Source organism: Zootoca vivipara, chromosome 10 (assembly GCF_963506605.1).
Source record: "Zootoca vivipara chromosome 10, rZooViv1.1, whole genome shotgun sequence".
NCBI lineage: Eukaryota > Metazoa > Chordata > Lepidosauria > Squamata > Lacertidae > Zootoca > Zootoca vivipara.
The window spans coordinates 19,018,964-19,091,052 of NC_083285.1; the positions used below are offsets into that span (position 1 = coordinate 19,018,964).

The window sequence follows — 72,089 nt, forward strand, 5'->3', positions numbered from 1 at the left end:
AAAACCAGGTGAGATTTGTTGTTCATGAATCTGAATGCTTTATACTTCTCCAGTGCTAGGAAGTTGTGGATCCAGATTCTCAAATTGCTCATTTGTGCCAGAGGAAGAAAAGTTATCTCAACAAGGAGATGCTTCAGAAGCCTACAAGATGTGAGGGTGTACCAGGGAGCTGTTTCAGAGATTCCCATTTCATAGAAGCTGTCAATGTTGCAAATTATGTGAGCTTTCAGCAATATCAGACTGAGCTTATCTGTGAATCATTTGTCTGGAATCTGGCTTATTTGGGTGGTGTTGTCAGAGATGGGGGCTGAATACTTTATTGACTGGGTTAAGTTGCACCAACCTGGAAGGGAAAAACCCTCCTCCCTTTCGATAATTAACTCTAAGAAACAAGATTTCTATAAACAAGTAACGTATCCATGTTAACGGTATCCCTGTTTAGGGAGGCTAAATGTAGACAGGTAAACATCTGTTTGCAAATATAGAGATCCCAACTGTGCGCTGGATGTCAGTAAACCCCTATATATCATACAACTCTGTGGGATTTTGTTGGCTTCAATATGCCATTCCACTCATGCCAGTCCCACCAAAAATTGGACTTCATTTTCCCCTCATGAAAAAGGATTACTTGATTCTGCTTTTGCGTGTGTGCTTTATTGAGCACTTTCACATATATACAAATCCAAATTGTTTCTATATAATATTACATGCTATAGGTAAAATGGCACGTTCCATTCCATTTCCCCAACAGGATATTTTGTTGGCAGAAGTCACACCATGGTTAAAACTATCAGAACTTCCTGGGCAATTTTGGAGAACCAGCAGTTCAAACTCCAGCAGGGTTCGACCAGGTTCAAACCTCCAGCGGTTGTAAGGAAAAAGAGCTGAAGCAGCCATGTTGGTTCACGAGGAGAAGAAAGAAATCCCAAATCCACATTTATTAGCACATGATGTGAAATACTTCTGCCGGGGACCTTGAATAGCAGATGCCAGTCCAAGTGAGACAATACTGGGCTGGTTTGACAAATAGTAGGGTGCTACGTCTCTCCCAGTCAGCCTTCAGCCAACCTTCCCAAGATGGATCTCAGACTTTTTTCTCTCCTTTCTTCTTCTTCTCAGCAAAAAAAGAAAGAAAGAAAGGTATAGGACCCCTGGACGGTTAAGTCCAGTCAAAAGCGACTATGGAGTTGTGACACTCATCTCACTTTCAGACTGAGGGAGCCGGTGTTTGTCCACAGACAGCTTTCCGGGTCACATGGCCAGCATGACTAAACCATTTCTGGCACAACGCAACACCGTGATGGAAACCAGAGCGCACAGAAACATCGTTTACCTTCCCGTTGCAGTGGTACCTGTTAATCTACTTGCACTGGTGTGCTGTTGAACTGCTAGGTTGGCAGGAGATGGGACAGAGCAACGGGAGCTCACCCCGTCACAGGGATTCGAACCGCCAACCTTCTCACCAGCAAGCCCAAGAGGCTTGGTGGTTTAGACCACAGCACCACTCGCATCTTCTCAGCACACCTTGCTAAAAACACTCATTTCTTGTCACCTCAAACCCATTTACCCTGGCAACTTCTGTCTGCCCTGGCTCAAGATTCCTCTTACACAGGCCATCAACACCTTTTGTCATGGTAAGGCCTCTGGAACTCACAACAATATTTATTACGAATTTTGTGTTCTCATTTTGTATTTTTCTGCTGTGAACCGTCCTGTGATCTCTGGTGTACAAATTTAATAAATAAATAAGAAATAAAATGCTTTTCAAAAAGCTCATTAGTGCAAAGAGCTCGGTTTTCCATCAGAAAAAGTCACGTAACTGACCACACATAAACACCCACATGATACTTGGTGAACAGTCCCTGGTACCATTCTCCCTTCTCCTCTGGCCAGATTCTTACCAGGACAGGTTCCTGACGAGTCGACTACTAGCCAATCAGCCCTAATACTATATAAGCTTCAGCAAGAGACCACAGCTTGCTAGATGCCACATGATGCTACGTTCCTTTGCCCATACAACTTTGGAACTGGCCTCCTAACCCCATTATTGCACAGGAGATGCAATCGCCACCTATATGAAACTGGGGGGGGGGGAGAGAATTCATCATTTTTTTAAAAAAGATGTACTTTGTTGAAATGCTTGCTCATATTTCTATGCGTATTGAGAAGTAGTTCAGAGACTCTGGGTTTCAGATGAGTCATTCCCCTTATCAGGTGCCTAAACAAACACTGAAGGGAAGGGCGTGATTGGAAAAGGTATCTATCAGGGGGAAGCAGGTCAGTTTGTTAAGACATTTTAACACAGGGGTATGAGCACAGGAAAGATAAGATATTGGCAAAGAAAAATAGCAAAAATGCAGGCCAATGTTTTGAGTGGACACGACTCTTTGTCCATGCTTCTCTATGGAAAATAATGGCCTGAAAACAAACTTGAGGCAAAAATCTCTCACTTGTTGGGTCACATTAGCCTAGACATCCACCAGTTTTCAGTGGAGGCTGTCCATTAGTGTGAATGCAGCACTTCTTTGCCAACCTCAAGCTGCCCCTATCCATTCTCCACCAGCCTGCCTTCTTAGCAACAGCCAGGCCAGGGGTGGCGATGGCTATCAGCTTCCTCCTTAGCTTCAGTGTTGCCTTTTGTAGAAATAATTGAGGAAGAGGCTGAGTTGGGGACAAAACAAGAATTAATCGGCTCTGCCTGTCATTGGCTCTGAATTCACCCGCCCTTGGCCTCCCTGTTTTCTGCTTCCCCAGTCCCAATGAGCACCAGTCTTCACTCATAGCTGCCAAGTTTTCGGTTTTCTCACGAGGAAGCCTATTCAGCATAAGGGAAAATCCCTGTAAAAAAGGGATAACTTGGCAGCTATGGTCTTCACTGCCAGTTTTGCAGACACATAAAATGATACATTAAAGCATGACAGAATCCAAATTTTCTTCCTCTCTTCACTTGCAGTTCATGCTGTGAGTGCAATCAACACAACGGAATCTTCTGCTAAGTAAAAAAAGGTGCACCAACCCCATCTCTAACTTCCCAAAGGGAGAAATTACCAACAGTGATCAATTCAAGTAAAGAAAGTTGATTATTACTTTTTTTCCACTGTGATACATGCAGTAGGTTTTAGAAGAGCCAGGCGCACAGTCCAGGCCTATGAAGGAATTCATGAAAGTTCAAGCAATCAGTTCTTAACATGATGACCTCTGCTAGGCTCTATTGTCATATTGTGATGGTGTCGTGCTGTTTTAATGTTTCATTGTTGTAAACCTTTTAGTTGACTACTAACCTGAATTATATATAAAAAAGTAAGTTCCTACCACTGAATGTATATATGAAAATATGCTAAGGGTTAATAATCATTTTGACCCATAGTTAGGTCAATACATAGCACATTCCTCTAGAAGGCTGTTTTGTCTCACAAGGAATACCGTTTATTATCACTGAGGACCACACAGCATTCGAAAGATATCAACTATAAAATTCAACAGGACTCACTTCTGAGTAGATGTGGACTACGCTGTAAGTTATCCAAAATATTTTTCTCCTCTTATCCTCTGCTTTACTGCAATCCATAGCAATAAACATATTTGGTCGCAAATATATTTTAGATTTCTACTATGTAATGAACTTTGATTTCCTGAAATGTTTTTAAAGCTACATTCTCAGATTGACCACCAAGATGCTGGCAGCTTCTGAAACCACTTATGTTCATGTTGAGCACAAAACTGGGGGTTTCTATTTTTACAAAAGTAGTTTGCCACCCCTAGTCACTGCTGAGTGATAGCAGGATCCTAGAGGGTTCCAGGCACTCACCTAGGGTCTGTGTTCTTTTGGAGAACTGAGATACGGCAGAAATAGGGTTTATTCACCTATGTACACCTTCAGTCTGCATGGAGGGAGACCAGATCTTACAGCATGGTCATTTCAAGAGGGGCTTGTACTCCACAGCAGCGCAGCCAGACTTCAGCCAGCCTTCTCAAGATGGATTCCAGTCTTCCTTCTTCTTCCCAGAACACCCTGCCAAAAACTTTCTTTCCCTGTCACTTCACACCTAGTTACCCTGACAATCTTCCAAACCCCTAGTCTCTGTTCACACCTCAGGGCAAGGGGGGGGGGGAACAGTTCTTTTGCATTGCCAATGACTTTCATTGGCCCTGTGTTGCTTCTTAATGGGCCTAGCTTAGCCAGGCCATTTTGCATAGGCTAGGCCAGTGTTTCCCAACCAGTGTGCCTCCAGATGTTTTGGGACTACAACTCCCATCATCCCTAGCTAGCAAGACCAGTGGTCAGGAATGATGGGAGTTGTAGTCCCAAAACATCTGGAGGCACACTGGTTGGGAAACACTGGGCTAGGCTAGCCTAGGAATCCCTCTGCAGCTTATATTTCTCCTTTCATATCCCAAATAATCAAAACCCTAGCCATTTATTAATTTCTAGGGTAACACTATTTAGTAATTAACGCCATAGGTTGCTCTAGACCAGGCACCCCCAAACTTCAGCCCTCCAGATGTTTTGGACTACAATTCCCATCTTCCCCGACCACTGGTCCTGTTAGCTAGGGATCATGGGAGTTGTAGGTCAAAACATCTGGAGGGCCGCAGTTTGGGGATGCCTGCTCTATACTATCCACAACCTGCTATTTATTTTTTTATATAGTTTTATTGAAATTTTAACACTATAAGAAAAGGGGGGGATTACAGAAAGAAAATAAGAAAGGACAAAGAGAAGATAACAGAAGAAAAGTATTTTGCACCTTCAATGCACATATGGACAGTGGCTGACAATGGGGCTCTCACATTTCAGTCCGATGCTAAAATTCAGCGCCCCCTGCCTCTTACACTCCATTCAACACCATTGTAATGACTGAATCAGTCACACTACCCTAAAACCACCTCTGATGTGGAATATGAGTACAACAGAATATTGTCGAGGTTTAACAAATACTTCTACATATTTGGAAAAGAAAACACTATGATAATTACCAACCAACCTTCTAGTAATAGGATTAGACAAGAAATGCTTTGGTTTCCATTTCGATAGCATTCATACACTTTAAGGCTCCATATAAAAATAAATTTAGCTTAAGGTAAGGACACTTATATTATAATCCAATGCATGCCTGCTTAGAAGTAAATCCTGTTGGATTCATTGGGTGCAGCACATACTCGGAACTAAAGCTGCAATCATATACACACACCACAATCTTTACCATGTCTACTCAGAATTATTGAATTCAATGGGCCTTACTCCCAAATAGGTTGGGACTCAACTACATTAGTAAAAACAAAAAATGTTTTGAATGCATTATAAACATGCAACATGAGATGGCGCTGGAGAGCAAAAAAAAATTCTATGCAATTTTTACATAGCCATTTTTTTGTTCTAACGATTTAATTTCTGATTTATTTATAGCATTCTCCCCCATGTGTAGATCCACCTGGGGTTAGAATTCCAGCCCTACTTGGGAGTAAGGATGGGGGAGAAATCCTAATCAGGGCAGTCTCGAGCAGGTCGGGCACCCTGGCGCTGAGGGGCGGAGATCGCTCCGGCACCCCCGCCCTCGCAGGGCACAGCATGGTTTCCGCGTGGCTTCGCTGCGCAGTGCCCTGCCTACCGGCCCGGCACCCTGGCACACCGCGCCACCGGGGCTCTACCTAGAGCCGGCCCTGATCCTAATCTGGAGGAGAGGGGAGAGAAGGGGGTGGTACCCACCCAAATGTGCCCATGAGCCTTGCGGAGCCTCATGAAGTACTAATCCGAGGATGTATTGCAGTGGGAGATCAAGTAGGAGCGTGTTGAAACATGTGAGGTCCATACTACACTCACATACCATTGTTTTACTACATTAGTCTATGGATAGTGTTCAAAAGCAATTTCAAACTACATTAATTCAGATTGGGGCTTTTATGCAAATGATTCGGCAAGCAGAAAAACCGTCTCAGTGTTCACAGTTTTCTTCATGGCTATTTAATACAACTCTTCCTCCCCTTCCCTCAAAGGAGTATTTACATTGTGGTGCCTTCTAAGCAGCAAGAGTTTTACAACTATACAATAGCCCAACCCTCGATATAAGAGACACAGTGTATTCTTGAAATATGTACTAGTGTACATTTTGTTACCATACAAGGCCGCTCTGCATTCTTGCTGGTAACCTTTTATTGCCTCCTAAGTTTTCCAGAGCCCTGCCAAACATCTTGAACTTCACGGAATGATTACAAAGCTTCGTAAATATAAGCTTCACATTGTGCTTTGCCATTTTGTGCCTGAAAGTGCAGGCTGGGGAAAGTGCAGGAGATGCTTAAAAGAGAGGCTGGGATTCTCTCTAATTTGGTGGTCAGGAAATGGGTTAGTATGTTAGTGGAGTTTTTAAATATTTTTCCCATAGTGGTATTAAAAAAAAATACATTGTTGTTACCACCTCTCTGTTAAAAATACTTCAGCTACAAAATAAAGGCTCTGGATTTGAATCCCTCTTCTGTGAACACTCTGCCTTCTGACATCTGCACCTGTCTCTTACCATCTGCTCCCTGCAGTGGTTTAAAAAGTACAGTGCTACCTTGGTTTAAGAACAGCTTAGTTTATTTATGAACAACTTGGATTAAGAATGCTGCAAACCCGGAAGTAGGTGTTTTGGTTTGTGAACTTTGCCTTGAAAGCAGAACATGTTGAGTGTGTTTCATTTGTAAATTGAGTCCCCCGCTGTTATGGGAAAGCACGCCTTGGTTTAAGAACGCTTTGGTTTAAGAACGGACTTCTGGAACGGAATAAGTCCGTAAACCAAGGTACCACTGTATCTGAAAAAAGACAATTCTTCTTCTGATGCCCTGACCTCTAATCTCTGTGTTAGGAGTCAGCCAGCAGTAAATCACACTGTGTAAGTTGGAGTTAGTCCAGCTAGCTGAGTCAGTAAACTTTTCATCTCAGGATCGTGGGTTCAAGCCCCATGATGGGCAAAAGATTCCTGCATTGCAGGGGACTGGACGAGATGATCCTTGTGGTCCCTTCCATCTCTACGATTCTATGATTCTAACTCTTTATTAGCAGCAACAAGATCTGCACTGGGGTGTCAGGCTTAATGAGTACAGCCATTAATCTCCAATAGGTCTTGCTCTCATGAAGCAGTTTCTGAGACTGAAGGTCCCCACCTCTGAAATGCTGCTTAAGTTCCCTCCTCTCTAGGGTTTCCCCCCCCCCAAGCAATCAGAGACTGTCCCTGTGTGTAGTCAACCTCTCCTCTATGCTTTTCATGACTTTTCTGGTTCTGGGAGACAAGGGGGAAGGGGAGCCTGTCACACCAGGAGGGGGAAGACACCTCAACCTCTTCACAAACCTGACTCACCTATGCTTCATAGTCTCTCTCATCCTACCCTCTTGCTTCTGCCTCTGAATCTGGACTTGTTTCTTCCACAGACTCTCCCAGCTCAATAATCCCTGTTACCTACTAAACTTCTGGCACCTCCTCTTCACTGTCTTTTCCTTCTTCTTCTTCGGACTACTCATCCTTGTCCCTAAACCACTCCCTGGGCTCTGAACCTTCTTCCCTTGGTGGTCCACCCACCATTCCTCCGCATTCAGCCACTCCTTTGCTTTCATGTCCCTTCCCTCTTTTGCTTATGATCTGCACAAGTGGTTCCTGAACTTTGAAAGGCATGGACCGTTTGAAAATTGCAGAGGGTCTTTGCGGACGGCTTGATTTTTCTGCCTGTTGTAGCAATTGTAATGCACAGGGCTAGGTGCTGAAGGGTGTTTTTTAGTGCTCCTTTTATTTCTCATAAACTGTTATTTCTTTTTTATTGTATTCCATATACACACCAAAAAATAAAAAAGTAATAAAATACAATTAAAAATCAATGTGGATATTTAATGTGATGGATGCGAGCCAGTGTGGGTTCGTGGTTCGAGTATAGGGTAGTTCAGTTGTCCACTTGGCCATGAAGCTCACTGGGTGGCTTTTGGGCCAGTCACTGCCTCTCAGCCTAACCTTCCTCACAGATAAGTTGCAGGATAAACGTCCTATAATTTTCATAGAATCATAGAATCATAGAGTTGGAAGAGACCCCAAGGGCCATCCAGTCCAAACCCCTGCCAAGCAGGAAACACCATCAAAGCATTCTTGACATATGCCTGTCAAGCCTCTGCTTAAAGACCTCCAAAGAAGGAGACTCCACCACACTCCTTGGCAGCAAATTCCACTGCCGAACAGCTCTTACTGTCAGGAAGTTCTTCCTAATGTTTAGGTAGAATCTTCTTTCTTGAAGTTTGAATCCATTGCTCCGTGTCCGCTTCTCTGGAGCAGCAGAAAACAATCTTTCTCCCTCCTCCATATGACATCCTTTCATATATTTGAACATGGCTATCATATCACCCCTTAACCTTCTCTTCTCCAGGCTGAACATGCCCAGCTCCCTAAGTCGTTCCTCATAAGGCATCGTTTCCAGGCCTTTGACCATTTTGGTTCAGAAGAAGAAATAATAATAAATAATAGGGTTAACTCTCTTTTCTGTCTATGTATACACTATTCGAATACTGACCAACATTCTTTAAAATGCAATGCGCTCTACGTGGGGCTACTTTTGAAGCTGACCCGGAAACTACAATTAATCCAGAATGCAGCAGCTAGACTGGTGACTGGGAGTGGCCATTGAGACCATATAACACTGGTCCTGAAAGACCTACATTGGCTCCCAGCACGTTTCCGAGCACAATTCAAAGTGTTGGTGCTGACCTTTAAAGGGCTCAATATACCTAAATGAGCATCTCCACCCCCATTGTTCAACCCAGACACTGAGGTCCAGCTCCGAGGGCCTTCTGGTGGTTCCCTCACTGCGAGAAGTGAGGTTATAAGGAACCAGGCAGAGGGCCTTCTTGGTAATGGCGCCCATCCTGTGGAACCCTCCCTTCAGTTATCAAGAAAATAAATGACTATATGACTTTTAGAAAACATCTGAAGGCAACCCTGTTAAGGGAAGTTTTTAATGTTATACGTTTTATTGTGTTTTTAATATTCTGTTGGGAGCCAGCCAGATGGGTGGGGTATTATTATTAATAATAATATATTAATTATTAATTATTGTTATTAAAATGGTACAGAATCTTCCAGAAGCCGTTTCTGGTGTCCAGTAGTCATTCAGCATCTTTTGCCCAATGTGCTTTTCTGGATGAAAAGGTTTCGTCAAGCTTTTCATGAGAGAAATAAGCAGCTGTAGGTGAGACTGGCATATCTTGGGATAAATTACACCTGAGGCCTTGGGTTCCTTTGAACTATAAAGCTACTTTTAACTTTTGTTCCCGGAAAGCTTGCAAAAGAAGAGCCTAATCTTATTGTTAGCTTCTAAGTGCCTAGGTTTTCAGACGAATCTCCTGCAAGCACAAAGGAATGCAAAAGTAATTCTTGCATTGTTAGCTGCTCAGAAAAATAATCACACCTTATTTCCTCTTGCAGCTAACGATGTCCATTGTAAAGGTTCAGTTTTATTACTATTCCATTTTACCAGAACCAGGTGATACAAGGCTCCATAAAGTGCTATCGTTTGAGCAAGGTGAAGTCTCTGGTTTTGTTCTGGGTTCCCCCCCACAGCAAAAGTAAGAGAACCTCTGCATGCATACAGGACCCTCACCTCCTGGTAGGTGTGTGAAGCACCACCTCTGGTCCGAGAAGAACATGGGAAGCCTACTAGATATGTTTATTTCTGAATATATGTATTAAAATCACTGAATCATTGCCATGGGTCACATTTGCTAACATCACATACCCTCTAAGAGATTTTAATGCAAAGCTTCAAGAAACAAATTTACAGAGCTAAGAGTCTAATGGCCAGTTTTACCCAGACAGACCATTAAGCGCTTAAAGCTATGGAAGAGAAAACACCGCTTTTCTTCGCAACTGTATTATCAAAAGCTTCAAATTGGTCAGAGAGCGTTTTTTTTTGTCTTTGAAACGATCACCACCTTCTGGAATAGCCTTGTCATTACAGTTACCAAGAGGCAAATGAAAGATTTCAAGCTAGCAAATGGTTTGGTGAAAGTTTTATTTGAGAGCATGAATATAAGTTTACACGTTTGTTTAGTCTTAGAAGGGTTGAATGGAAAGGGTTTGCATAGTTTACAAAGCCAAGAGCCCACATTCCTTCGCTATGTACCTTCTTACATTCGTCATAAAGAAATTTCAGCATCACAATAACTAGCTTGCAAGCTGCCTTATACAAAATCAGACCCATTAGCCTATATACTGTTTACACCAGGGGTTGACAACTTGTGGCCTCCAGGTGTAGCTTCCCTGTATTAAAAATCTCATTCATGTGCAGAGGCATGGGCAAATTTAAATCTTTCCTATTGCCTATAATTCTGGACAATACATAAAATGAAGAGACAAAATATAACAATATGATAACAAGCCTGATTGGAAGAGGACAGAGAAAGAGGCACAAAACTTCAGATTAATAGAAAGCAAGTCACATTCTAAGCACCAAAAAGTCCACCGCTGCTTTTTTAAATAAAAAAACCCAAAAAGTTTAAACCTAACAAAGAAGGGAAAGTGTTTTAATGCAAATATTAAAGGTTGGAGCCAAAGCTTTGGGGCATTTGTGCAAGATGCTCAGTGGAAGTAGGAAGGCTTAAATTTTTTTTTATTTCAGCCTAATTATGTTTGAGGGCTGCTGTACAGAATCAGCAGGCCAACAGATATGATCTGTGTGTAATGCTTCAGACTGAAAGTGAGGAATTCAAATGTTTGAATGCCACTCCACACATTCAAAATCTCACCTCAGATATGAAGCAAGCATGTCCAGGAAAAGGATTCTAGCTTAGCATTCCCACCAAATATTGTGGTATTTGTTCTGGGAGATTTTTTTGTAATGGTAGAACCCAAAACATGTGGCCTTCTATTTGTTGCTAGACCCCCAACTCCCATCAGCTCCAGACAGCATAGCCAATGGTCAGGGATGAAGGGAGTTGTAGTCCAGCAACATCTGGAGTATGGTATAACATTTACAACAGTGTTTCCCAAACTTGGGTCTCCAGCTCTTTTTGGACTACAACTCCCATCATCCTTAGCTAGCAGGAACAGTGGTCAGGGATTATGGGAATTGTAGTTCAAAAACAGCAGGAGACCCCAGTCTGGGAAACACTGATTTACAACATACCAAGTTGTTGTTTTATTTTTACATAGTTTGTTTTAAAATGTGTATAAAAGAAGACTTGAGAGCATCTAGTCCAGGCATCCCCAAAACTTCGGCCCTCCAGATGTTTTAGACTACAATTCCCATCTTTCCCGACCACTGGTCCTGTTAGCTAGGGATCATGGGAGTTATAGGCCAAAACATCTGGAGGGGCGCAGTTTGGGGATGCCTCATCTAGTCTTTGAAATACATCAGGAATATCAGGCTCCCTATATGTGAGGAACATTTGCAACAAGTAGTAACAAAGTAGTAAGAATACAGAAGTGCTGGAAGTACTTAATCAAAAGCTATCAAGTTAGAAATGTTAAAAAAAAATCTTTGGAATTTGCCATTTAATACGTTCAATTTTGTTTTTAAAAACGCCCCAATACAGTAGAAATGCAGAGGGTTCTGAAGTAAAGCAAAACTTGGCTTGATCCGGGTTCTCTTCCCATTAGGACATCATCTTTTTCTTACATTCCACCGAGCAGAAAACCATTCCTTCTACTGGCATAAACTTCTGGCCAATGAGACACTTGCTGCAACAGGAGCACAGAAAGCACTCTGTGGTGGCATGCCAGTTGAAATTGTTGTAACTCACACGTTGAACTTCGGGGTCGATAGCGTTGTGGCAACCCTGGCAGACCTAGCGAGGAGACAAGAGAAACAAAAAATGGATTTATTTCCTGTTTTATACGACAACGAAACCCAGCATATTCAATACAGATGTTGTTATGACTTCAGCTCAGCATTTGAAATTTGCCAGGCACATTTTGCACCTGGCTATCGGCCACTTGCGACCAAGTGAAGATGCCTGGGCGCCAGGATGGTGCCTGATGTTTCCACCACCTGGAGGTGCATGCCTGGGGATCCTTCACCCTTGACTGTTTTCACAGACTAGCAACACATCCTGTAGAATCCTACCTGTTATATTTTATCTGCACAATCAGAATGATTTTCAGGAACCAAAAAGTCACATGGAAAAATATGACTTTCGAGCCATCTTGCCCCCAAGTGGCAACTAGGCATTCTGTTTTGGTGACTGTAATATGGCGTCTAGTTTATATACCTGAGTTTCTAACACTGCTTCAGTTGTAACATAATTTATCATGATGACAACATTACTCAACATCCTTGGTTTCTCTTTTGTGCCTTGAAATTGCCTGTGGAATGTAGAAAAGGCAAAGGCCGAGGACTAGATTTTGCCTCGTAGAAAGGGATCCTCGGCAGGCAGAAGAGGCAAAGCCTACTGTTTGCCCATTCTGTGGATTGGGCCTGTTCTTCCTTGTGGCAAGAGCCGCTATACTGAGTGCTTTCCACAGGCCTCCACTTGGTGGCAATATTGTGTAAACTGCAAACTCTACACAGTGGTTTGATGTACCAGCCTGTCTATCCTACAGGTGAGGAGCTGCGAGATGCAATTCCTATGCAGTAATGCCTAAAATAAGCACACTGAAAAGTTGCAGGGATGGGTGCCTAGTTGAAGGATTGTGAAAGCAGAGAGAAAAATATCGATAGCAAGTCTACAGACTGAGTTGAACCACCAATTCATTGAATCATAGAGTTGGAAGGGACCACGAGGGTCATCTAGTCCAACCCTCTGCAACGCAGGAAACTTTTGCCCACCTTGGGTCTCGAACCCAGGCCCCTGAGATTAAGAGTCTTATGCTCTACCAACTGAGCCATCTCATCTCTGCTTACAGGTAAGTCTGCACATATATACTGGGCGATAGCCAATGTTAGTCATACGCAGATCTGACCCACTGAAAGCAAAGGTCCAATAAATTTCAGGGGGTCTGTTTTGAGTATTACTTCATTAGCTATGCCCCACCAAGTCTCAACAACCCTGCTCTTCCTTTCCAAGCAGTTGTTAATGGCATCTTTCTGGCATGCTAGTTTTATACATGCAAGACTTTGTGCTTCTTGTGTGTTTGAATGGAGGGTTTTTCAATTATGCAAACTCCCCTCTGCAGTGGTACACTCACTGCTTCATCTACTGTGAGAACAAGGCCACCCCTTTTGCGACTTCTTAAATTCTGCACTTCTCTATTTTAATGTGAGTCACTGAGTGTAATGCATCAGCAAAGTTCTTGGGGGGAAAAAGAAATAGATGCCCTGAAGAAACACAAAGAAGTGTTTTCCAGTCAGTTCATTTCAGATAATGGTCAGAACAAGAGGGGAGACAGAGTGTCCTGATGAATAACTGCTCTATCAGTGGGAAAGCTGAATTTAAGAACTGCAGATTAAAAAGCACACACAAAAAAGCTAAGCGAAACTACAGACAGAAAACACTCATTAAGAGAAGGGAAAACCAAACAGGAACAATAATAAATAAAGCTCCAAAAAGCAGCATTGTAAGTAGAACAAAGGAAACCCAGGAACCCGAATGAGGAAGTAATTAACTTTGGACTAACTGGTGCAGATGCTAAACAATGTTTTAAAAACATTTCATTCTTTGCATTTTAAAGAATAATATTTATAAGACTGCACACTGAGATACTCCCCTGGTGGTCGTGCCGAGTGGACTTCACAAGAATACAACAGCTGTCCATGATTTTGGACAATGCAGTGAAAGTGACAAAAACTTCAGTCTAGAAGATAGCAGGAGAGTCACTGCTCCATGAAAGCATTAGACAAGGACAGTTGCCCCAGGAGTTTTATACCCAAGGTAAAAAAGGTGAAAGGTAAAGGGACCCCTGACCATTAGGTCCAGTCGTGACCGACTCTGGGGTTGCGCGCTCATCTCGCATTATTGGCCGAGGAAGCCGGCGTATAGCTTCCAGGTCATGTGGCCAGCATGACAAAGCCGCTTCTGGCGAACCAGAGCAGCACACGGAAACGCCGTTTACCTTCCCGCTGTAGCGGTTCCTATTTATCTACTTACATTTTGACGTGCTTTCGAACTGCTAGGTTGGCAGAAGCTGGGACCAAGCAACGGGAACTCACCCCGTCACAGGGATTCGAACCGCCGACCTTCTGATCAGCAAGCCCTAGGCTCAGTGGTTTAACCCACAGCGCCACCTGGGTCCCTCATACCCAAGGTACATTAGGTCTATTCAAATGAAATTAAATCCCAGGCCCCTATTGTTTTCTGTCTGCGTTTATTCAGGCACCAGAGCAAAGTTCGACATGCAAATCTCTAGTACAGTTAGAACACTGGAAATCGAGAAGGATTCCTTTGAAATCATTTCACCACTCCACATGCAGCGCAAGCAAGTGCAATGAAATATGAACATCATGCTCTCCCACTGGCCTAAACTAGCAATAGTACTTCTGCATTCTGCAGAAATTGCAAGTGATGGAGGAGCACACCTGGAAGCTCATAAAAAGTGCCATAACCCCCCCCCCACCTCTCATGGGAATGATCTGGGAAGGAGACACGGTGGCAAGGTCAACTTTGGTCAAGCAAAGGGATGGTTTACACAAACTGCCCAAAGTGGTCAAGAATGATGCACAAAATCTTTACTTGAACTTGGTTGCTCTTCAGCATGCAGGACGATGACAAGAGGATAGGGCAACTTCATACAAACTTCCCTTCCTTACTAGCGTAATCTCAGGTTTCCCCCCCTACTCTGGAACAAGACAGGAGTAGCTGTGTGTCACCAGCACATTCCTGATATTACGGTACCAGTCTTTTTGCCTAAGCTGGGCATTCCAAAGAGTTTGTGTGTAGATGCTGAACAAAACACGTGATAAGAGAAGTGGACCTTGATGGTGAATGAGTTGCTTACAGGAAACACTATCAAAGACAAAACATTGGGTGGTATTCAACCAAGTTAGAATCAAGAGCATACATCAATAAACCAACATCCTTAAACACTGACATTAATGAACATTCCTACATTGCAGGGGGTCTGGGCTAGATGACCCTCAAAGTGTCTTCTAACTCTACAATTCTATGACTATGTTAGGTCTATTAATTTCATTAAGTCAACTCCGATTAAAACTTAGCTGACAACCACCAGGTTGGGGTGGGGCATGGATAAGCCAGTAGGTTTTTTTTGTTATGGATAACATTGTTTTAAGAAACCACTGTTCAAGGCAAGATATGGGAAAGCACATCTGGGCGCATAACTGTACATAGTAGTTACACGCCGCAGGCAAATTGTGACTCTCTTACCACGGCATGATTCTTCACGTAGCACGGTTTGCAGACAGGCTTGTCGTTTACCATGACGTAGATCTCCCCAGCCAAGACACAGTCGCAGTCAAAGCAGCAGAAGTGTTTCAGATGCCAGCTTTGACCTTCTGCCTGGGTGTACTCATTGCTGAATATAAGCTGAAGGGACACAAGGAAGGGAGGTACACATTCAATACAACCACCCCAGTATTTTGTTCTGGAACACTTTACAATGCTAAGGAAATGCACACTTTTCCACCATATGAAATAGCTCCACTGTGCATTTCAGCTTGTTGCATTCATCGTTCCGTTCCCCGCCCTTTTCACCAGGACCTCTGGAGATCTCTGTCAAAAGCAGTGAATGCAAAAAGCAGAGATTTGACTCTCCCAGAGAAAAAAGGAATGGCTTGCGGGCTTTCCCATGGGTATTCCGTGAGAACAGGATGATGGGACTAGATGGGCCTCTGGCCTGGTGCAGCAGGGATATTACGCCCTTATGAATGCCTTCCAAGTATTGAGAATGAGGGTAGTGTACGAACAGTGCAAATGGGACACAAAGAAATAGGCTCCAGGGGTCAGGAGGACCTACAAGGTGAGCTACAGGTAAAAGGAGTTATAGCCAGGGCTCTTGCACAGCTCAGGACTAAGAGATGCTGGCAAAGTGCTCCTGAGCAAATCTCAGAAAAGAAATCTGGGGGTTCATTCAAGCCCACCTCAAAAGGAGAAGTCCGCTTTAGAAGCTGCCAAATTTATTTCCCCCTCGGATTAAAAACCAGAGTGGGAAAAGAATGGATGACTTTCCCAGCCTCTCTGCTTTGGATAATGGAGTCATGTCCTTGATGTATACTTTTTGGGGTCAGGTGCTGCCTTTCACCATCATGCTCTGCTTGTTAGTGAAATCCTAATGCTGGGCTAAAGGGACAGCAATGGAAGAAGCTGCGTTGTACAGAATAAGGCCATTGGTCTATCTAGTATAATCTATAGCAGTGTTTCTCAAACTTGGGTTGTTGGGACTACAACTCCCATCATCCCTCACTAGCAGCGCCAGTGGTCACAGATGATGGGAGGTGTAGTCCAACATCAGCTGGGGACCCAAGTTTGAGAAACACTGGTCTATAGTGGCCCTCCAGGATTTCAGGCAGGGATGTCTCTCAGCGCTACCTGGAGATGATGGGAATCAAACCTGGGACTTCCCGTGTGGAAAGCAAGATGCTCTGCCGCTGAGCTAAGGCCCTTTCCCCTTGGTCTGATCAAAAGGCAGCAAATCTTGACAGGCAGGTCTTTTCTCCGTGGATGCAGAGCAGAAGGGGGACCTTGCTTACCTCGTCGCAGCCAGCGCAGCGGGGCTTCTCGCTGTCACAGTAGTGTCGGCCACAGTACAGCTTCCCATTCTTCCAGAAGTAGATCATATCCACAAGGAGCTCGCTGCAGGTGCAGCAGACAAAACAAGCTGGATGCCAGAGTTTGTCGTAGCCGGCCCGCTCGGCGTAGACAGCCGGGTCCCCTTCCTTCATGCTCAGTTTGCACCGGAAGCAGTACTGCGAGGAAGCCAAGGGATTTTAAAGTTTATGTAAGGGCTTATCCAGACTTCCGCTTACCCCACTGCGCCCTAAGTGCTTTAGTCATGCTGGTCACATGACCCAGAAAGCTGTCTGCAGACAAACGCTGGCGCCCTTGGCCTGAAAGTGGAGATGAGTGCCGCAACCCCATAGTCAGTTTCAACTGGACTTAACCATCCAGGGGTCCTTTACCTTTTACCTTTACCTACCCCCTGGGAAAACCCAATCTTGACTGCTAAATTGGAGCAAATGTAATTCAGATTTCTGCAGATTGATGCAGATTGACAGTTCGTGTCTTCACATCGATTTCACATCATTGTGAAATCATATTTGCATGTTACACATCAGTACATTCAAACAAGGTAAAACAGTGCAATGAAATAATATAGGCTTAATATATGACAAGGAAATGAAAACCAACTGCCCCCCCCCAAAATAAATACGTAAATATAAGGTTAGATATACTAGTGTTGGCCTTTCAGGACTCCAAGAGACCACAGCAGCCTGGCTTAAAGTCCAGAAGGGGTGGAGTCTTCTCAGCAGTCTGGATGATTTACAGCCAGCTCCTTCTAACTTAAGTCTTGTAAGTAATAAGTGGATCAATGCTGTTTATATGGCTTAATACTTTCTGCCAACAGTAAGTGAAGCCACGAGATGTCTGCTTTTGTATTTATTAGTTTGATTTCAAGCAGAGGCCTTTCCTCATTAAATTTAGTTGGGGGTGCCATCTCTCTCTCCCTGCCCCACCCAGGCTTCCACTTAGGAGTCCTTCCCTCTTCATCTTGGGAGTTTTCCTTTTCTGTACAGTTTGTCAGTTTTCACCTTGAAAAGAAAAGAAACCCACAACACACTGCTTCCTCCAAGAACTAATGGCTCTCGTTTAAATATAGCAAGGCTCACCAGCCATCCCAAGAGACAAAAATATTGATCTTCGTGCAGGTACTAAATACAGCATTTTATATCTCGGTAGAAGCTGCAGGACCGTCATGTAAATGGTGGAGCAGACTTGCTCCCCGTTGCTCCAGACTGAAGGAGAAAACTAACAGATGGAAATTAGGCAGGCTTTGCCTAAGTATTAAGAAGAAACTTCCCAATGAGAAGAGCTGTTCAACAGAGAACTTAGCTGGTTCAGGAAACAGCGGGCCCTTCATCACAGGAGAAATTTAAGTAGATGTTGGACATTGCAGGGGGTTGGACTAGAGGAGCCTTGGGAGTCCCTTCCAACTCTACAATTCCATCCTTTCTGGGATGCTGTGACTGCAAGATTCCTGCACTGAGACGTGGGGCAGAGTAAATCAGGGTGGCTTGCTGTGGTCCAAGGGATGAACTCTTCCTTGACCAATCCTCTGAGGGTCACATGCCCATGTTGGCTGTGGCCCAAAGTAGACATGGTCACTACCCAGCCAGATGGGTGGGGTATAAATAATAAAATTATTATTATTATTGCGCACTCTTGAATACACACGTGCAATGCTCAGGTAAGCTGAGAGGTGTGTGCGCGCATGCATTACCACTCACTCCCCAGTCGCACCATGACCAACAGGGGGATGATATGAACCCCCATCAAGGCATTGGGCAGACAGGTTTAAACTGGCCTGCCTACCCTGTGTCGAGTTCCATTTTCTTTTCTTTTTGGAGCCACTGCCAAAATCATCTGGGGGTCAGGAAAAACTGCTGGTTGGAGGGGAATCATGATTCTGAGCTGCAGTTAGCCACCCCTGGCCTAGATGGTGTCTGAGGTCTGTCCCAACTAGGGGATGCTATGCTTCTAAGTTGGTAGAGAATGAGACTCTTAACCTCAGGGTCGTGTGTTCGAGCCCCATGTTGGGCAAAAGATTCCTGCAATGCAGGGGGTTGGACTAGATGACCCTTGTAGTCCCTTCCAACTCTACAAATTTTACAATTTCCATGTTTCCTTTTCCCAGGAGTTACCTCCAAGGCCCAGAACAGTCACATTTTAGAACATACTGTGTTTTCCTTAGCGGAGGACCCAGAGGCATTTTCCTTCTGCCCCTGTTGCTCTTAGCTTGCAAAACAAGCAGGCTGAAACAGTCAATAGTTTAAAAAACTAAAATACTTAATAAATAAACCCTGTGCAAAGGATGCTGCAGCATGAAATACCAGGCTAAAATAATACAAAACCCCATTGTTTTGCTACCCTTTATCGACAGTACCGCTCCTGTTTGCAGCACACAAGACACAAACAGACAGGAAGACAAATATACATATGTGCCCACTTACATATTGGGGTGCCTTTTGACCAGCCACTTTGTCTTCCATGGCTCCTACGGTGGCCGAGGTGCCTCTCTCCCCATTAGTCGGGACATCCTTGCCGGCAGCTTTGCCTTCCACTTCGCTGGGCAGCTTGACATCTCCCACCCCGAGCGCCTCGTTCTTGTATTTCTTCACAAACTGCTCCATCTGCTTCACCTCATTAGGACTCAGCTCGTGGCATCTGGACGGATCCTGATCGTGTGCGGGCAGCTGCTTGGCCAACTGCTTCTTTCTGTACTGAGCACCTTCCGAGCCAGCCACGGGCTGCTTTTCCTTGGGAAGCATCTGCATATAGTGTCTTGCCTAAAGAGTCCGGAGGGATTGCAAGAATTAGTTTATCAGATGCCCTTGGGATTCCTGCTTTTATAAACGGGGAGGGTGGCAGCAGGGAGGAAGGCAACCAAGGGGAGATTAACAGGGCTTAGAAGAAGTTGTTACTCTTTGGCGCGAACAGATACCAAGAAGTGGGCAGCGGAACTGAAGGGAGGTAACTGGGACTGAGAGTCAGAAGCTCACTGCAGGCACATGCTTTACAACAAAAAACCCCAGCCATTTACTCCGCTGCAGTAACAGCTTGAACAATGTTTAGCCAACACTGAATCTTTTCAGATACTGACATTGCAAGAGCTTTCAGGCTGCTAATTGCAATCTTTCTCACAGAGGAAAACCAGCATGTGAGGGTTGGAACTGAGATCGAAGGCTTTTTAGCTTGTTTAAATAACCTAAAATGAAATAAAGTACTGCAAGATATACATGAAAAACTGAAGAAAAGCTATTTCTGCACGCCGAAGCCCCCCCCCCCCCCCGGAAAATCCCTAAAACCCTCTTATGATTACAAAGCTGCACACACATCTCCAGCCTTCTGCTTTAGATCAGCCAGCAAGACACTACATAAACTTGACTCAAGATTGAAACATGCAAAGGGGTTGGGCTGGGTGGGGAATCCCAACAAGGCTATCCAACTATCGCATCTCGATGAGCCATTAATAAACCAAGGGGAGCTTTTCGCTTGGATTCCCAGCTCTGAATTCGTTCTGACCATATACAGTAACAGAAATGTGCAGGCTTGAGTGCTTTTCTTCAGCTTTTAAACAATGACATAAATTGTGCAGGTTTTCTAACGCTATGTCCTGTTTCTGGAAGTATTCTTGAAAGGGCTCATCTGGGAAGTCGTAAATCATCCTAAGTGGTGGTGAACATCTCTAATGCAATGCTTTATCCTAGCCATTAACACGACCTCTTTCCTCCACCTCACCCCTCTTGCTTCCACAATCATCCTATTTCCATTGTGTGACTATTTTATAGCAATCAGAGACTTGCAAGGGGAGTTGACCACCAGACCCAACTTCATTATGTTTACATGGCTTATAGCAGGGAAGAAGAACCGGGGCACTGGACTAGATTTCCCCTCATCTTGGACCACTGGCGATGCTATCTGAGACTGATGGGAACTGAAGGGGTACCAGGGTTACTGAAATAATTCCATTCATATTTTCCTGTTGTTTTACATCAAAATATGGCCCCAGTCCTGGGTGTTCTCTATACACTCCAATCCACCCCTCCTTCAGTTTAAAGCAGGGTTTCCCAAACCTGGGTCTCCAAATGTTTTTTGGACTACAATTCCCATCATCCCTGATCACTGGTCCTGCTAACTAGGGATGATGGGAACAGTATTAAAATAGAATAGAATTTGGAGACCCAAATTTGGGAAACCGTGGTTAAAAGGATACCTTCTTCTAGTTTTCATAAAAGCTTCCAAGACTGTATCATGATAGCTCACCAGGGTTTGATTCTGAACGGGAGGTGCCCATTCGTAAGTCACAGTATTGATGGACACGTTCTTCTTGGCAGCCACTGGATTAGTCAGTATCATAACGTTCCGCTTGTACATAGGGATCCCATCCGATTTCAGCTTTGCAATGAGGGTTGTATATTTTGTATCCTCAAAGAGCTTCCCCACTTTGCGGTCGTCCTCGTTACTAGTGGGAACATCGTGCTCCTCCTGCCCACACTTGCAGTTTCGACATATTTTCCTAGCGATTCAAGAGAAAAGCACTGATTAGGCCATGTTCATATAAGTAAACAGAAACTGAGTGATATCCTGCTTTAGATATCATTCAGGAGGGCATAACCATAATTCTGTGAAAGTGTAGGAGGCTCCAGGAGAGGAAACCACAGTTGCTTTGCTTCTCTAGGCAAATGCTGAGCTGTAAACAAAGAACCGACCTTGGTTGCAGTTCACAGTTGTCTGGAGCGAGACAAACCACAAGCCCAGGTTCTGATGATGTGCTAAGTCAAACCATGGCTTAGCTCACAGAAGCAGCAAGCCCAGCGAGGAGAGGCAAAAGGGCTGCAATCTCTTCTCTTGGCTGAGTGCTACGTGCAAACTAGGTCACTGTCTGTGCTTAGAAGTAATTGCCTCAACTGTCCCTTCCCTGCTGAAAATGGAGCTTAGTGAAGTCACATGATGAATACGACAGATTCCTTTGCTTTTTCATTTCTTAGGAAATAGCCCTTTTCTCTGTGGGAGAGAAGAGCATTCTGGGAAGGTGGGCAGCAGCGTCAATATTACTCTGGTAACATTGATGTGAACAAGCAGCTAAACAGTGTGCTGTCCTTTGTTTTCATGAATACATTTTCCTCTTTCCTTCCTTAGTATAAATTAGGTAAAGGTAAAGGGACCCCTGACCATTAGGTCCAGTCGTGACCGACTCTGGGGTTGCGCGCTCATCTCGCATTATTGGCTGAGGGAGCCGGTGTACAGCTTCCAGGTCATGTGGCCAGCATGACAAAGCCGCTTCTGGCAGACCTGAGCAGCACATGGAAATGCCGTTTACCTTCCCGCTATAGCGGTTCCTATTTATCTACTTGCATTTTGACGTGCTTTCGAACTGCTAGGTTGGCAGGAGCTGGGACCAAGCAATGGGAGCTCACCCCGTCACAGGGATTCGAACCGCTGACCTTCTGATCAGCAAGCCCTAGGCTCAGTGGTTTAACCCACAGCGCCACCTGGGTATAAATTATCTGGGAGCAAAAGGGGCAGATTAATATCCTACATTCAATACCAGTTCTATAGTTTTAAGACTATGGACTGAATCAGGCACCCCCAAACTGCGGCCCTCCAGATGTTTTGGCCTACAACTCCCATGATCCCTAGCTAACAGGACCAGTGGTTGGGGAAGATGGGAATTGTAGTCCAAAACATCTGGAGGACCGAAGTTTGGGGATGCCTGGACTGAATGCTCCTATGCTGCTGCCACTTTATAGAATAATATGCACTACTTCACTTACTTACATATTTGGGAAGCCAACCCTGCTGTGTTTGGGGCCCTGGACTTCTGCCCTGAAGATCTATCCTGATGGCCTCAACACCTTTCTTTCCTCTGACTTCCTCAAGGTGGTGTATTTGGGTCTCTCTTCACCCTATTTAGCCCCTCAACCACTCAGAGGAACAGAGAGACTGACTGGGCCATGGCCACCCAGTTTACTTTGTGGCCAAGTGGCAATTCTGCCCTGGGTTCCCCTGGTTCTAGTCCAGCACTCTAACCACGACATCTCTCTGGCTCTTACATTACTAGTGTGGCATGTCGTAACTCCTAGGCAATACTGAGCTGGATAGACCAGTGGTCTGCTGCTTCAATACAAGATGGACAAATCATGTGGGAAGTTTATCCCTCAGGTCTGTGCCTCTCTGAGGCACAACCAAGGATCTAGAAACCAAGCTTTATGAGGAATGGCCGAGGGAGTTGGGTATGTTTAGAGGAGACTAAGATGAGATATGATAGCCGTGTTCAAATATCTAAAGGGTTGTCACATGGAAGATGGAACAAACTTGCTTTCTCCTGCTCCAGAGGGTAGGATCTGAACCAATTGCTTCATGTTACTGCAGAATATGATCCGGAACCTTCCATTAGATGTGTCAAGGTCACATGCAATCAGAGACTACCAGATCCATAGTTTTTACATAGTGGCAATATGAATTTTCTGGCAGGTATGTCAAGAATGCTCCAGTGTAACAGATTTCCTCTCACAGATGTTACACTCCCATCTAGTGGAAAAGAACATAATTGTACCGCAGACCCTAAAGGCATATTTTGTTTTTGCAGAAAGCTTTTCAGAGACATTCATGCATATATATTCACTGAGTCATGTATCTATGGGGGGAGGGAATTGCGGGGGGGGGGGAGTCTAGGTTGGGTCATTATGAAATTCCTGACAAACTACCTTCAAAACTTAGAGAAGCTAACAGAGATCTCCTTTGAAAAATATGTCATGTATAAATACATATACATAGAACCATAGAATTGTAGAGTTGGAAGGGACACTTGAGGGTCATCTAGCTCAATCTCTGCAATGCAGGAATCCTGGCCACACCCATCCCTGGGTGGACTTGAACCACCAACCTTCTGGCCACAGTTTATCTTGAAATGGGAAAGGTGGCAGATTCAGCAGAGCTCAACCTGGGACCACCCAGCTATTGATGCACACCAATTCCCTCATCACAATTCCGAGCCAATGGTTTTATTAATCTGAATGGGGAGCCTGGTGTTTATTTAGTCTGCTGGAATAACACTGATGTTGATTCATGTATTTTAAAAATATGTACCTTCAGGGGTGATTTGTGATCCGTGGGGCCCTTTGTGCAGCCCTTTTGGGGCCCCACCCATTAGTTTACCTTAATAAATGCGACTGTCTCAAAATTAGAGGAAATTGTCATTATGTTTCTGCCTTTGCACTGTGCTCCCTGCTCCTCAGACAACTTGGGAACACTTCTTGCTGTTGCCCAGACAGGGGGGAAAAGGTGAGGACAGTAATAGTGAATCTGAAATGGGTGGCCCCTCCCATAAAAAAAAGCTTGGGAACAATCAGGAAAAAGGTGACGATGATTATGGAGATGACCTGAAAGATCATCTCATTGCCTGTATTCCCAGTTGATCTCTGCACTCTGCAGGTGAAGGTCTCTTGCAGATGGCATTTTATCAAGAGGACCATCCACACAATATACACATTGGGCCTTTAGCGCTCTGACACCTACCCTTACGATCTCCCTCCCTGTCAATATTCGACAGGTCCCGTCTCTGTTCACTTTTTGGCACCTACTGAAGACTTTCTTCTTCCAACATGCCTTCCTCTAGTTCAGGCTTTTTCCGCAGCCTGCACCTGTATTGGAATTGTTTTAGCTTTTTATTGCTTTGTAGGTTGTTGTTTGTCACCCTGGGCTTCTTTTGGGAGGAAGGGCAAAATATAAATTTAATATACTAATAATACCGCTACCACGGGGTCCCCCTGCTCAACAACTTTGGAAAAAGGTGGCAGTTACAACAGTGGCGGTAATCAGTGCCGTTTTTCTGGAAAAAGCAGTGCTGAAACTCACCATGAATGCCTCCCTTGTTCTCTTATAATGACAATGGTGCCCGCCTGAGAGGTGGAACTGGTGGTAATAATGATGATGCCCTAACCCACAAAAAGGTTCATCTAGTCCAGGCATCCCCAAACTGTGGCCCTCCAGATGTTTTGGCCTACAACTCCCATGATCCCTAGCTAACAGGACCAGTGGTCGGGGAAGATGGGAATTGTAGTCCAAAACATCTGGAGGGCCGAAGTTTGGGGATGCCTGATCTAGTCTATGTTATTTAGAAAGGAATTTATTTTATTTCCTTTTTTTCATTATTCTCCCTCACCTCTTATCCTTAATGGTAATAAAGCTTAGGTAAAGGTAAAGGTAAAGGGACCCCTGACCATTAGGTCCAGTCGTGACAGACTCTGGGGTTGCGCGCTCATCTCGCATTATTGGCCGAGGGAGCCGGCGTATAGCTTCCAGGTCATGTGGCCAGCATGACAAAGCCACTTCTGGCGAACCAGAGTAGCACACGGAAACGCCGTTTACCTTCCCGCTGTAGTGGTTCCTATTTATCTACTTGCATTTTGACATGCTTTCAAACTGCTAGGTTGGCAGGACAAGCCGTAATTAAATGGAAGATGGGGTTCATAGGTAACGTCTCAGACATCACAGGGATTTGGTGCCTGTATAAAAGATGGTTCTTCCACACATACACACACACTTTGGAAAGGGAGACAGTGGTCAGGGGAGGGACACAGCATGCGGAAAGTCCCAGGCTGTTCAATCCATGGCATGCAGTACCGGGTATCAACACATTTGGCTCCGTGGCTAAATTTTATAGCAACACCAAGCCCTGGTATCATTTCTTCACTGTACAGTCAAAACTGTACTTTCATTGGGAGTGAGCCCGATGGAAATCAGCTGACTTCTAAGAAAGCAACTGTACACAGCATTAAATTGCCTCAAGGCTGGCCTAAGACATTTTGGCATCTGAGGCGGAGCTCAAAATGGCATCCTCCCTCCCCACCAGGGAGGAAGAGGGCCAGGGAAGATCCACACCAGGAACAGGGGGGGGGGGGAGGGAAAGAAAGGAAGATCGACAATGGGATTAGCTGCCTTGGTAGACCCTGCCGCCTGGGGCGGTCTCAACTCTCCTCATGGGAGAACTGGCCCTGGCTTGCCTGAACCCACATTTTATTTATATGCTCATAAGAATCTAAGTGCTCTAGTGCATGGGACCAAAGGTCCACCTAGCCAAGTATTCTGTTCTCATAGTAGCTTGTGAGAAGCCCACAGGCAAGATGTGTTCACGATAGCAGTGAATAGTATAGTGTCTTTTTCATATCCTTGAAAATGCTAGCATAACTCACGCTTGCTGTTCTAATCAGAATCAATGCCGGCAAGAGTCGTAGCTTCTGATTTGAACTTTCACATGGACTTCACAATTCCTTCATGCCTTAATTTCCCCCAGTCCGTATGTGTGATGTAGCTAAGTTTATGTCTGAACGAGTCAGTTTGTGGCTGAACGAGGCCTGTGTTGTGCAGACAAGCTTATCTGCAATAGAAATGTTTTGGTAAATCAGGAAATCTCTCCTCTTACCTCCAGAAATGTAGCTCAAATCCTTCACACTTGTCTTTGCACTTCAAGCAAGGGGCTCCAGATCCTTCTTCATGTCCTAAGCCCATCTAGAAAACAAACAAACAAACAAAAAAGAACAGAGCTTAAATAAAAAAAATATTTCCTAAGGCACATAGTATTATTTTTAGAGTGCTTCAACTGGCAAGCGTCCAAAAATCTATCTAAGATATAGAAAGGGGGAGATTTCAACTTTCAACAAGATAATTCACTTGAAGCTGCATCACAGAAGCTTCACACCTTTCTTCCTAGCCCTGTGATTTCTGAATAATAGATGGCCCTTTAATGCATTTGGCTTTATGATAGCGTTAGTGATATCAGGACACGGAAATAAGAAACATATGAATGAACCAGGGCAAGGTGATATACAGGGCCGTCTTAAGCACCTCTGGTGCCCTGGTGCGACGGATCCCTCTGGTGCCCCCCCGCCCCGTTTCCCAGCGCGACGGGCGGGTGGGCAGGCGCAGCGCGGCTGCCGAGGGCGCTGCTGTGCGACGGGCAGGCGGGCTCAGCACGCAGTGCTACTGCTGAGGGCGCTGCTGCGCGGAAGAGCAGCCGGCAGGTGGGCGGGTGCAGCTGCGATACGCCCCCCCTGGCGGGCCAGCACCGTGGCGCCCTGCCCCACCCAGCCTGGCCATAGGGCCGGCCCTGGTGATATATCAATGTATCGCCCAAAACTGGTTTGAAGTCCATATTGTGGTATTATAGTTCTTGACCTGGCAATATATTGCAAATCATGATGTGGGTGCGGGTGTGGTAGGCATAGGCAAATATGCCTCTACATAGCTCCATCCTTTTTTCAGACATATATCACAACGTCTGAAATAAGGATGGAGCTATGTAGAGGCATTGGCTGGCTTCACGGTTTATGCCACGTAGTGATCATAGCTGCCAAGTGATCCCTTTTTTAAGGGAAATTCCCTTATGCTGAATAGGCTTCCTTGTGAGAAAAGGGAAAACTTGGCAGCTATGGTAGTGATACAGTATTTGCCTACCACACCAGCATCAGTATAATGTGATGTTTAGCTGGTGATACACCACGAAGTTGAAAATCAGGTCTATCCTTATTTCAGACATTGAGATATTTCAGTATATCACACTGTTTAGCTGGCGATGTATCACAAAATTGAAAACCTGATATCACCCTACCCTACTGTTCGCCTCTACATAGTTCCATTCTTATTTCAGACATTGTGATATATTGGTGTATCACGATGTTTAGCTGGTGATATATTGTGATGTTGAAAACCAAATATCGCCCAGCCCTACTGAATCAGCTTCCCCCTCCAGCAGTTTAGCAAGTCACTATTTAGCACCTCCTGCCTCTGTTGAACAGTTCGCCTGGGCCACCTGCCACCAGTGGTGCTTGCTGGCTTGCTTGCCAGAGATTTGTCCTGTTGGAGTTGATGTGGCCACCTACTGGCTACTAGGCAACAGCCTGGTGTGACAATAGCCTTATGTTTCTATTAATATACCCTGTTTCTCATATTTTAAGACATACCCATAAAATAAGCCATAGCAGGATTTTTAAGCATTCAAGGAATATAAGCCATACCCCGAAAATAAGACATAGTGATAGGCGCAGCAGCAATGCCGGCTGCGGCAGGAGGAGGGAAAAAATAAGACATCCCTTGAAAATAAGCCATAGTGTGTTTTTTTGAGGAAAAAATAAATATAAGACATGTCTTATAATATGAGAAACACGGTAGAAAGAAAATACCACATGAAACTTATGTTCTGCAAGAGTGCTTCAGCAAGCAGATTTGTCGAGCAGGAAAGAAATGCCAGTTTTCATGAAAATGAATAATGGGCTGTAAGCCTGTGGCTGGCTATTCAAGAGGGGACACAGGCTTTTGCCCCTGCATAAGTAAAAGCAGCAAGCTTCATGGTGAAAGGGTTTCAGACATAATATTCATAATTATCATTACCACAAAGTGTGTGTTGCAATTGCTAAATAATGCTTTACACCTGTGTGGAATTCTGACTGAACACCAAGCTCACCTTTCAATACTCAAAAGTATAAGAAATCTGCCTGCATGCTTTTTGGTTTGTTTTTTTTAAAAAAGAGGATGGAATCAATTTATCCATAAATGGAATCATGGAAGAAAGTAAGACACATAGGTCATCTGAAATGTAGCCAAGAAGAGGTTTCTGGATGTCAGTTGCTAAAAATTCTAAAAAAAACATCTGGCATTTCAAATACGCCCAGTTTGATTTCAAGGCAGTCTGCGAACGAAAAGCATTACAAGTCTACCGATTGAAGTCATCTGCTTCACAATGCCTTCACGACTAAAATATTACTTCAGAGCAAAGTGTTATAAATGGTTGCAGGCCAGCCTCATGTTTGAAAAAGAAATCTTGCTTTAATCAGCTTGGAATGTTTCTGGGGACTCAAAAGCTGGCTCTCTTTTATATTAACCAAACCTCAGCTTCCTGGATGCTGCCACTCAAATGTCTGGGGAAATAGAAGTGCTGAATATCATCTCTCCCTCAGAAGAAGAAGAAGAAGAAGAAGAAGAAGAAGAAGAAGAAGAAGAAGAAGAAGAAGAAGAAGAAGAATATCTGCACCATCAAATAATGTATTCATTTGTTGCATATTCTTATTGGAGGCTAAGATTTGCAGGGGAAATTACTGGGTGGGGAGGAACAAATTCTGAGAGGAATTGTCACCTGTCACCTAATATAATGGTGGCCAAGACACAGAATGCAGCCACAAAGACAGCACCACGTGTCCTGCTGCAAAAGGACATGGTGGCATCATATGTTGGCATCCAGAAATGCAATGCAAACCAGGTGTGCTTCATCTAGACTCTTAGAGACACAACATCAGGAATATATGATCAGGTGCCCACAATTCCTCTCACCCCTGGCAAATGCCCCTGGCCTGAGGAGGACTGCCAGTAGACTCCAATCTAGTGTTATATCTTGAACACCCACGGGTAGTGGTGAGGAGAAACCAAGGCAAAGATGCACAACCACACAGCTCACACAGATGCCTTCAGATACAAGCAAGTGGATATTCTTTGTTCTTTTGGCCCGACACCAAGATCCAGCACCGAGGGCCTTCTGGCAGTTCTCTCATTGCGAGGAGAGAAGCTACAGGGAACCAGGCAGAGGGCCTTCTCGGTAGTGGCACCCACTCAGTGCATAGCTGCCAAGTCTCCCGTTTCCCCCGGGAAATCCCCGTTTTTCCAGCTGTTCCTAGCTGAAAAAACGGATTTTTTTGTTTCCCCCCGGTTTATTCTGGCGCGGCGGCCATTTTAACTGGGCGGAGCATGCTCAGAAGCGACTTTTGATGCTGCTTTGCCCAGTTCCAAAATGGCTGCAGTGCGACTTCTGGCGCGACGGCCATTTTGGAACTGGGCAAAGCAGCATCAAAAGTCACTTCTGAGCATGCTCCGCCCAGTTCCAAAATGGTGGCAGCGCTACTTCCGGTCTGCTATTTCCGCCCGGTCCCTTATTTCTCTGACAGCAACTTGGCAGGTATGACTCAGTGGAATGTCCTCTCATCAGATGTCAACGAGACAAGTAGCTATACAATCTTTAGAAGACATCTGAAGGCCTGTATAGGAAAGCTTTTTAATGTGTGATGTTTTATTATGTTTTTATATGTTCTGGAAGCCACCCAGAGCAGCTAGGGCAACCCAGTCATCTGGTACTACTATCTTACTTGGCTACGAGTGATTGCCAAGAAAGATGACGACTACAACTAGTAATAATAATGGGGAAATATACACAAAGAGGCCCCCCTTTTTAATGCCCTGCCTAATGCACAAATGTTGGAAGGGAGCGGAGCTGACATGATGTGAGGGGACACAGCAGGCACAGGCCCTCTCTATGAGCGGAGTGGAACTGGCCTTCTGAAAATAACATGTATATTCTAACACTTAAGCAGCTGTCAGAACCAGCAGCTATTATGCGCAGGGGATTTTCGTGCAGGTGAGCCTCAGTGTGATCGTGGCCTTAACCAAACCCTTCTAACATTTATCCGTAGCAAGACCATATGCTAGCTAGCCGGCACTAGACATACATGTACTGGCAACATGGATTGGCTGAGGGAGACAGGAAACAGCAAGAAGCCTCAAATTCAGGAGGAAACTGCTTTTACTTAGGCTTCACTTTTTCAGCATTCTTCCAAACAGATGATACATAAAATGAGAACGCTGTCAGGCATCTTAAGCCCAGTATCTCTGGTCCATGCTTTGCGAGTGCACACAAATCCTGCCCTAGTGGGAATTCCCATTTACTTTATTTGTGGAAATAGGTCTGCATAAGCAACAGGGATACATGCAAATATTTGTTTCAGGCAAAGAAGCTATTCCTCGTGTGGGAATCCCATGTGTACCTCAGGCATATGCCCCACGTTGGGAATGAGTGGGAGCTATGAATTGGGAAAACTCTGGTTCAAACGTGCACTCAGCACTGGGAAAGCCTTGGGCAAACCACCACTTCTCAGCTTCATCTATAAAATGGGGATAACCATATTAGCTTGTTTTACAGGGCTGTTCTAGGGGCTACCGAGGGAATGTATATACAGCCTTGATAGGTGTATTAAAATCATATATTGCAATGAAACACAGTACCAATGCAAGAGGTTAGAAATGTTTCTAACGGACAAAAGGCGATTATTAAGGCCTAGTTGGTATTAAAATGTGTTATTTAATTTTATTGCTTTACATTCTGATTGTGTCACTTTATGATTCCCGCCCCCCTGCCACCCCACAGCGGCTACCACACTGAAAGCTGCCCAGGCCATCTTTGAGAGAATTCCCACACATATAAGGGAATCCTGATCTATCTTGCTAACTAGCCATATTGACAATTATAAAATATAGAATTAATTTCACTGGTACAAAATTACCCAAATGGCTGAGAATGTTGTCCTGTTATAAAAAAAAAACCCCAGGACTTTTTCCATTTTGTCCCATTTCCAATTTGTCTGTTGAACTGGGAAGATTTATTGAAATGGTGACTGGTTGTTGATTTTCACTCTGAACTGGTTTCCAAGGCAGCCGTCGCAAAACAAGAAGGATCAAGAAATGCCCTGCAAGAAATGCCAAGTGGCACTTTGCAGTAAACAAACGGAGCAGAAACTTTTACTTCTGAATATAAAGTGAGTGCTGCTTGCAATGCAGGATTTTTAGCAAGTTGTCTCTTTGCCTGCCTTCATTTTCATTGTTCGGGCACATCCCAGGGTTTACCTACTCTTTAAAAAAAACACCCTTTTTAAAAAAGGCAGACACATACCATTCTTATTTCAAGAGTAGCCGTCTGAATGGGAATGTTCCCCCCTTATTTTCCAAAAGGACGCAAATTTCTATGCTTCAGTGCCAGCCTCTCCTTTCCTGAGGCAAACTATGTGATCACTGCATGCAAATGGGACCGCGAGGCAGTGACCTACTGACACATTTTTATGGAGTTCACCAATGTCACAGACAGGGCAGAGTGAATTCTAACTTGGAACAAAGGTTTAACTAACAGGGGCTCAATAAAGCACCAACTGTTTAGCTCTCAGCATCTCCATGGTGAAATTAATGGGAAACACAGACACTGGGAAAAATCACAACCCCCGTCAAACACATAGCATTATATTCATTGAGATTCCTGCACTGCAGGGGGTTGGACTAGATGACCCTGAGGGTCCCTCCCATCTCTGCAATTCTATTTTTCTACAGTCATACCTCGGTTTAAGTATGCCTCGGTTTGAGTACTTTTAGTTTAAGTACTCCGCGAACCTGTCTGGAACGGATTAATCCACTTTCCATTACTTTCAATGGGAAAGTTCATTTCAGGTTAAGTACGCTTCAGGTTGAGTACTCCGCAGACCTGTCTGGAACAGATTAATCCACTTTCCATTACTTTCAATGGGAAAGTTCACTTCAGGTTAAGTATGCTTCAGGTTAAGTACAGACTTTCGGAACCAATTGTGTTTGTAAACCGAGGTACCACTGTATCTATAAAAATAGGTAAAATCAGGTAGCAGTTGTATATGTGGGAGAGATTAGCCGGATGTTAAAGGCATCCCTAGCACATGAATGCACCCAGTGAATTAGGCATTAAGATTGTATTTTGCAATTACCCAAGCTCTAACCTCTGAGGCACTCGGGCTTTGGGTAAGAGAATTATGAGCAATTTATTCTGGGCAGGCAGAATACTACTTTCTCAGAGATTGTTGATTTCAAGCTCATTGTCAAGAACCGATAACCCTTCTTTATGGGACATGAAATCTCGCACAGATGCCATGGATATCATTTTACCTCCCTATCTCGTCCCATTTTTACCACATATCCAAAATAAATATCTTGCCATTTCTCTTCGCTGTGTTATTCATCTACAGATGAAATTAAGACAACCCAAAAGGACTTTAGTATCTAGGAGCTCTTTTCTAGCCTTTCTGCTTCTGGTTAACTTTTCAATGTAAGCATGGAGACATTCAAGGAAATTTGGCTGCAATCCTATACCTGCTTACCTCGAAATATGCCCCACTGAACTCACTGAGACTGGATTGCAATGTTAGAAAGTTGCTTTTCTGGGATACAGAAGGCCTACGAACCCTCAAGTCAAAGGGAGATAATGTGGTGCTACCACCAGATGTTGTTAGACTCCAGCGCTCATCAACCTGTCTGATGGTTAGCGATAATGGGAGTTATAGCCCAACAATATCCAAACTGGTTACCCCCTGTTCTTAATTTTTTTCCATTTGCATCTTGAGTTTTGTGCAGGTATTCCTTGATCCTTCCACAGGAAAGGCACCTTACAGGAATACATTGGAATAACTTTTTTTTAAAAAAAAATACAGTAAAAAAGCCAGCAAGGAAGTGACCAAACACAAAACATATTTATTCTTTGGTATATTCAAGGTAGCTCAGAAAATTCTTAAAAAATGTGATCCTAGGAAACATGAGAAGGGAAATAATCAAGGTTGATTAACTGTATATCATATAGTCTCTTTACCACTGAATCCTTCTCATTTCCAGCTTGGTGCAATGTCTTCAACAACTTTTTGAAGAGTGACAGGGAATTATGCTCCTAATTTCTCCCCCGCAGCACCACTGTCTTCCCAGCTACTTTTCTCTTGTTCTTTTTTGTGTGTGTGTGGAACCAGAGAGAAAGTCTTGATAAAAAAAATGAAGCATGCACCAGACCTATAAAGAAGAAGCCACATTTGTCTGCAATGTCATTTTTGAAAATGAACATGCTCTATAAAGCAATTAAGAGCTATAATTATAGAAGCACATTCTCATTCAGCTCATAGGATGGCTTTGAATTAAGGTAAAGTATGTTCCAGAGGAAAAAACCAAGTTATGGAATTTATGAGGAGAGCAAAGCGGTAGCGTTCAAAGATGGGAGAACCAGATGGATGTTTTTCAGATGTACTTTTCCACAGGTCTTCAGATTTCACACAAGATCAGGTAACAAGAAGAAGGTCTCAAGCCTGATATTTATGCTCACCATTGCATCAGGAAGCCTGAAATCACAGAGCATCAAAGCTCTCTGTTGGCCATAGTTAATGGAGTCAGTTTTCACCAGGACAGAACTACCAAAGAGATCAAAGGGGATGCACAGTTTTGCCTATTAGGATGCGCTCAGTTGCCAGGACTGGAACGGATTAATCCACCTCACATTAAATTTCTTAAAATTTAGGAAGTGGGTTGGTTACAACTAATGGCGGGGACAACGTTTATGAAGAAGAGTTTCCTACCAACATATTACATGTTCTCTTCTATTTTTCTGGCCTCCAGATTACAGCGATACCTATACAACTACCACGTAGCTTATGCCAACACTGGCATGTGTTTATCCTTACTACATTTTATCGTCTTCTGGTACGGGATCTCTTAAATCTTTCATAAACATTTATTTCCATTTATTCCTAAACAAAGAGGTTGCAGATGGCTGAGTAAGAGAGTAAATATATCATTCACAAATTTCTGTTCATGGCCAAGGGCTGGACACAGTTTCTTGTTCTCCACAACAACAGCTACTCTTGTACAGTGGTACCTTGGTTTACGAACTTAATCCGTTCCGGAAGTCCGTTCTTAAACCAAAGTGTTCTTAAACCAAGGTGTGCTTTCCCATAGCAGCAGGGGACTCAATTTACAAATGGAACACACTCAACAGGAAGCAAAACATGTTCTTATTCCAAGGCAAAGTTCACAAACCAAAACACCTACTTCCGGGTTTGCAGCATTCTTAATCCAAGTTGTTCATAAACTAAGCCAGGCATCCCCAGACTTCGGCCCTCCAGATGTTTTGGACTACAATTCCCATCTTCCCCGACCACTGGTCCTGTTAGCTAGGGATCATGGAAGTTGTAGGCCAAAACATCTGGAGGGCCGCAGTTTGGGGATGCCTGAACTAAGCTGTTCTTAAACCAAGGTACCACTGTATAAGACACTCCTGCAGGTAACCTGAAAACATTTTCTAGGGTCTCAACTGATTTGTTTAAATGACAGATATGTGGTCTCTTATAATTTTCTGTAATCCCAAAACCTAACTGAAAGAGTCGTACTTCCTCTAAAACTGTGTGTGTGTGTGTGTGTTAACAAAAGCTGGACAACAGATTGACTACTTCAGCCTAATGCTTGCTAATTGTAACATCAAAGAAGCAAGCATACATTTAATCTTCATCAACAGACCCAATTTTCCATGCAAAAAATTCTGAAGATATATATGATGATAGAAAGAGCTATGTTGCTAAAATATCACATTCAGCACAAGTTTTATACTATCCTTAAAAGTGGCCTTTTGGGCAACAATTACCAGTAAATATACAGTACAGTACCTTTATGAAGTGTCACAAAAAAGTTGGCATGTAGCCATAGGCACTGGAAGTTGAATGCAACACAAAAACATCAGCAAGTTTCCTGGAGTTCCTTTCACTTGTGTGACACTGACCAATTATTTGAGACCTCTTTCATATACTAAAGGAGAAGCAGTGACATCTGAAAAACTAATATGGAGCAGATTATATACATTCTTGAAGAAATACATGAGTATAAAGTTGAAGCCATTAACTATACTCCTTCCCTGATCATGTTTCCAGTGACTATACTGTACATTCCTTTTTGTGCAAAATCATCACCATCCTACGTGAAGTTCTGGCTAACCAGGATATTAAGAATTTACCCCTTTTCTTCATTTATCGAGCTAGCTCACGCAGCTTCAAACTATTTATAGTGAAAGTTCAGAAGTGAACTGGTTGGCGTTGGTACATATGAAGTTGTACAGGCGTGTGACACAAGAATTGTTGCATTTAGAGACTGGTAGCTCAATTTCAAGTCCATGCTCTGCATGGACTCATTTGATATCCCTGGAGAAACAGTCACAATCTGGCCTATTTCTAGTGCTACCAGAGCCAGGCATTGGGACCTGAAACTCATCCAACTTGATGCCCTTCAGATGTTCTGGACCACAACTCCCATCAATCTCAATCAGCATGACCAATGGTCAGGGATGATGGGAGTTATGGCCCGAAACATCTGAAGGGTGCCAGGCTGGGGAAGGCTCAAGTACTCAGGTTCCCTTCTTTCTTATATTCTCTCTCTTCCAAAAGAAATAGCAAAATAAGACTGCGCAAATAGACTATTAGCGTACATCAACAGTGCACACCAACATCCAATCTATTCATCAGCTTTCACTGGCGTGGGCTACAAAAATTAAATGGAAGAACTATTTGAGCACCAGGCCATGAACCATGCTGTTTCGCTCCCCTGGAGCAATTGTAGGTTCTGGTAGGCTCCCCAGGTCTGGAGCTTGTAAGGTTCCGTACAGTCATACCTTGGTTTGCAACCGCCTCTGTTTGCGACCGCCGTGGACCCGGAAGTGTTTACATCCAGGTTCTGTGGCGCGCGCACGCGCAGAAGCGATCTGCGCAGTATGCGCACACACAAAAGCGCTCTATCAGCACTTCGCACACGTGCAGAAGAGCCCCTCAGTTTGCGACGGACTCGGGGAGCGACTGGCTCCTAACGAATTGCGGTCACAAACCGAGGTATGACTGTACTTCAGTGGCAGACTTTGGGCTCTCAAATTTTAGCAGCGCCCTGTGTGATGCTGAAATTCAGGGGCCCCCCCACCACTTGCGCCCCATTCTACAGCATTGTTGTGGCGCCCCCTGCAGTGCCACGCCCCCTGTAGTCAAACCATTTGCACCACCCTAAAACCGCCTCTGCTTACTTCATAGGACTGTGCTATAACTCCACAGTAGGTTGACTTCAGTGTGTAGACCCTTCCTTCTTTCCTCCGATAATTTCTGTGTGGTTTATCAATAGGCTTTTAAACTTAACAGAGCAAAGAGTGCATGCTCGGGGTGGATAACAGCTAAGGTGTGCTCTTTTGCAGAGAAAGGTTTGCTGCTGATGGGGATCATATGAGCACACGTGGGAATCCACTAAGAGCAGGTCAGCAGTGCACCCAAGTGGACTGTGTAGCTGAATAAGAATTAAGTAAATAGAATAAATCAACACTAATAAGAATGTTAAAAGATTTTTAAAAGCATTAAAATGTTCATTGCTTTTAAATAACGCCACAGCACTGGAATGTACATAGTAAGGTAGAACCTATCCCAGCAAGAAGTCAGAGATGAATTCCTGTCATTAATGACTAGAGCAGAAATGTCTCTATTTCCCCATCTTCTACCTTATTTTGGCACCTATGCACGCCATAAAATTGAATAAAAGCATGCAACAAACCTGCAACAAACATTTTCCTCCAGCTTTAGAAAATGCCTACTCAATTAAGACTTGGTTTTTTTCTAACACCCTGCCCCCTCCAACAAATCTGAGTAACCAATGCAGAGTATTTTGTTCCAAACAGTTTAGGTGCTGCAAACATTCAAGTTGCCGTCCTAAACTTACAGAATAAAAATTAAAATGGTAAAAGAGGTGAAACCCCTTAGGGAGTTGCACTCTTTTTGATGTGAGTGCATCACAGAATTAGAGAACGCTTAAAAGAGATCTGCTTGTCCATACATATTGACCTGTACACACTAACGCAGAATCCATCACAGCACAGATTAACTCATGTTTGGTAATATTTAGGCATATCCAGAGAACAAAGAATCTGAATTTGTTTTTTTGGGGGGGAGGAATCACTTGGAAGGACTGGTGGAGCGGGAGATTGTGCTAGTAGGGACAGGAGCCTAATATTTTCTCCGTTTTCTCTTGTCATTCAGACTTTACTGTATACAGTACTTTTGGTTTTATTTTCGGCACAGCTTTCCCAGATTCATAGAATCATAGAAGTGTAGAGTTGGAAAGGACCTGGGGGGAGGGGGTCATCTAGTCCAACCTCCTGCAATGCAGGAATCTTTTACCCAACGTGGGGCTCGAACCCACGGCCCTGAGCTTAAGAGTCTCATGCTCCACCGACTGAATCGAACGCACTTTTACCTATTTACTAGGGAGTACGCCCCATTAAACACACAATGACCTAGTTGTGAGTAAACGTACGGTAGGTAGGACTTGCCCTGCCAGGATTGTGGAACCTACCGATAACCAGTCTCAGCCAAATCCATCCGGGCCAATGCTTTTAAAAACGTGTGTGTGTGTGTGTGTGTTCGCATAGTACCAATATAATAATAATAATAACAATCTCTGCAACAGCGCCCTCTCGCCTTCAATATTACGAAGGAGGCGCATTCTACTATCCGAGGATGAACTTGAGACGGAGAGGTGTGTGTGTGTGGGGGGGTGGAGAATAGGTTTGGGATCTTACAAACCGAGGAGGAGAACAATACGGCAGCAGGCAGCAAGCAAGAGTGTCAGGGGCGTTGGCCAGCGCGGACAGGTAACTTTAGCCGCCCTCGCTCCCTCCGCGCCCGCGGTGAAGTTGCGCGCTGCTTCCTTACCTTCTTGATCTTGCTTTCCAGATCCATGTTGGATCCCCAGCGCGCACACGCAAGATTCGGGGCGAGGGAAACACTCAGAGAACAAACGCCTTCCTTCCTTCCTCCTCCTCCTCCCTCCTGCTGTTGCTCCCTGACAGTCGGATGTGGTTAGAAAGGAAATGAGCGCAGGGAGGCTCACTTCGCTCGCTCGCTCGCTCGCCCCGGGCAGCTCCAGCTGCAAGCGAGTGCGCTCAAACTTCCGCTCTCCTGCGGCAGCGGCGAAAGGAACAAAGGAAGCCCGGCAGCCAATGGGCGCGCAGCTGCTCGCAGGTCCGAGAGCCAATCGCGACGCCCACCAGCCAAGAGACCTCCGCGCGGCCGGTTTTGCGCCGGAGAAGGGGCGGCTCTTGCGCGGACGCGCAGCCACCCGGGCGCAACTCAGGCCGGGCTGGCGCGGAGCTGAAGCGGCCCCTTCCTTATGCGTGTAAGCGGAACTCTTTGGCTTCGCTGCTGACTGAGAGGCGTTCAATGAATGAGCTGCCTGATCAGGTCACGGCAAAGGTATTTGCTGACGCAGCTTGCCAAGGGCTTCCAAGCTTCAGTCCTCTCTTTCTCTCGTGGGGTTAAAGGTGGCGGGGGGGGGCAGTTTATTACGATTATGAGCTGGTGGCTGATAAGAAGATAATCCCCTTTTCAAAAAGTGCTCCCGGAGGCTCTGTGATTTATAGCGTCTGGGAAATGAGTATGTTTTGCTCTCACTGAAAAAAAAAAATAACGTTCTTTTCTTTTTCTCGCTTGAAACTGGCTGCAGGAGCAATAGACACATATTTTTATCCCTGAAGCTCTGGTGTGTGTGTGTGTGTGTGTGTGTGTGTGTGTGTGTGTGTTGCATGCAGAAGGTCCCAGGTTCAATCTCAGGCATGTTCACATAGGGCAAGGAGAGTGACCTGTCAAAATCCTGGAGAGACACTGTCAGTCTAGACCACCAGCGTGAATCTCCAGACCAGCATGGGTCTTGCTCAGCGTTTGAAATTCACCAGGTACATTCTGCACCTGGCTATCATCCACGTCTGTCCAAATAAAGATGCCCGGGTGCCAGGATGGTGCCTGACGTCTCCACCATCTGGAGGTGCCTGCCTGGGGATCCTTGGACCTGGACTGTTTTCACACACTACGGTAGCAACATATAAAACAGAATTCCGTCCGTTACATTTTAGCTGCACAACTGAAATGAATTTCAGGAACCAAAAAGTTTTATTGAAAAATATGACCTTCAAGCCGTCTGGCCCCAAAATGACAACTAGGGATTCTGTAACCCTGGTTTAAGGAGCCATTTTGTGCCTAGCTTATTATATATCTGAGTTTCTAACACTGGACTTTTGCTGTCTGTAAGGCCATTCAACACTACCATGACCACCTGATATCGGATGCGGAGCAGGTTCGGACAGGGACCAGGTTATGAAAGAACAATGAGGAGCTTAAAGTGAGTTGCTGATTCTTCCTTTGCAAGTGGAGCTCCTTGTCACTACTGCACACCTGCTGAACTAGATGGACCAATGGTCCAACTCAATATAATGTGGATTCCTGTGATCCTAAAGCTGCAAAGTCAGGCAATTTAAGTTTCGATTTTATTTGCCTGCTCTGCCTTACAACAGGATCCCATGCATGTTTTCACCAAAGTAAGCCCCGCTGGCCTCATATGTGGGTAACACTACATTAAGCATAGTTAGGCACCTGGCAGACTGTAACTCAACCCATGGTTTACTATGTCACAGAATAGTTAAAAGCACCAGTATGAGCAGCTGAGCCTTAAAAGCGGTTTTACTCATGGCTCTGTAGCTTTGTGGCAGTGACAGCTCCTTAATCGTAGTTAATTAGGAGGTCTGTGCTTGAATGTACTGCTAAGCTATGGCCAATATTGACTAAGGTTTATAAACCAACTATAAACCATGGTTAGGAACATAGCATTATAGAGTTGGAAGGAGCCATGAGGGCCATTTACCGGTAGTTCAGCCACCTGCAATGCAGGAATCTTTGCCCAACGTTAATAAACCACAGTTAAGCTGCACAGTTAAGCCACAGTTAACCATAGAATATAATGAATGCTTTAGCATTATGTGTGAACTAGGCCACTGACTCAGTGCAACATAATCCCAAATGAGCATAAGAGTAGAGGCTGCAAAACTAATATTGAGAAGTAAACCCAGTAGAACTTTTTTTTTTGGAATTAACATGATTTGAGTTGCCTTTTGGGGCCAAAGGTCTAGACTTGTTCACTGGCAGTCTTTTCCTGAAATATAATGAAACGTGAATAAAAAGTGATGCTTAGAAAAGAGGTGGAAGCAAATAGCATGGCTAAGAAGTTCATTTTCCAGCTGGATCGATAAAAAGAATTGTTACAAAATCAGGCTTTTGATTTATGTCCTACAAGACATAATTTGGTATGCTAACAACCCTTCCCCTGCATAAATACTACCAAACACACAGCTGCAGGGTGTTAAAAGTATTAGGAAGGAATGTACAAATTACATCTACTAACTTTTTGGAAAAACTCCAAAATTCACAATTGGGCCATACCTTTATTAGGGATTACCAAATTGTCAAAATAGTGGCAAGCTTTAGAGGTCTCTAGAGGCCTCCATTAGGCAAGATGCAACAAAATGTGGGGGGAGGGGGAGTGAGAATGAGGAAAAACCAAAAATATGTTGTTCAATTATGAAGATAGCAGGCTGAATAAGTTTCTGCTAAGTGCTGCAGATATCAGGTTGCATACCTAGGATTCTGGAATAAAGCAGCAATGGCCCATTTTTTTAAAAAAAAGAATAACTCAAAGCCTGGCTGTAAAAGGGATTGCCCGGTTGTGGGTTTCTTTTAATTTTCTTATGGACTAACACTTTTCTTGTGACCCTTTGCTTTTCATGAAACTTTTTGAAGTAAGCCCCACTACTCATATTCTGTATTGCATTGTGTCAGCGAAGTGTCCAGCACAGAGTTGGTGTGATGGCTTTGGAGTATTCACCTGCTTGAGGAGCAGGGCAGTAACTCATCCTCGGCCCAGTATACCTGAAGGAGCATCTCCACCCACATTGTTCAGCCCGGACCCTGAGATCCAGCTCCGAGGACCTTCTGGCAGTTCCCTCACTGTGAGAAGTGAGGTTACAAGGAACCAGGCAGAGGGCCTTCTCGGTAGTGGCTTCTGCCCTGTGGAACGCCCTCCCATCAGATGTCAAGGAAATAAACAACTATCTGACTTTTAGAAGGCACCTGAAGGGAACCCTGTTCAGGGAAGTTTTTAATGTTTGAAGTTGTCACGGTCTGGTTGGCGGGAGGTACTCAGGACGTCAGGACCAGAGGCAAGATGGCAGAGTGGAAGCAGGAACAGGAGTCCAGGTGGTGCAGGGCTGAGGGTCCAGCAGCAGGCAGTCACAGGGTCAAGGTACTGAAGGTCGGGAAGCAGGGTGTAACAAAGGGGAAGGTCTGAAGGTCAAGGAGCAAGGAGTCACGAAGGCGAAGGTCCAAGGGTCAAGGAGCAAGGCGTCGGCAAGGCAAAGGAGCAAGGATCAAGGAACAGGAGGCCAGATGCAACAAGGCAGGGATCGCGTTGCTGTGGCGAAGAGCTGAATGGAGATGCTGAGCTTTTATCCCTCCCAGCTCTTGCCACCAGGTGCAGTGAGTTATCAAGTGGCCTCACCTGAGTGGCCACTCCTTGCCTCTCCAGCACAAGCTGAAGCAGGCCCCAGTCCTGCAAAGCACTACAGGCCCCAGAGCCCGACTCCTGCCCATACTCCTGACAGAAGTTTTATTCTGTTTTTAATATTCTGTTGGGTGCCACCCAGAGTGGCTGGGAAAACCCAGCTGGATGGGCGGGGTATAAATAAATAAATAATCCACCTTCTGTGACGGAAGGGAAAGTTGTCATTTTGGCTGATATTAAAACCTCACACAGGGGAACCGGGAAGAGGTCCTGAGAGTGAAGAAGGCTCAATGAACAATATAGACACAGAGAGAAAGAGAAAGAGAGAGAGAGAGAGAGAGAGAGAGAGAGAGTTGAGAAAAAGGTCAAGGGTGTTACAGAATGGAGGGGGGAAGAAGCTAATGAGAGAATAGACTCTACAAGTGACACAACACTTCATGGTGTGGAGGGAGAGAGAGGTCATAGGCAGGCTAACCAGAATGTGTGAAGGAAGTGGAGTAAAAGAGGTAGTGGTATGAAAAGCAAGTGTAGGCAATAGCTTCCCATTATGTGGGCAGGGACTGATTCTGAGAGAGCCAGCACCTCTCCCCCCCACCAGCATTGCTCTAATTCTGTAGAAAGAACTGTGCAGTCACCCCATACCCACATGGTTGGATCATTTAAACAAGAATGGGGAACCTGTGACTCACCAGATCCTGCTGCAAAAAAAGTTTCCCAACTCTATGGGCAGCTTGATGTAAATCTCTGACCTTTGGACATGCGGACTGGGGGTGATGTGAGTCGGGAGTCCAACAGCATCCAACAGGTTCCCTCTTCTTGATTTAGATGCTAGGCCAGATGTACAGGATCTGCTTGTGAAAAAGCTGCTTTGGCGCAGTTGGGAGAATAGCACCTTTGAGTGTTGGAGATGGAAGAATATGGGAAGTAGGGCTGCGTTCAGGCAGAACTTCCCCTCCATTTCCCTGACATTCCCTTACCCACAATTTCCACATTTCATGTGGTCTTTTACTTGATGTAAATGCTACTTCTGGAAATCTAGTTGAACTCAGGTGGGTAGACATAAGCTGAAAATTTAGGAACAGGATGCCTCTGAGCCTAGGAATTTGTGACTGGTGCCAGAACAAAACTAACAAGTCCTTTCAAACAAAGCACATCCGCCTCCCCCCCCCCCCCCGTTCTCCCAGCGGCCTAATTTAATACAGGAAAACTTTCAGTTGTTGCCATTGCTAAATAATTGGGAGTCAGAAACCCTTGCTGATCTATGATGAACCATTCAGGTCAGCATCTAATGTAGTAGCTATTGATCTTCAGCTCTCCCCTGTTGAACAAGATTACACCCTCCATTCATTTGTTCCTCCACTGCAAGACTCTTACAGCTTTATCTGCTGCTTGAGATTAATCCATTTCCCCACCCCTCTCCAAGTGAAACTTTGTCATGTCATCTCCATGTCAGGAAAAGCTTTTTTAAAATTAAGGATTTTCTCAATTTACACCTTTAGTCATCTACCTAAATGGGGTGGGTGGGGGTGGTGACTCCCCCACCCCCATTGCGGCGGTGATACCATGGTTCCTGAAAATGGGGTCTAGGGGGGAGGCATTGGTCATACGCCCAGAGGTTGTCATTGCCCCCCCTCCAGCGGCGGCGAGAAGGGGGGTGGGCTATCTGCTTGAACATATGTTCTCCAGAGCTAGCCCCACCCCCACACATGCTGGATGACCCTGAAATTACCCAGATCCCCGGCTGGGGGTCTGGGAAGGATAAATGCCCAATGCCTGAGCCAAGGTCTCCCTACACCTGAATCTTAATGAAGTTGTGGCCAATTTTAATCCCATAGAATGTTGTCTTGTGTCATTATTCCGCTCGGGGGCTGCCTGGGGTTTCGGGGGACTCCGCCTGGCCGCGCAAATATGTGCAATGTCTCTCGTAACATTTTTACAGATCAGTTTCATTTGTTGAGACATTGGGAAGGAAAGGGGGGGGGAAGAGGTAGATGGGAGAAAGGTGAGTGGAGGTGGGTTCGGGTGACAGTGGTTCTAGGGCCGGTGCGTCCATTTAGGCGAACTAGGCAGTTGCCTAGAGTGTGTAAATGGAGGGGGCTCAAAACCCCCGCGCCACCGCCGCCCTCCCACGGCGCACGCTCGCGCTCCTCCCGTCTATGGAGGTCCTATGGAGCACGAGCCAAAAGGAGAGCTCAGCGCTCTCCCGCCTATGGAGGGGACGCTGTGAGCTCCTCAGCGGCTGCAACGAGCGAGCGGTGGTGGCGACAGTGGCAGCGCCCATAGTTGACGCCTTCAGCTATGGGCGCTGCTGCTACCGCCGCTGCTGCTCGCTCGCTGCTGCTCGCTCGCTGCTGCTCGCTCGCTGCTGCCGCCACCGCGGAGCTCACAGCATGCCCTCATAGGCGGGAGAGCGCTGAGCTCTCCTTTTGGCTTGCGCTCCTCTCGCCTAGGGATGGGATGCAGGAGCGTCAGCGGCGTTGTGCATGCGTCATGATGCGTGCGTCATGATGTGCAACGCATGCGTCATGGCGCATGTGCCGGGGCGGGCGCCAGAAGGTGATTTTGCCTAGGGCGCAAAAAGCCCTAGCACCGGCCCTGATGTAGTTCTATACCACCACAGCCAACCACAAATGCATAATCATACCCTAGGCCAACCCCATCTCTCACCACCAAAGGAACACAAGCGAACAACAGAGAACCTGCACAAGCGACGCTGACAACCCCCCCCCCCCAATATATATATTAAGTAAAATAGGAAAAGCTTTTAAGCCAGGGGTGGCTAACCTGTGCCCCACCCCCTTCCAGATGTTGAACTACAGCTGCCACCATCCTTTGCCGTTAGCCAATCTGGATGTGTCTGGTAGCAGATGTAGTTCAGCAACATCTGGAAGAGGTCCACAGGTTAACCACTCCTGCATTAGCTGTTAAATTTCTACATGCCATACAGCCATTGGAGATCTTTCAAAAATGAGCTCACAATTCTGCTCTCTGAACAAATAAACAGCTGGAGAATCTGTGAGTTCAGGCTCCCCAATGCTGCGGTGTTAAGGCTGCAGTTGCATAAATGCATAACTAATTTGCAGGAAGTCCCATTTGAATTTGGTGGCACTCATAAGTAGGAAGAGTGCTTTTGCATTTTGGCCTTTGTTTTCTCACAGGCATCTGTTAGGAACCGTGCAAAGATGAACCTGAGCTATTGGATTGATCCAGCAGACTTCTCCGTTATGAGTAAAGATGTTAGGATTAGGCTACCATACTGTTGTTCTGCTTGTGCTATTGATGTGTTAATTGTGCAACAAGTAAAAAGAAAAAAAGAAAGAAAAAAAGAGCTGGTCATAAACTGTAAATGAAAAAAGAAGTGAAATTGAAGCAGGTGACATTTTAACATGATAGAAACCAGAGCAGGGTGTGTTTATGAGCCAAAGTGGGAAGATCTGTATTGCTCTGTTCAAAGAACTAGGAGAAACTCTAGAGGAACTGCAGAGCTCTCAATAATTTGACTCCATCAAATAGTAGGAAAAGAAACAGCATTCAAAAATTATCAAAGGGGAGAGAAAGTGTCCATTAAATCATCATGTGTGGAGTGCAGGGTGTATGTGCTTATCTTACCTTTCAAGGGGTCAAGAGGTGTTTGCAACTTTTCTTTATTTATTTCTAGAAATTATCTCACTACTGATCTGCACTCTGCAGAGTTTCTAGGTGCCCATCATTCAGTTAAAGCCCATGGGAAGACACCAAGAGGTAAATATTCCCATGGGCACTACCTAAAGGAGTGTCTCCACCCCCATTGTTCAGCCCAGACACTGAGGTCCAGCGCCGAGGGCCTTCTGGTGGTTCCCTCACTGTAAGAAGTGAAGTTACAGAGGGCCTTCTCAGTAGTGGCACCCACCCTGTGGAATACCCTCCCATCAGATATCAGAAAGATGAGTAACTATATAACCTTTAGAAGGCATCTGAAGGCAGGGAAGCTTTTAAATGTGCAATGTTTCATTACGTTTTTATATATGTTGGAAGCCGCCCAGAATGGCTGGGGTGACCCAGTCAGATGGGTGGCTTCAAATTATTGCTATTGAGGGCCATTTTTAGATCAGGAAGCTCGGGCAATTTGGGAGGTTGCAGAGCACTGGTGAGATGTATACTAGAAAAGAAAATACACACACCATCCTCGGTCACCCCAATTATAAGTTCAGCACCCCATACCCACTGAAATCCTGAAGTGTCATGAGAATGAGACAGAAGAGTGGAGCCTCTTTCACAGGAGAAGGAAACTTTGGACAGATTGTGGCCCGGCACTGTTTGAAGACAAACTGAGAAAAAAAGGCAGAGAGTGGCCTTTGAAAATGGACAATGAAAATCGCCCTTGGTGGTACTTTCCCCCTAAGCCTAATGGTGACATCAGTCCACAGTTCCCTTTGCAATTGCAGGAAGGGAGGGAAGAGTTAAAACAGGCATCCCCAAACTGCGGCCCTCCAGATGTTTTGGCCTACAACTCCCATGATCCCTAGCTAACAGGACCAGTGGTCAGGGATGATGGGAATTGTAGTCCAAAACATCTGGAGGACTGAAGTTTGGGGATGCCTGAGTTAAAACTTCCTATGTGTTTGGTCCCAATGAAAAATCAATCTCACACTTAGTATTAAAGAAAACCCTCTCTGCGTATTTGATACAACATCTAGTTATACTTAGGTAGCCGTGTTGGTCTGCCGTTGAAACAAAATAAAAACAAAATAGAAAATTTCCTTCCAGTAGCACCTTAGAGACCAACTAAGTTTGTAAGAGTGCCTCTCCGGCAGATCTGATATGCACCTGTAGATTTGTTGTTTGCAGCAGTGCTATTACATTGTGTCTTCCTTCACCTAGGCTCAACTTGCACATTTTTAAACAAATAAGTTCAAATATTCCAACAGTGCCTTAAATCTCTTGTAATCTCTAAAAGAAGCCGAACCTGAGACATCTCTCTGCTCAGGGAAAGGAGAACTGCCTAACAATGTAAGCAGAATTTTTAAAATGCTAGCAATTCTGAGAATGTCATAAGCTGCCAAGTATCAAAATAAAAGTTTAATTTGGTTGTTATGGTGCTTGAGCTCTGATGTCGCAGTCACGACTATCCTATTAGTAAGATGATAGGTGCATTAGAAGAGGGCTGGGAAACCTCAAGCTAGAGGTGGGTGGGGTGGGGTGAATGTGGCCCTCCTGGCCTTTCTGCCCGGCCCTCCATGCTTTTCCTAGGTCACACCCCTCTTTGGATAAGCTTTTCACTCCAAGTGTTTTTGCCTGGGCGGGATGTATCTTTTTGAACTCTGACAATGTCTCTTGCTTGCTTGAATAGATGAAGCACAGGGGTCTCTGTGTGTACAGAAACTAGCCTAATATGCAAAGAATGCGCTGGCCTCCCTTTCTACTAGGATGTGGCCCCTGGAAGATTGATCAGACTGGAATATGGCCCTCAGACTGGAAAATCTTCTCCACCCTCGCCTTTAGGTTAGCTAAAGATATTTGTGAATTCAACTAAAAGCACAAGACTGGAGGATGTTGTAAGAAAAATGCAAAGCTTACATCTCCAAGTAAGGTGACATTTATTACAAGGATGATATTTTATTGGATACACCAAGTGCCTTGTGAATATGGAACTGAATTCCTTTGGCAATACTGTTTACTTTTATCTTAAGTAAAACTATACTTATATCTAGTTACAGGTAGGTAGCCGTGTTGGTCTGAGTCGAAACAGAATAAAAAAATTCCTTCAGTAGCACCTTAAAGACCAACTAAGTTTTTATTTTGGTATGAGCTTTCGTGTGCATGCACACTTCATCAGATACTTATATCATTAGTTTTAAAAGTGCAACACTGTATTTTGGGTGTTTTTTTTTAAAAAAATAATCTTAAGTGTAGAATAAATACAGAAGTCTGTTATGCATCACTGCTTAAAAAACATATTTAGGGTTCACACCCCAAAATGATTTTTTTTAAAAAAAAATCTGTTCCTGTACAACATCCCTGAGAGAAGCACCTGATTCCTCAATTCTGGACAAAGATACTACTGTCACTCATTTATTTCTCCCAGACTTTAGGTTTGGATCCCAAGAGTGAGGTCCGCAAGTCCAGGTATTTAGAAGTATTTGGGGGAAAATCAAGTTTTAAAAGCAGAGTAGTTTACTTCAGATAAACACGGCAAGTGGCTTAATACCAAATAAGGCCAGATAACATTTCTTGGCTGGGCGAAGAAATTGTGCAACAAATTGTCATGACATCACATTCCTCTGCACTGTCAACGGAAGTATCTGCCATAATAAATGTGAGAAATTATTCCAGTGAAAGGCAGCGAGGCTCGTGTTTGTAAAAGCATCTCTTGTTGCTGCTGCTTCTCTTGTTTCTTACACAACCCTCTTACATTTTCCCAGTACCTGTGCCAAGGCTGCAGGTGGTGCTTAGCAAACAGCTACCGTAAGCTTCTATTGCTGCTACTGTTGCTACCAGATGTTCCCCGCTTGCGTCTTCCCATTTTTTTTAATTTTTTTGAGTCTGTTGGGATGGATGCGGCAGCAACAGGCAATGCATTTCTTGGAGGCCGGATCTGCTGCCCCGTGGATCTTGCTGCCTGAGGCAGTTGCCTTGCCTTGTGTGGCGGAATAGTGCCTGATGATGATTCCAGTTCATCATGGGTTAATCTATCACTCCCATTATAGGCAGGTGTTCCCTGGGAGGCGGAGCTAGATGGCATTCTAAATGGCAGTTGGGAATTGGCAGTTGGGAGTTGGGAGTTGAGAGTAGCGTGTTAGAGAGGGATGCAGGAGCTGTATTAACAAGTCTGTGTTATAGGAAAAGAAGATATGTGCTTTTAAGAACCAGAGAAATTCATGTTTATAAGTTAAATAATAAAGTTAAATGTGCTTAAACGTTCACTGACTTGGCAGTGTCTCAGTACCTTCAGAGGTGTGACAAAGAGGGGAGAACAAAGCTTTCCTGTGGAAGAGGAAACTGTTTGCTTTTTCTCCTGTTATACAAAGGGCTGGTTAGCGAAGCCAAAGGAGCCACATAGTTGCCTAAGGGAGAGGCACACTGTAGCAGTAGGGATCCATGGGAGGGACACCCCACTGGTGGCCATAGGTTTCGAACGCAGTGCCTGAGGTACTCTGGAGACAAGTCCAATTTGGACACTGGAGGTTTTTCTCCCGTTTGTAGAGAAGCACAGGGAGAGCCTCTGTTGTTAAAGCAGTGAGGGGTGGGAAACAGGGAATCCCTCACACCTTGCCTCATGGGTTGGCTGGCCCTGTGTTGAGCCTAAGTTTCGAAGTGGGAAGCCATGCTGGGTGGGCCTAGTGGATTTGGAGCTCAACAACATCTGGAGGGCCACAGGTTCCCCAGACCTGCTTAAGGGGGTGGGGGAAAGAAGCAAATAAGTCCCCAAATTCTGCTTCTGATACAGGCCATAGAGCTGGTTTCCTTTTTCGCAGAAGCCTCCCACGGCACTTCAGAAAAATGTAAAATTTAGTTGTGTGGTCTTCCGGAGAGAGTGCCTAGGTCTGTCTGGAAACTTAAAATGGCTCCCACCTGAACTCTCCTCACAGAAGAGCATGTTGCTGACTGGCCCAATAGCTTCCAGTTTATGAATAGCCTGCACTCCCTGTTGTGTGCTGTAATAACCACAGCTATTTTCCTGGAGTTACTTAAAAGCAGGTTTCAATAATCGCTAAAAGTGATTTACTCTGGCGCAATAAGCAAGCCTTGCTTTAAATAATGTGGGGAAGAAACAAATGGCTCCTGAGCATCATGGGAAATCTCTGAGTGCTGACATAACCGAGGGGAAGGTATTTCCAATGTCTGGCACAAAGGTGCCCTGAGACGGCGAAGGTTTCGCTTGCTGGACCCTGCAATAGAGACATCTCTCATGATAGGATGCTTGAAGGCAAAGGCTTTTTATTGTAGGCAGTGTAAGCTCCTTTAATGCACTCTCTGGCTCAGTGAAATATTGAATTCTTAGACTTCTATTAAGCTTCTCTTGGGGCTCCGGAGAGGATACATTTCTCCACAGTGAGCTGCCTAAGCTGCTTATCAGGCTATGCCTTCGTCTATCCATGTCATTTTCATATGATATTTCCATTTACTTTTGTGTGCAGATGAATGAATTTAAAACCTCCCCTGTGTTCTTGTAAGCAGCGCTCTTTTGAGTTCTGCCCCCCCCTCCACTTCTAAAAAGTTGGCTATTAACCATGGCTCTCTAAGGCTGAAAACCTCCCGTGCATCATAGCTGCCAAGTTATCCCCCTTTTTAAGGGATTTTCCCTTATGCTGAATAGGCTTCCTCGCGAGAAAAGGGAAAACTTGGCAGCTATGCCGTGCATACCTAACTTTGCAATTGATGGGAATTGCTTCCAAGTAAAGCAGGTTAGGATCACACTTTAAAAGGGAGGGGGATATATATCCTTTCAAAAAAAAAAGTACAAGGGCACAGTCTGGAGTGTGTATTTTTGGCTCTAGTCCTAAAAATCTCAGGAGTATGTTCCGTTGAACTAAGTGGGAAATCATTAGTAAATGTGTAAATGTGTAATATAAAGCCCCTGTTTGGTCCCTGTGTCTGGAGGGTGCTTTGGTGTTAATTGATGTTAAGAGGCACCAAAGGACTAAGGAATGGTTCCTCCTTTCCTTAGATCAAGCTTCTTCCACTCCAGATGTTGTTGGACTACAAATCCCATCACCCCTGAACTTGGGCCATAGTTGGAGTGCACCACATTAGGTTGAAGGACTGTCTCCACCCCCATCGTTCAGCCTGGACACTGAGGTCCAGCTCACAGGGCCTTCTGGCGGTTCCCTCTCTGCGAGAAATTAGCTTACAGGGAACCATGCAGAGGCCTTCTCAGTGGTGGCGCCCACCCTGTGGATGTCAAGGAAATAAACAACTACCTATCTGACTTTTAGAAGACATCTGAAGGAAGCCCTGTTTAGGGAAGTTTTTAAGGTTTGACATTTTATGCTGCTTCTAATATTCTATTGGGAGCTGCCCAGAGTCAGTGGCGGAGCTTCATCCTCCGCCACCGGGAGCGGAGAGCAGGCGCACTGCCCCCAGGGACGATGGCACCCCTGGGATCACGCTGCCCGGGGCGCCACGCCCCCCCCCCCGCCCCTATCTTCCTACGCTACTGCTCAGAGTGGCTGGGGAAACCCAGCCAGATGGGTGGGGTATAAATAAATAAATTATGATGATGATGATGATGATGATGATGATGATGACTGTGTTCCTCTTTCTTTGGCAGCCAGACCATAATTGGGAATCTGGTCTCCCCTCTTGGAAAGACATCTCTAAAATAACTTGAAGTTTGTGCTGGTTATGAAGATATATATATATATTATCTCTGTTAGCGTTTCGACTGTCAAAATACCACAAATGATGTACTGGGTTTTTAATTGTCTGTTTAAAAGCATGACAATATATATATATACAGTATATATTCTTGGAAATTTCTTTTAGGCCTTCAAGAAATTATTTTTTGTTATATAGGCAAGAAGTTTTATTTTTCCAGTTCTCCTGTTCGTGTTGCTTTTGTGGGAAAAATCCAAAGTATAGGGCATGTCAATTGCTTTTTCCATTTAATGTTGTTGTTTTTTTTTAATAAAAAAGCGTGATAGATAAGCAACAGCTTATTAGCTCTGGACTATCAGGTTATGTAGTTTAACAGGTGTGAGAAACTTTTTTAAGCACTAGTGCCTTGACAAGGTTAAAAAAAAAGATGATTGTTGTATCTGTGAATTGGAAAACAGATGGTTTGCAGTGCTACTCAGTGAAGAGGAGCTTACCTTAATTTATGGAGGTATTTCTGATTTATTTCTGCATTTTCCTAGCCCCCCCCCCCCAATAAAAGAAATATTCTCTGTTCAAGCATTGTTTGTTGAAAAGGAGGAAGTGGGACAGAAGTAAGAATCCTGAGCTACAAAAAAAACAGGAAATCAGTAGAAATCAAGGTGTCGGAAGCATCTGTACAAAAAGGCAGGAAATCATAATTTTACCCCATACAGAGAGAATGCTAGCTATTCTGTGGGCCAATCCATACAGTACATTTTCTAGTTAGGAGTTTCCACATCTGTTTTTGTCCTACAAGGAGAGAAAGAATATATGTGAAAGGTCTCAGGTTCAATCTCTGGCATTTCCAGGTAGTGCTATGAAAATTGTCTGTTTGAAAATCTTGGGGAGCACTGCTAATCGGGGTGGACAATATAGAGAGCTCAATGGAGCAGCGGCCAGACTTGGTCTAAATGGCATGTTTGTTTTGCGGAAAGAAAATGGGCCTGGAATATGAACTGCGAAGGGACCATACCTGTTTAGGGAAGAGGCCATGTGTGAAGCAGCTCTCGTAATACAGTTAACATGCTTCCTGTGTTTGGTGGTTCCTGGTGGCTCAGAGTCACGGCTTGCAATTGAAGCCCTGAAGCTGTGCTTTCAGTGTTATCCACCCAAGCCTGTGGAACTCCTCCCCACTGAGATTAGACATGTACTGTACTCTCCTTGCTGAAATTCAGGAGCACAAGAAGGACTTTCTTACTTCAGGAGGCAATTTAAGGTAGCATTTAGTGTTATGATTTTGTTTTTTTTATTGCTCTTATTCAGTAAGGAAACAGACTCCTTTTAAGCACCAGGGACAGAGTAGACCCATTAAAATTAATGGATCCAAGTTGGTCATGTCTCTCATTCCCGATGTGTCTACTCTGAGTAGGACTAACATTTCATACAATTCTCATTTGGGGACTCTAGTCCTTTGCCCTGTGATATGTCTTCAAGTGCCATTTTAAAGAACTTTCTATCTGGTTTTATCTCTCCCCTGCCAATACAATATAAAGGGGTGGACATGTTCTTAATAGCTGCTCAGAATGTCCAGGGACAACCCAATCAGAAGGGTGGCATATAAATAATAAAATTATTATTATTATTATTATTATTATTATTATTATTATTATTATTATTATTACCTGCTCTCTTGTTGGCGTTTTTCTTACATGAACAGACAGAAGAATCTTTATTTGCATCAGCCACTAGCCATACATGAATAGACAGCTCTGTGTTTGGCTCTGTAAATGGAAAGCCCTTGATTGTTTTAAAGCTGATTTTGAAGTTCTCTGCCTATACTGGTTGCTAACAATAAAAAGCAAATAATCACATACAGTGAAGTCCTGTGTGGAGTTTGCCCCACCAAGTTTGTTCCACACATCATTCTGTTACCCACAAACCACCTGATCGCTGCTTTGGCCAGAGATAAAATGCCAGAACAGTTAGAAATGTCTCTTTAGGAAGAACCCTTCTCCTCTTTCATTTGCAGGTTGGAAGGCGTGGAACTGCTTCTACAAAATGTTTCGAAAAGATGCGATTTCCTGAATGTCGAACAGAAAGCATATGCTGCCACCCAATGGACAATTATGGGAACTTCTCCTTTGCAGTAAAATAAAAAAAATTCCTTCAGTAGCACCTTAAAGACCAACTAAGTTTTTATTTTGGTATGAGCTTTCGTGTGCATGCACACTTCTCCTTTGCACTTAGAGTTGCCAAGGAATTAAGATCCCCGTCAACTGAGGATAGCGCTGAATGCATTTGAGGAAATGGGCTTTAGTCCAAAAAAGTGTATGCCATAGCAAAGGTATCATTCTTTTACAGTGCCAGAAGGCTCTTTGTTGCTTTATCAAATTTATTGCTAAAAGACCAGCTGCGAACTGCAACTAATACTAGGGAACAGAGCAATAAGTTGGGCATTAGCTTCGAGGCAGGAGTTGTTGGAAGAAGGTGTAGAAGATGCCATCCATCTGTCCCAGGGACTCCACTCTGTTTTTGTGTAGTGTTTACTCCTTGGTCTTTTCTGCTCCCAAAGATATCCTGCAAGGCAACAGAGATTTAGGACCAGAGCTTTCCTTTTCCCAGATGGGCTATCCTCCCAGGCTGGCGAGCCTCATCTGTCTCTCCATAGCACATGCATAAACTGCCTTCTTGACCATTGCAATCACTATCGGGCTCGTCTACACAATCTGCTGGAGCAGACCAAGGCATAGCTCGGTTGGTAGAGCATGAGGGACGCGGGTGGCGCTGTGGTCTAAACCACTGAGCCTCTTGCGCTTGCCGATTGGAAGGTTGGCGGTTCGAATCCGCTCAACGGGGTGAGCTCCCGTTGCTCTGTCCCAGCTCCTGCCAACCTAGCGGTTTGAAAGCACACCAGTGCAAGTAGATAAATAGGTACTGCTGCGGCAGGAAGGTGAATGACATTTTCGTGCGCTCTGGCTTCTGTCACGGTGTTCTGTTGCACCAGAAACGGTTTAGCCATGCTGGTCACATGACCCGGAAAGCTGTCTGTGGACAAACACCGGCTCCCTCAGCCTGAAAGCGAGATGAACGGCGCAACCCCATAGTTGCCTTTGACTTGACCTAACCACCCAGGGGTCCTTTACCTTTTACCTTTACCTGGAATATGAGACTCTTAATCTCAGGGTTGTGAGTTCGAGCCCCACATTGGGCAAAATATTTCCACATTGCAGGGGGTTGGACTAGAGGAACCTTGCGGCCCCTTCCAATTCTATAATTCCACGAGAATTCAACCTCTTATATACAAGGGTAAAAATCTAGCTGTGCAAAGTACCCTCAACAGTGTCGCTGAACCATACCATCTTCTCCACCCAGGTTTGCAGCTCCCATATCCCCCTTTCAGCCTTCTATGCACACACTGGATTTATAATCCTTTTTAACTGCATTTATGCTGCAATTCTATATCCATTTACCTGGGATTTCCAACTCTACTGTTGTAGGCAGAATGCCTCTTAGTCTCAGGGTGGTGGTTCAAGCCCCATGTTGGGGGAAAAGACTCCTGGATTGCAAAGAGTTGGACTTGATGTTCCTCGCGATCCCTTCCAACGCTACAATTCTATTATTCTATCATTCTATTGTGACCATGCCCTGCTTGTGGACTTCTGTGAGAACAAAATGTTGGCCTAGATAGGCCTTTGGTCTGACCCAGCTGTGTTTTTTCTGACAAATAAGCCTTGGGAACTTGGCAGCATTTTGTTTTGAATATATATATATATGTGGCATTGCCTGATGGATTTGACAGCCGAGCAATGGTGCGTAGCTCATGTCGCTTTACCACCTCCTGTCCCAGACAAGACTATGTATGGCTCCACTTGGCTCTGAGCAGTGAAACCGTTCTTGTGTTAGATCAGGGGAAACTCCCATGGCACAAAAGCCCAGCACTGATCCAAGCAAATGGCAGCCACAAACAGGAGGCTGTAATTGCCTAATTGATCCCCTGGAGCCCTGTGGCATCTTTAATGCAAGTAATGCCTATAATTTGGCCATTAAAGATCCCTTGCTAACAGGATAAACTGCCTCCATTAGACCAAGTGCCCTTTTTGCAATTCCCGACAGGCCCAAGCTCGTAAAAGTAAACCAAAGCAACCTGTTCCTTTTTGCCTGTTTTTGAGTTGTTGTTGTTGGTGGTGTCCCTGAGAACTAATTTTGGGGTTTCTGTACAGGCTTTTGCTGTTCACACTTAAGCCTCCTCTGAATGTGACTGGTTTTTAAATTTTAGCATCGCTGTTAAGATGCTTATACATAACTAGTGTATTTCAGCCCGTTTAATAACGGGCGCTAGAACATCCTGGAGTTCGGAGAGGCGCTTGTGCAGCGCTTCTCCGAACCCTGGGACCTGTCCTTGCTGTCGGCGGCACGGGGACAGGAACGGAGGAGGAGAAAGCGCTGCGTTCTCCTCCTCCGTTCCTCTCCCGCAGCTGCCGACAGGAAGACATCCCAGGGTTCGGAGAAGCGCTTGCGCAGCGCTTCTCCGAACCCTGGGACCTGTCCTTGCTGTCGGCGGCAGGGGGACAGGAACGGAGGAGGAGAAAGCGCTGCATTCTCCTCCTCCGTTCCTCTCCCGCAGCCGCCGACAGGAAGAAGACATCCCAGGGTTCGGAGAAGCGCTTGCGCAGCGCTTCTCCGAACCCTGGGACCTGTCCTTGCTGTTGGCGGCAGGGGGACAGGAACGGAGGAGGAGAAAGCGCTGCGTTCTCCTCCTCCGTTTCTCTCCCGCAGCCGCCGATAGGAAGCAGACATCCCAGGGTTCAGAGAAGCGCTTGCGCAGCGCTTCTCCGAACCCTGGGACCCGTCCTTGCTGTCGGCGGCAGGGGGACAGGAACAGAGGAGGAGAAAGCGCTGCTTTCTCCTCCTCCGTTCCTCTCCCGCAGCCGCCGACAGCAAGGAGACATCCCAGGGTTCGGAGAAGCGCTTGTGCAGCGCTTCTCCGAACCCTGGGACCTGTCCTTGCTGTCGACGGCAGGGGGACAGAAACGGAGGAGGAGAAAGCGCTGCGTTCTCCTCCTCCGTTCCTCTCCCGCAGCTGCCGACAGGAAGCAGACATCCCAGGGTTCGGCGAAGCGCTTGCGCAGCGCTTCTCCGAACCCTGGGACCCGTCCTTGCTGTCGGCGGCAGGGGGACAGGAACAGAGGAGGAGAAAGCGCTGCTTTCTCCTCCTCCGTTCCTCTCCCGCAGCCGCCGACAGCAAGGAGACATCCCAGGGTTCGGAGAAGCGCTTGTGCAGCGCTTCTCCGAACCCTGGGACCTGTCCTTGCTGTCGACGGCAGGGGGACAGAAACGGAGGAGGAGAAAGCGCTGCGTTCTCCTCCTCCGTTCCTCTCCCGCAGCTGCCGACAGGAAGCAGACATCCCAGGGTTCGGCGAAGCGCTTGCGCAGCGCTTCTCCGAACCCTGGGACCCGTCCTTGCTGTCGGCGGCAGGGGGACAGGAACGGAGGAGGAGAAAGCGCTGCTTTCTCCTCCTCCGTTCCTCTCCCGCAGCCGCCGACAGGAAGGACGCGCACACTCTCCCCCCCCGCCTCCTCCAACCGCCGCTCCTCACGGCCAGGGAGGGTTGTGAGGAGGCCTTCACCGGCCTCCACCCTCGCTTCCCTGACGTGCCCTGCAGTGAGGCGGTGTCCGGCAGGAGCGGCGGTTGGAGGAGGCAGAGTGGGGGGAGAGTGCGCGCGTGCAGTCTCTGCTGTCCAATCCCTGTATCCCTGGGGCACATGCGCAGTGACCCAGGGACACACGGGACAGCTTGGACGCAGGGACATCTTGGACATTATTATATAGGATATCTGGCACATTCAGGCTTGATTTACGTTGTCCTTCCATAAATGTGTGTTTGATTCTATTATACCACTGCAGAGGACTAGTGTTTGATTGAAACACACATTGTTTTCATTATCATAGAACCATAAAGTTGGAAGGGACCCTGAGGATCATCTAGTCCAACCTGAATATAGGGATTGAACCTGAAACCTTGGCGTGGTCAACACTAACCAACTAACCAACTAACTAACCAACCGAGCCATCCTTAGTTACTGTATACTTCATTGTTCATTTATATATCAGCATGTGTTTGTGTCTATTTTACAAGTACCAAGGTATTTGTTTTAAAATGTTTGTGGTTATAAAATTAGTTGTATTTGGGGAAGCACCACACCATGCATTTAAAGTGCACTCAGAACACATTCAGTGCACTTGACTGCACCCAAAGAATCCTGGGAAATGTCGTTTCTGCCCTCACAGACCTGCAATTCCCAGTTCCATAAAAACTATGATTCTCAGGATTCTTTGGTAGAATTTGTGTGTTCAAATGTGCACTGGATGTGTTTTAAATGTATGCTTGTGGATGTGCCCTTAGTTGAGAAGTTTTTTTGGGGGGGGAGTGTTGTTTTTTACATATTTTAATCTCACAATTTCTTTGTTGCTTTGATTTTTGAGGTTGGTCCATATACACTCCCCTTTGTTTATTCCTGGACAATGAGGAGGCTTTGTTATGATAAATGAAACACACACCCATCACATCTTACAGCTCGCAGCGCTCATACCCAAATGCAGGAGTTACACCAGAAACGGTCATCTTTTGACCTTCCAGATGTTGTTAAATTCCCATGATGGGATTGGTAGTGTAGCAACAGCTGCAGAGCCACAGTTTCCCCATTCCTGGTTGTGTAAACCACTGTATAAAATCTCAATACTGTAAAGGGACAATACTAGTGTAATGAGCACCGCAAGTGTTTGCAAGAACCAGGCCCTTGCTGTGCTGGCTTTGGGGGAAGCAGGTGCAGGCTGGCAGGCTGGCAGGCATGGCCAGATGATGCGATGCACTGCACCTGAATGGAGGCAAGCTGTGGAGGACTATATAAGGCCTGCATTTCACCCTGGGTTTCTGCATTTCACAATTTCTTTGCCACAGCAGCATAGTTTTATGCTATGCTGTAGCCTGTTCCTGGCCACCTCTGATCCCTGATCTCTGTTGGATCTGTTCCCATACCTTGGTCCTGGAGTGTTGGGCCTGGACTCTTGCTGCCCACACCCTGGATCATGACAACTAGTCGCCATGCTCCATTGATCCATGCCCCGTTGAACGAGTAGAAAGCACTTCTGTATGCACACAATGGAGCAAGCAGTGACAATTTTTTGGTGGTACCTCCATTCATCATGTTGAGCACTTCTCCAGAGGGATATCTGACCTTCCAAACAGCTTTTGGGGTCCGTCGGAAGAAGGGAGTTGGAAGAACCACAGCATGGGTATTATAGCTCATATGGATCCTGGATATGCAGTTTTGTTTGGGAGCAGATCTACACTCATGGTTTATAATATTGAGGAAGTGTTAAGGAATAGATGGACACATTACATTTTGCTTGTAACATTAATAATGCGTTATTCGGAAGTGCTAGAGGAGGAGGTTAAATCTATGATGGTTCAGTGTAGTCTGGTGGCCCAAAGGTGTTCCACAATTGACATATAATAAGAATATGACTGCTATTGGCACAGGACTATTGAGCAAGCATTTTTGTTGTGGAAGCAAAAGACTTTTAGATATACCTAATATGTAAATATTCATTTGTTTTATAACTAACAATGTAGCAAATCAATGAGTTGGCCAGATGGAGATGCTCTGCCCTAAATGTATTCCCTTGCTGAAGTGCAGTGTCCAGATACCCCTTGGAATAGCTGTTGTTTCAAAGATAACATATTTTTGGTCTGTCTGAAGATTTATAGATAGAAAGAGAAGCAGATGCTTAGAACAGGCAGAGTACCAAATAACACGTTGGAATATCACACTGATTTTAGCATGCTTTTGAAACCTCACTCTTGTGGACAAGCGCTCGATGCAATCAACTTTTCCTCTTTTCTAGAAGAAAAAAAAGTTTGGCTTGGTGTTAAAACGCTGCCAGACGTGAAGTGTGTGCCTAAAAAAAATAAAGCAGGCAGTTTTTTTCTGCTGCTTTCTTTTTACAGACTTGGACCACAACTCCCGTTTGGGAGTATGCTGATGTTGAAATTCCTGCTCCCACTGGCATGCAAGGATAGGTTAAAGATACTGCTTGAGGCAAAGGATATTATGACACCCTCCCACTCCAAGTATAGAATCCAATTGGAATGGTAGCTGAACATTACATCAGCACTGGGGATGGGACAGTGTCCAACACCACACCTAGGGGCAGAAGGCTTGCTTAGCGGATGCAGGACAGGCTGGCTTGGGAGATTTGGAAGGAATAACGGGAGGCTGCTGCCCTCCCCCCACAGCATCTGCTGCAAGAGGCAGTTGCCTCACTCTGCCTAATGTTAGGGCCGGTCCTAATGGAGAGGTATTGGGTCAAATGCAGCCATTGGTGCATGAGGGCAAGCAGACTGTTGCCATACAATCGCCCTCCTCAGTATAGATTCCAGGGTGGCAGCAGAAAAGATTTTTTTATTTGCCCTATCACTAGCAAGATGGTGACTTATGAACTAACAATCTTTGCAGTGAGTACAGCTAAGACTTGGATCACGAATACTGAATAATGAGTTAATAGAGCCGGCAATAAGAATTGTTCAACTCTTTTAGGCAGTGAATCCTGCTCCCACGAACCTGCGAGTAAGCTCTATTGAACTCAGGGGGACTTACTTTTCTGAGTAGACATGCATGGACTGGTGCTCTTATTGTGTGTTTGATATATAAGCAAACTACATTCTTGTCTGGGCATCCTTAATATGTTGCAATGCAATTTCTTGCTGTGCAGTGAAGAAATATTGATTGATATCCACCCTTGATGCTCATTTCCAGAATGTCCCTTCTTCAAGGGAGCAGAGTATGGAATATATCATGGCCTCAGCGGAGATAAATGCTGATATAATCAATTAGCCCTGTGGCACTGCTGGGTTAGTCATTCTTTGTTGAGATTTTAGTTCAACCCTGCCAGAGAAATTAGCATGACGTTGGAAAGGGGAAGTGGCATTCTGGGTGATAGAGCTTAACTTCTCCTTGTCCACTTAAATCTGAGCAATGTACAATGAGTGTAAAGCAAACAGAGAAAGTAATTTTTTCCAATCGGATGCAGGAGACATTATGCAGGTAAGTTTTTATTAGAATATTATATTTAATTGTTAACAAATTTTCTAGGGAGGTATGTTCAACTTTTATATTTGTAAATAAACCCAGATACCCTGAAATGATCTCTCTTTCTCAAAGAAAGCCAGACTTGGGTAAAGCCTGCTTCTGGAACTTCTTATCACTTGAGGAACACATAACATTGTGAACATGACTATTTCTCTTCATCTGCTATTACATACTCCAAATCCAAATCTTATTAAATATTTTTTAAACCTATCATTGTCTGTTGACAATGTGGAACACCCTCCCACCAGATGTCAATGAAATAAACAACTATCTGATTTTTAGGAGACATCTGTATAGGGAAGTTTTTGATGTTAGAATGTTTTACTGTGGTTTTATAATTTGTTGGAAGCTGATCAGAGTGGCTGGGGCGACCCAGTCAGATAGGTAGTGTATAAATCACTCTTGGTCAGACCACACCTGGAATACTGTGTCGAATTCCAGGCACCACAACTTAAGAAGGATGTTGACAAGCTGGAATGTGTGCAGAGGAGGGCAACCAAGATGAACAAAGGTCTGAAACCAAGCCTTACAAAGAGAGCTTGAAGGAGCTGGGTATGTTTAGTCTGGAAAAGAGACTGAGAGGAGATATGATAGCCACCTTCAAATATCTTAAGGGCTGTCACATGGAAGAGGGAACAAGCCTGTTTTCTCATGTTCTGGAGGGTAGGACCAATGGATTCTACTTACAAGAAAGGAGATTCTGTAAACATACAGAAAAACTTCTTGACGTTAAGAGCTGTTCGATGGTGGAACAGTCTCCCTCGGGAGGTTGTGGACTCTCCTTTCTTGGATGTTTATAAGCATAGGTGGGATGGCCATGCCATGGATGATTCAGCTGAAATTCCTGCATTGCAGGGGGTTGGACTAGAATGACCCCCAGGATCCCTTCCATCTCTAGGATTCTATGATTTGTAAAAAGCATTTTCAAGAGTTGAATGCGACAGCATTAGAGCTCAGGTACTTAAGTGACTTAAGATGTTTGTAGACTAGGAAGATATAGTGACTCAGTGCCAGAGCAAAGGGTGGAAAAACCACACAAAATATTTTGGTGCCTGACAGTTGGCCAGTTTAGGTTTCGAGACAGAGCTACTGCCTTAATTAGGGAAGTAATATTTCTGTCCAAGACTCAGATATTTCTGACTGATCTTAAAGTCATCCCTTTGACTTTGGTGTCAGGGTATTTTAGCATTAAATGAGGTTATGTTTTTAAGTTTCCCACTGCTGTGTTATCTGTGAAAGCATACACCCATACATCTAAGTCAGAAATTGATGGTTGCAGTCATAAATTGAACCTGTGTGAAGCAGCCCTATAATAATCTCATAGATGCTCAGTTTAGGCAAGCTGCTTAAGACATAAAGTGCTATTTTGCTTGACTAAGAACATTAGAGGTTTAATATAGCATTTGGATGTGCATAATGTCGTTTGAATGATTCACTGCTAGGAGCTTTGTTATCAGCAATGATTGATCTGTTATTTTAACAATGTAGCATGAGAATGTTGAAATCTGCTTTATTCAATTTCACATCTCGACATACAGTACTTCCTGCTTTTTAAATGTCACTTGGATATTTTTAGTTGTAAAAAGTTGCAAGCCCTATCTTTTTACCATTCTGTTGCATGCCATGCCACCCCAATCTCCAAGAGGTGCAAACTTCCATGGGTTCTAGGCACTTTTCCAAGGGTTCGTGTTTCCTTTGGAAATGGGGCACAGCGGAGACTGTGGTGTCTTTATGATATAGGGTTTATTTACACATATATGCAACCTGAGCCTATGATGTTCATTTATTCATCTTTAAATATATACTCTTATGAAACTCAGGTTATTACAATAATGCTGCCAATGTTTTTATCTGTTTGCAGTTTATCTGTAAATATTCAATAAAATATTATAAAAAGTTTGTTACTGTATCTTGATTTCTTATTCTTCCGGTAAGTTTCGCCATTTCTGCATATTCTATAAGTTTCTGTATCCATTCTTCCTTTGCTGTAACTCCATTTTTGGGCAAGTAACATACTTGCCACTGTAGTAGCACACATGAATTAGTTTCTATACATTTTAGGTAGTTCGGTCCGTATAATGCCTGAAGGGAAAAGCTTCTTCTTCTTCTTCTTCTTCTTCTTCTTCTTCTTCTTCTTCTTCTTCTTCTTCTTCTTCTTCTTCTTCTTCTTCTTCTTCTTCCTCTTCTTCCTCTTCTTCTCTTCTTCTTCTTCTTCTTCTTCTTCTTCTTCTTCTTCTTCTTCTTCTTCTTCTTCCTCTTCTTCCTCTTCTTCTTCTTCTTCTTCTTCTTCTTCTTCTTCTTCTTCTTCTTCTTCTTCTTCTTCTTCTTCTTCTTCTTCTTCTTCTCGAACATTATTTTAAACATCCTTTTAATTTCATTATATATCATTTCCCAGTAAGCCTTAACCTTACTACCATAGCACTAAAAAGAACTTTCTTTCTCTTTACATTCCCAACACTTGTTTGATTTAGATTTATGCATTTTTTCCAGTTTACTCAGTGTTAGATACCATCACTATATCATTTTCATATAATTTTCTCTTAAACCATAACATGCTGTAAATTTTATATCCATATTCCACAATCATTCCCATGCTTCCATGCCTATATTATGACCAGTATTTATTGCCCAATGTATCATTGAAGATTTTACTTTCCCATCCTTTTCTCCCATTCCAATAATATTTTGTACATTTTAGACAGCACTTTTACATTACATTCCAACAGGTCTCTCTCCAGTTGTGATATTTGTTCCCCAAACCCTTGTATCCTATCTTTCTTAAATACTGAAAACTGGCCTTTGTTCTTCTGCGTAACTCAGACCTCAGGGAGGGGCTTCACCCATTTTCCGGCTGGCACAGTCTTAGCTTTGCTGAAGTCTTTTTCAATGGATCATCCCCCTTCCCTTTGTGCTCTGTTAAGAGTCCATCTCTCCAGCCGATTATTTCACCAGGAAGCCAGCCTACAGGGCCGGCCCTATGGCCAGGCTGGGTGGCGCAGGGCGCCAGGCTGCCGAGGGAACGCCGTGCAGCTGCGCCTGCCCACCCGCCGCGCTGGGAAATGGGGAGGGGGGGCGCTGGAGGGATCCGTCGCACCACGGCGCCAGGGTGCCAGATATACTTAAGACGGCCCTGCCAGCCTAGCTTATATTTAAACTTGGCTTATATATTTAATATAGCTTAATATATGCCATATTCAGTGTCTGGCACCTAGGAATTAGAAGTGGAGTCCAGAAATTTGACAACTGACCCAGATGTACAAGGTTCCACATCCTGGGGAGAGCCTATGCAAAGCAGTACCAACCAGCTCACCGCTGCAGACATGGCTTCTGATGCACGGATGGGGGAGAGAGCAGGGCTGACATGACCACAGCATGCAGCCATGCTCTCCCTCTCATGTGATAGCAATGACTGTGCCTTGAAACCGAATCCTATTGAAATCTGCAGGACATCTGAACAAACATGGATATGACTGGGCTTTTCATGTATTTTCTCCATTTCATTCCATGCTAATTACTGAAGATGAAAGAGATCTTTGTTTGGTTTCTTAAGGGGGGAAATGGACTGTGAGTGAGCTCTTTCCCTGGCCAAAACGTTAATGTGTTGGCATCCAGTGAAGTATGGCTTGTATAGACTTGCGTTTGTTTCCATTTTTTCCTATGTTTAATCCAAGCTAAGCCTGTTGGAGTGGGTGAGATAATAGAACATCTACTTGTTTGTATTTGTTATGTTGTGAACAGGTTTTACCAAGCCTTTATACTTGGGGTAGCCAATGCTGTGTTCTCCAGATGTTTCTGGACAAGAAATCCCATAAACCCAGCTGGCATAATAAGCTTGTCCCCAATAGAGTCAAACGTTCCATTGTTTCCTTGCCCAATAAAGAAATGAGTTTGCTGCTGGGGAGAGAGTGTGCTGGCTTCAAATTGTCTCTGAAAAATCTGGTGTCTGTTGTGATATGTGTCAGGTATATAGGGTTGTTGGTGTTGGCTGGTGTAAAACACCAGCTAGCAGTTCCAAGAGTAGCTTCACACTTCTTCTTTTTTAATCTGCAGTGGTACCTTGGTTCATGAACAGTCCTGTTTACAAACTATTCAGTTTACGAACTCCACAAAACCAGAAGTCGTGCTCCTGGTTTGCAAACTTTACCTCGGTCTATGAACAGAAGCTGAATGATAGAAGGGCACCAGCTGCAGGAGGCCTCATTAGGGAAAGCGCGCCTCGGTTTAAGAACGGATTTGGTTTAAGAATGGACTTCAGGAACGGATTAAGTTCATAAACCGAGGTACAGTGGTCCCTCTGGTTAAGAACTTAATTCATTCTGGAGGTCCGTTCTTAACCTGAAGCACCACTTTAGCTAATGGGGCCTCCTGTTGCCGCCGCAGCACGATTTCTGTTCTCATCCTGAAGCAAAGTTCTTAACCCGAGGTACTATTTCTGGGTTAGCGGAGTTTGTAACCTGAAGCGTTTGTAACCCAAGGTGCCACTGTACCACTGTACTACTGTACAGGTAAAATATTTTAGCTGTATTTCTAATAATAATAATAATAATAATAATAATAATAATAATTTATTATTTATACCCCGCCCATCTGGGCGGCTTCCAACCGAATATTAAAAACAGTACAGCATCAAACATTAAAAACTTCCCTAAACAGGGCCGCCTTCAGTTGTCTTGTAATGTAAAGAATAAGTGCAGCAAACCATGGATCATTCTGGTACTGTATGGCTGGAAGCTGAGCTTGGCTACTGCTCCCTGCCACATATAACTCGGATGGGCAACAAACTGCATTTAGGTTGTACATTGAAATAAGTCACTACGGAAAGGAGGGCTGCCAAATTTCCAGCTGGGCACTGTGGCTCTGCATGCCACCTGGAAGTCAAAGCAGCAGGTTGGTGTAGAGACACTAGGACATGACAGCTGATGGTTAGTCATCAGACCCATTGAAACCAATGGATTTAAATTATGTGATTCCAGAGATCTGCTCTGAGTATGACTTAGCTGCTTATCACCCAACGTTTCTCTACATCGCTTGTGAAAGGAGGCACACGGATAGGCCAGTCTGCCAGTATTTTCCATTTCTAATTGGAAGGGGCATTGGCTGAGAGCCAGTAAAACCTAGGCATTTTCCTCTGCAAAATGGGAGCAAAAAGTACTACTTGAGCTGGTAAAAGCAATCCATTGCATATATGTGTTTCCAGCTTCTAGCTACTGGCTTACTGTGTGTGTGTGTGTGTATGTATGTATGTATGTAATTGTAAGATGCTCCAGTGCTAGTTAAAATAGATAAATCACAGTGCCTTTAAAGGATGATTCCAAGCCATTCAAGTTCAATCCCTTCCGAATCCTTTTTAAAATAAATAAATCTGTATCTGTTTTTATTTTGGCTCTTATGCTTGTTCCCAGAAGTGTGTTGCTCCCTCCCACCGCAGTCTAGCTTGTCAGAGTTGAAGTTCTAGTTTTCATTCAGAAGAACAAACAGGACCTATCTCTTTGCATCAATAGGCATGCTTTGCATAAGCTGCATGGGAGATTTCCATTTTTAATGGCTTTAATTAGCATTTATGAAAAACCCTGGTTTACTATGATATAAAGTGACAGATTTAATTTGTTAAGTGGGTAGTAATAAAGTGTGAGTTGATTTGTTTCACTATAGTTTAAAAGGCCTGCTCAACAGGGCTTCTGTGTTAATTCATTAAGCATGCTTTGGACCTTATGGAGTCTTCTCTCTCTCTCTCTTTTTGTAGATTTAATTAACACAAATCTAACTCTCGGGAGATTTAGTGTCCTCTACAAATGTATGTGACAGAGACAGTCATTTAAAATCCATCTATGTCTTTATGTTCATTTACTCTAAAAGGGGATTATAAATGAAACAAAATGATTGTAATTGCCACAGTAAAGAATGAAGCCCTTAAGTGTAATGCCACTACAATTGCAAGAAGTCAAGGAAGCAAGAATATGTGCCGGAGCAGATTTTTTAAATAAAAAAAAGCTGTGGCGAATTTCATAGAAAGGGAGCGTAAGAGGCCCTGGTTCTTGGCAGAATGCCTTATATTGATTTTTAAAAATTGACAGCTGCAGAGGCAGAAGTAATTGAGACTGCAATTCTATACCACTTTCCTGGGAGTAAGCACCATTGAGCTCAATGGGATTTACTTCTGAATAGATGCATGCAGGATTGTAAATCAATTTAAATCACTTTTAACTGGTTGTAGGATCACGTAGCCTACAACCAGTTAAAAGTGATTTAAAGATCACCGAAGAATTGATGCTTTTGAATTATGGTACTGGAGGAGACTCTTGAGAGCCTCATGGACCGCAAGAAGATCAAACCTATCCATTCTGAAGGAAATCAGCCCTGAGTGCTCGCTGGAAGGACAGATCCTGAAGCTGAGGCTCCATTACTTTGGCCACCTCATGAGAAGAGAAGACTCCCTGGAAAAGGATGTTGGGAAAGATTAAGGGCACAAGGAGAAGGGGACGACAGAGGACGAGATGGTCGACAGTGTTCTCGAAGCTACCAACATGAGTTTGACCAAGCTACAGGAGGCAGTGGAAGACAGGAGTGCCTGGCGTGCTATTGTCCATGGGGTCACGAAGAGTCGGACATGACTAAATGACTAAACAACAACAACAACAAAAGGATCATGTATCCTGGCTTGGCCTGTATAATTTGAGGGCCAGGGAGCCAAATGCAACTCGCTCGAGTAATGTGTTGTGCACTGTTTGGGACTGACAACTTCCGTTTGTTTGTTTGTTTGTAGTACTAGCTACGCAGCAAAAACTGGAGGTTTACTTAGCCACCCTATGTTGTTGAAGTTCTGTATTGCGGTGGTGTCATCACAAGTTATACTGACCTGGTCTAGGCAATATAAGACAACGAAAATTGAGTGCAGGGGTGGGGGAGCTCTGGCCCAGAAGCCAAAGAAATTTTCCTTCAGGTGCTGCCGTCCAAAGGTTTTATAGCTTGAATTGGGGCCCAGAAATCTGCTGGAAACCAATGCAAGCTTGTTCATCAAGGACCATCATAATGCGTTCAGAATGGCTGATTCCTGTTAGGAATCTCACTGGGGAATTCTGGGCCACCTGAAATTTCTGGTCCATCTTCAGGCACAGTCCTGTGAACTGCTGTAACATATTGCAGTAACCTAGATGGGAGTTTACTAGAGCATAGATTTATCTTGTGAAACGGCCTGAGATCTTTTGATGAAGGGCGGTATATAAATCAAATAAATAATATATTATAATAAAGCAGACAGATGCCAGGGCCACCAGCCTATGCTGGTGAAATGTAGCACAGAGATCACTTTGTGCTGCTAATTGCAAGAGCTTAAGCTGTGAATCTAATTCTTCAGAGGAAATGTAAACCCTTCCAGAACTGGTTGATATGCACATCATCTCTATCTTGTTTGGATTAAGTCTCATCCATCCTTTACCATAGCCAGGGACCTGTCCAGTCCAGCACAGGGCCGGCTCTACGGACAGGCTGGGTGGCGCAGGGCGCCACGGCGCCGGCCCGCCAGGGGGGGCGGCACCTGCCCGTCCGCCGGCCGCTCCGCCGCACAGCAGTGCCATCGGCAGCAGCGCTGTGCGCTGAGCCCGCCCGCCCACCCCCCGTCGTGCTAGAAAATGGGGCACCAGGGGGCACTGGAGGGATCCGTCGCACCACGGCACCAGGGCGCCAAAGGTGCTTAAGACGGCCCTGGTCCATCACACCCACTGCCACACTTGATGAAGATGAAGAAGAGAAAGAGAGTAGTGTTCATCTCTGTGTTGAAGACAACATACTCCAAAACTCCAGCTCCCTCCCTCAGTGGTTTCCTATTGAGAAGTATGGGAGATAGGATCGAGCCCTGTGGAAATCCATAATACAAGCTCCACATGGCTAAACATACACTCCCTGGCCCACCAACACTTTCTGGGTCTGACAGACCAGGTAGGAGCAAAACCATCACAATGTGGTGCCACCAGCCCTTACCTCAGACAGCCATCCTAGAAGGACACCATGATTGATGGCATCAAAAGTTTCCAAAAAGTCCAAAAGACTCAATGGGGTTACAGTCCCACCCCTCTCTTTCACCACAAGGACCTGCGTAGCATCCATCTGCTCCAGAGTCTTGCTTAGGAAGGGAATGTTTGCCATGGGCCTATAGCTGTTTACATTTTCTAGGTCCTGGGAAGCCATATTTAGAAATGGCCTCGTCCTTTCTTCCTTGAGATGGTGGGAACCACTTGCTCTTAGAATGAGGCATTTATAAGCTCCCTCCCTATATCCTCTCCCTGCCCCCGAGAGGGGCACATGCAGTCACACAAACCCAATCCAAGAACTTGCCATATCCTTCGGCTACGTCAACCGAAACTCATCCATAAACATTGGATCAACAATATCGACCCCCTTATTATTTTTTGGTTCACTTTTTGTCTATTTGATGCTTGACTTATCTGTTGTCTTTGCCTCTTCTCTCTCTCTCCCCCCACCCCTTTTCACCACTATGCAATTTCTGGATGGGCCTCTATAAGAACTTTTTGTTTTTAGAAGCATAGGGAGCTGAGTAGAATCATCTAGTCCAGGCATCCCCAAACTTCGGCCCTCCAGATGTTTTGGACTACAATTCCCATCTTCCCCGACCACTGGTCCCGTTAGCTAGGAATCATGGGAGTTGTGGGCCAAAACATCTGGAGGGTCGCAGTTTGGGGATGTCTGATCTAGTCCATGTGTGGGCAACTTGTGACCTGAGGGCTGCAGGTGGCTCTTAGAGGCCTACAATATGGCCTACACAGGCATCTAAGCTGTGCCTTGCCATCACCAGCTCCCCCTTTTCAATTTTCTCCACCAGTGTAGTTGTGACAAGGAGCAAGGCGTGTGAGGAAAGTCATCCTTGCATGCCTACTTTCTATGTCAGTGTTGCTCCTTTCCGTTCTTAAGATTCTCAGACTGTACTCTAAGGCTTCAGAAAGTGCTGTGAGCTCTTAAGAAACATTCATGGTTTACTATATGAGCTTTCATAGGCAATAGTCCACATTATTGTCTTGTATTTCACATATTTATCTTTAACCACTAGATGTCTCTCCTATGTTATTAGAGAATTATGCCATTAGAGAATTAAGTTTGCCTTTTTGCTCTTTCCCCACAATTCTCTTCCCCCCCCAAACCATTTTAAACGTGTCCCCCGGTTAAGGAAATGGCAAAAGCGGGATAGGAGGAGTTCCAACATCCTTGTCTAATGTCCAACTGAAGGAACTGTATTTCATGAACTTTGTGATTCCTGCGGCTACTTACAAGGAAGTAATTCCACTGCGAGCAATGGGACCTCCTTCCAAAGGGTCCTATCTATGTTTGATTGCATTTGTTACAATTCTTCTGACACTTGCTCTTCGGCTGTTTGGCCTGTTGCTTCATTGCCCTTAGCTCCTCTGAGTAACTAGATGCTGAAATGAGTCTGAGGCTGGGCCAAGGACACTTGGGAGTGATAATGCTGGCTCACCCACATTCCAGGCAGTGACCAGAACTCTAGCAGGAATGCCAGTCATACCCATAGGAAATTTCTCTAGCACCCCCAGGGATACAATGGTTGAATCAGCTGTCAATAGCGGATAATCAAAACGGGTCCTCCACCCCTACAGATGTTACAGGTAGAAGTTACAGGTCATACCTGTCCACCACAAACCTGTGATGGTATTTTCTGTGACAATGGAGTCAATTGCAGCTCACCCACCCACTGATTATTACCCCCTATTCCAGAACAAAAGACAATATCAAATCTGTGTCCTGCCACATGTGGTGAACCAAATATAATCTGAGATGATCCCATGGTTGTTGTGGAGGCCATGATCACATGAACCACACTAGCGAAGAACTCTTTGGCCACATACGTTGTGGAGTTCTTGAGTTCTTCAACACCACAGCCAAGATGGCCTCTGTGAGGTCAAGCAGGGAAACGATTGGGCAGCAGGATCCAAATCCTGGCTGATTCCCAACCTAAAGTTCCAACACTTGACTTTATTCCAATGTTGGATAGAGTCCCTGATCAGAAGAATCTAATTCCTATAGAGCTCCCTGCCCCTACAAGTTTAGGCTGGTGCTGGGAGTGAGGAACCTGGAGGTTATGTATGGCTGAGGTGAATTAATATTACCACAAAGCATTCAAGATTGTGAATTCACATTGAAATGTGGGGTTGGGGGGCTTTAAAAAAATTAAACATGTAGTGTATTCCCATGTGTGATTATCACTTTTTTTTAAAAAAAGCTTTTTTAAAAGGTGACGTGAGAGAAAGGGGTAACGTGAAAAAATAGACTATGTTCAAAGGCCTTCCTCACAGGTAACTGTAGAGAGCTAAGGGCCCCCTCCTCACACATGTAATACAACACCAAAAGAATTCAAATTTCTAATCAAAACAGATGTTCAAGTCTGTTGGCTTCTGTTGCACTGTAAAAAGTAAATAAATCTTATAATCCTTCATAAAAATAAACCACTGCTGGCGACCAATGCAAAATAACCCGGTCAACTCTGGCATGGTTAAATATTAAATATGTACCCTGCTTGCCAGCAAGCACAGTCTCTTTTGTTTGGCTTCCCCCACACATCTCCTGTTCTGCTGTTTTTGTTGGCATCGTGGTCTTTATTGTCACATTGAGTCCCGCTGGTGGCAGTGAAGTGCTATGAAACCACCGGAGGTTGCAACCTTCCCCTTAACTGTTGGCGCTTGTTCCGGAGATGTGTGCTAGAACTGTGGACTCTGAAGGTTATTCAAAGCATCCTCTTTGTGTTTTGTCTGTCTGCCCCTGGGGAAAGGAACTGCTCATGTATGCAGTGCAAACTTTTTGCCCGCTGCTCTGAGAAATCAGACACATGCTGCTCCAGTATGGCCAAATTGATGCTCACTGGCGCCTTTCAGGAATCTCTCTCTCTCTCTCTCTCTCTCTCTCTCTCTCTCTCTCTCTCTCTCTCTCTCTCTCTCTCTCTCTCTCTGCATTTCCTGACTACAGGAGATTTGTAGCCCACTGCTCTAGTTAGAATGTGTGTGGTTAAAGCTTCATTTAAAGTATCTGCAGTCTTTCAAAACAGAAAAGGTATTGTCCTGGTGGATTTACCTCAGCGTCCATTAGTTTCATTTAGATCAGGCATGGCCAAACTTGGGGCCCTCCAGCTGTTTGGGGACTACAATTCGCACCATCCCTGACCACTGGTCCTGTTAGCTAGGGATGATGGAAGTTGTAGTCCCAAAACATCTGGAGGGCCAAGTTTGGCCATGCCTGATTTAGATGCTTGCTTTTGGGGGTGGTGGTGGGGTGAGGTGGCTCTGGTTGGGGCAGACTTGCAAGGCTGAAATGGATCCCTGTGATACCTCCCCCTTTACGATCTAGTAAAACTCAAAACTCCTGCTGTTAAACTGGGATTACTGCAAATGGTCTGTATAACTATAAAATAGGATTTGAAAGCAATACAATTAGGTTGAGGGTGGGGAGGAATTCTTGGTTAGTATAATATCTATATCTATCTATCAAATATGTTTTCCCCCTGTAAGGATTCCCCCTGGTCCAGATTGTTTGAATGCCTTGATTGCTTAAATGTTTCCAAAGAATTGGGATACCCATAAATATCTTACCCAGGCAGTGGATTAAATTATTGTGCTCTCTCTCTCTCTCTCTCTCTCTCTCTCTCTCTCTCTCTCTCTCTCTCTCTCTCTCTCTCTCTCTCGTGCAAGCCATCAATCTTGATCTGTTAATATTACACATTTCAAAAAAGGTCCATACCCTTGTAGAATATTCAGTTACAGTACTGTATTTGAAGCTGATGCATGAAACGCTAAGGACATCTAGTGGAGAAAAAGCCACAGGAGAGACATCAGTTCCTGAAAATGTCCCCCCCCCCACTCTTTCCCCTGCTTACATTTCCATTTTCTTTTCTGTGGACCAGTTTGCTTGGTGCCTGAAAATAAACCGCCCTGATAGAAGAGGCTATTGTTTTCCACTAGCAAAACGATTGCCCTGACAAGGTAGAACTTCTGCCCCTCCAGATGTTGTTCAGTCATCCCTGATTGACCATGGTCTCTGGGGG

At 44.7% G+C, this 72,089-nt stretch overlaps 1 protein-coding gene across 1 annotated transcript; it reads right to left on the reverse strand.

Moving 5' to 3' along the window:
- Nucleotides 1-10,006: 10,006 nt before the first annotated feature.
- TES (testin LIM domain protein) lies at nucleotides 10,007-38,358 on the reverse strand. The gene is made up of 7 exons (XM_035128226.2): nucleotides 37,933-38,358; nucleotides 26,046-26,131; nucleotides 20,885-21,137; nucleotides 19,072-19,407; nucleotides 16,594-16,809; nucleotides 15,272-15,430; nucleotides 10,007-11,797 (listed from the first exon to the last, which is right to left on the reverse strand). Exons 1-7 carry the CDS (start codon nucleotides 37,957-37,959, stop codon nucleotides 11,606-11,608), a joined length of 1,269 nt encoding a protein of 422 aa, XP_034984117.1. The 5' UTR covers nucleotides 37,960-38,358; the 3' UTR covers nucleotides 10,007-11,605.
- Nucleotides 38,359-72,089: the final 33,731 nt, after the last annotated feature.

Excerpts from the sequence above, each read along its gene's own strand:
- TES (XM_035128226.2), bottom strand. The coding sequence starts at position 37,959 with ATGGATCTGGAAAGCAAGATCAAGAAG. Across the intron at positions 16,810-19,071 it reads GTCAAAAGGCACCCCAATAT|TACTGCTTCCGGTGCAAACT; the intron begins GTAAGTGGGCAC and ends GCTTCCTCGCAG. Across the intron at positions 11,798-15,271 it reads ACGTGAAGAATCATGCCGTG|GTCTGCCAGGGTTGCCACAA; the intron begins GTAAGAGAGTCA and ends TCTCCTCGCTAG.